The sequence below is a fragment of the Chionomys nivalis genome, chromosome 22 (assembly GCF_950005125.1).
Source record: "Chionomys nivalis chromosome 22, mChiNiv1.1, whole genome shotgun sequence".
In the NCBI taxonomy this organism is placed as follows: Eukaryota; Metazoa; Chordata; class Mammalia; order Rodentia; family Cricetidae; genus Chionomys; species Chionomys nivalis.
In genome coordinates, this window is record NC_080107.1 from 40,418,974 (window position 1) to 40,480,273 (window position 61,300).

The window sequence follows — 61,300 nt, forward strand, 5'->3', positions numbered from 1 at the left end:
TTTCTTCTATAGATTAATGTTAAAGCATTTTTTCACTGTGTGAAAAGACTTTTATTTGTAAACTAAAGTCTTCCTCCATTGAAATAAAATACGCTCCATGTCTTGATAACTTCACGTTGCCTACACCGCAGAGCTAACAGCATGATGTGTATGGACTAAAATATCACCTTTTATTCATTCAGTTTCAGTCAAATTAGCTGACTCAAAATCACAAGGAAAAAAAACAGTTGATTTGGAAAGAGTGTACATTATCAGGCTTCTGAAGTGTGAGTCTTTAAAAAGACATCCCGTGTCTTTAAGAAACTACTGGGGCTTGCTCTTTAGCCCATAGACGCTGGCGCATCACAAACTGTCTATGGGATACTGGGCAATCTTCATGGACCGTACTTGCCGAAGGGTGTGGAAGGTGGGGTCCCAGCTGTACTCTGGGGAGAGAAGCTTGGTGGGCTTGTTGAGGAAGAAATATTTGTTGAGGTATTTCTCATAGGTGCTGTTGAGTCCGTTTTCTGCATCCAAAACAACTCCTTTCATGTATTCCTGAGTCACGTCCAGAACCTTGAGGGGCACTCCGCCTACAATGGTGCCGGCATAGTAGAAGTCCCCCAGCCCGAAGGGAATGTAGGCTGCGGATGCGGGTCTCCTCTCATAAGGAAGATCCCCTGTCTTCCGGAAATACCACCAAGCATGGAGCTGGGCTACAGACACGCTCAGGGTCTCCACTCCAAACTCACTCTGGAAGACCAGGTTAGCGCTCATGCTGAAGAGGAAGTCCACCTCGTATCTGATGTGGTCTTGGATGTGCTCACCCAGCAGTTTCATGCGCATGAGGTCAAAGTTGCTCCACCATCTCTCCTCACCTATGAGGTGGATTTGAAAGGATTGCCGAGGGCCGTAGTCCATTTCAGGTAGCTGCAGGAACCTATCCACCATGACGTAGAAGATCACCTTATAGCCAGGCATGAAGAACTTACTGGCTGATCGCAAGAATGGGTCCAGGTACTGGTCAGTGAGACTGGGAACACACAGAACAAGAAATTATGTTTCTAAATGGAGTGGGTGCCCTTGAATGTGCACCCACTAACAAGAGAAGCGTCCTTGATACTGAAAACTTCAGTAGGTCAGTATCCACCAAGTCCATAGTTCTGACGACGGCCATGGAATTTTAGAACTACTGAGTCTGAGCTAAGTGGGACATTGCTTAAGAACTCTTGAGTGGCCTTATGGACCTAGCCTTGGTACAGGGACTCATCATAGCACATTCTGTTTGGTATGCTCAGCAGTAGTGATCTCAAAAGAGGACCTATAGCTCCTTGGGGGCAAGACATCTACGGATATTGAACCACAATTCCCAAGATAAAGGGGCAGTGCTCCATAGCATCTACCTGCCAACTGCAAACACAACCAAGCCCACGGTGATGTTCTGCTTTCTGTAATATTTCTCAAGGGCCTCTCTGTCGAAGGTGCCTTCCCATATGACTGGAGCCAGCCAGTCCGTGGTGGTGATGACGTCCACACGCATCCTATGGGACACACACAAAAGCAGAAATAAAATTTGACAGTGTGGTTCAACAGTCAAAAACTGACACAAGTCACCATGTCAAAGCCAAAGAAGAGGCGCACGTTGGGTGTCATGGCACGGCGACAGTGATGGACACCCATTTCCGGATGTTAGCTAACCCTGAGATGGCACCGACGAGGTGTCAATCAGATGTGGTGAACTCTGGTTCGCTCACGTGACCCTGGCAATGCCTTTCCTCCGGCGAGTGCAAGTTTTCTTCTTGTTCTTCATGTGGGCACACAGCTAGCAAGTGGCTGAGCTGGCAGAGCCACAGCGCCCCCAGACAGTCTGGCCTCAGACTTGGCATTCTCCTCTGAAGCCTGGGATTATTTATCTTGAGAGCTAGTTCCAATTTAACCAATTAAAACATAGTAGACAACCCAGAGCCCTGCCACAGTCTTGGTTTTGCCTGAAGGCAGCACTGTAGGCAGGATCCCGGCTCCAGCGCCTGCTTCCTTGCTCCTTTTCTCGTTCTGTGTACCCTGTGGTGTTCTAAACACATGGTTCAAGCCATCTGTGTCATCCAACAAGAGTGAGATAGATTAGACTTGCATTCAGTACGGAGGAAATAGAAGGATTAGGATATGCCAAGAAAGTGAGGCATTTCAAAATTAATGTAAGTCACCATATCAGAAGCGAAAAGTCACATGTCCAAATCCCTCAACACAGGAAAAACATTATGAAGTCTCACACCTATTCATGATCTTAAAAAGGAACTTCCACAAAAGGATAGGAATGGGGAGAACTGCCTAATATGGAATTTAAAAAAAAATCTACTTGTCCTATGAATGTGGTGGTGTACATTTTTAATTTTGGGAGGCAGGGAAAAGTGGATCTCTATGAGTTTGAGGGCAACTTTGTCTACAGTATGGCATGCTTCCAGGCTAGTCAAGACTACAAAGTGAGACCCTGACTAGAAAAAAATCTAAAAATGTCCTACAGCTCACATATTAAATAGTGAAAGACTGGCTTCTTCCTCCCTAAGATGAAGAACATGATAAGGATGCCCCTCACAGTGCTCTCCAACACAATGGCAGAAACCGTGGCCATCGAAGTAAGGCAAGAAAAGGAAATTAAGGCATCAATTGAAAACGAGAGAAACGATACCGATCATAATACACCAGCAATACTTAATCACCTACCTGCAAAATTCTAAGAAGAAAACTCACCTAGCATTCATAAGTAAATCAGAGAGAGTAGATTTTACCAGATTGGTTCCAAACATTAAGTCTGTGTCTACACACTAAGGATGTAGAAACACAAAACGTGCTTGCTGAGATCCAGCTTCAGTCCCCAGCATCCACATCAGGCTGCTCACAACCTCCTGCAACTCCAGCTCCCTCTTTGGCCTCTACAACATCTGCACTCAAAGGAACGTACACCTTCCCAGAGTATGTATGTATATGTGTGTGTACATATAATTTTAGATATATATTTAAAATACAGTGCTGTTAATAGTACCCCAATTAAAATGAAACATTGTGGCATGTCACTGTACAAATAGCAGCTACCTGCTTCCGTGCCACCTCTGGCAGTGACTAACATCTGTCCCTGTATGTTGCCTAATGTGAAAATATTACTGACAGCTATCCCACCCTATCACTAGGCTGCATCTTGTTTGCTCATCTGTCAGTGGAGGGACAATGACTTAATTTACCTGCTAGATACACTGAGGATGATGCTCCCATGGAAACTCATAGATGAATTCTCTGTGAGCGTGTTTTAATTCTTTTGGGGATGGGTCTCTAGACCCAGTTCCGCCTCTAGGTGGAATCACTGTCCTGTCGCAATTCTCTAACTGGCTAACAAGTGGTTTTGCAATACCACAATTAAACCTGGCAGTTCCAGTTCCTCTACATCCGAATGCCTTTCATTGTCTAGCTTTCCTTGTCTGCCCATCCTCCCCATGTTGTTGGAAGTGAAGTGGTAACTCAGTGTGGGCTTGATTTGCATTTCCCAATGACTAATATTGCTAAAGTAGATTCTGTATCTTTCTTGGGTATAAATATATCTTCCTTAGCCAGGGGGTGGTGGCGCACGCCTTTAATCCCAGCACTCGGGAGGCAGAGGCAGATGGATATTTGTGAGTTCGAGACCAGCCTGGTCTACAAGAGCTAGTTCCAGGACAGGCTCCAAAGCTACAGAGAAACCGTGTCTCAAAAAAACAAAACAAAACAAAATTATGATAAAAAAATAAGCAGTATCTAAAAGGTGTTCGCATCACAACTATGGAGACACAGATTAAATTGAAAGAGTTTAGCAAGCTATTTCACCAAGAACAAAAGAGTCAATAAGACGTTGTGCACTGTTGTAGTTATTAAAGGGAACCAGTGATTTTACACTACATTTTAAATGCCATGGCGTCCAATCCAAAGACTCTTGTTTTAGAAATTTGTTCTGTGGATAAACACGTATTGGTGTATAAATTCCATTCAGGGTCCTTCACCTTGCTTATGAATGGTCAGCCGAGAAGCAGTACCCATGGGGAGCTGGCTAACAAACTTCCGTAGCATAGAGCATATCACATACACACGTAATCTCAGAGAACTGTTGATAACATGCTTGCCAAACACCGAGCATGACCTGAGTTCAATTCCCGACGTCCACATTAAAAAAGGGGAAAAGGAATCAATAGATGTGGGACCAGCAGGATGCTTCGAAGGGCAAAGGTGCTTGCTGTAAAACCCGATGACCTGCCGGGCGGTGGTGGCACACGCCTTTAATCCCAGCACTCGGGAGGCAGAGGCAGGCGGATCTCTGTGAGTTCGAGACCAGCCTGGTCTACAAGAGCTAGTTCCAGGACAGGCTCCAAAACCACAGAGAAACCCTGTCTTGAAAAACCAAAAAATAAAAAAATAAAACCCGATGACCTGAGTTTGATCCCCAGGAGCTACATGGTGACTACTGCAAGCTGTCCCTGGATCTCTACACCACAGCATAAACACACACACAGATAAACAACAGCGATAGGTAAGGTGTCACTGGCCTATAAATCCTAGCCCCTGGGAGGCAAGCAACAGGTGGGTCCCTCAAACTTACTGGCCAGCCCATGTAGCCAATCAGTGAACTCAAGGCTTGGTGAGCACCCCATCTCACAGACCAAGGTGGAGGGCAGTCAAGGAAGACACCTGAGCTCTGGCCTCTACAAACACAAAGGAGAAAGGAACAGAGAGACACACACAGGTGGAGAAGCAGCCAGTTCACCATGGGAGGTGCCCATGTCAATCCTGGGCCCGAGTTCATGGCTAACCTTTCCGCTTCTGCCAGGGCAGAGGGCGCTAGGAAGGTCAGTAGTTGCCTTTTTCTGTTGCTTCCAGATAAACCCGAGGGAAACCTGGGCAAGCCTCAGACCTGCCTGTTTCTCACCATCAACTCCTGTTTGCTGAGGTTAAGCCACTAGGGATGGAGTTGTAGATACGTTGTCAAGGTGATACGGTAGCTCATGCGTGTTCAGACACCAGCCACCTCATGACCTTACTCCTTCCCCACCATCAGCTACAAGCACCCAGGCAGAAGAGGAATATTTCAGACTGTCTCTCCATCACCACACACCAATATCTAGTGAACACACCCTTGCTCTTCGAAACAGTCCTCTCAGGCACGGCTGTCCCTGAGGAGCAGGGGCAAGCAGCAGCCTCATACCTCCTTCCCTGAAGAAACAGGAAGGTTAACCGTGAACGTAGGCCAAGGCACCAGCTTCCTCCATGGCATTGGGACTTCCTGTCTTGGGGGAGCTCCCCTGGCCTTGTGTCAGAATGGTGGAAACAAACTCCTAATTCCAGGTGCCCTGGCAGAGCTATGTTTGTGCTGAAAATGTTGCCTCTGAGCGATGCGTGTCTTTGCTCTTACCTGGGGTTAAACCAGTCTGAGCGCCGAAGTTCATCTTCCTGGAGGTTCCTGGCACAAAGAGCAGCAGGTTACTGCGGCATCTGTTTGCCCAGCCCTCATCTGCCGAACCCACACCAGGCTGTGCTACTCACTCTTCTCCGTCCTCACTGCCTAGCCTCAGCTTTCAGGAGCTTTGGGACAGGGCAGTGTTAAAGCTCTAGGGACACAGTTTGGGGCCAAGGAAGCAGCTGGGAGAGGAGATATCTCTTGGTCTGGAAGGGGGCAAGCTGGCCTAGGGAACAGATCGCGGGAATTGGGGGAGAGGTCACGAACAGCAGCAGAATGAAGAAAAGGGTACCTTGCTGGGAGGAGGAAAACGTTACTCGAGATTGTAAGCTCAAAAAAGTTATTTCCATGACGTAAAGAGGTCAGGAGGAGTCGATGTATTCACGTTTGATTCCCGACCCCTTTTCTGTGAGACAGGGTCTTACCGGGCAGCCCTGGCTGGCCTGGAACTCCCGCTGCAGACCAGGCTGGCCTTGAGCTCACAGAGACCCACCTGCCTCTGCCTCCGGAGTGCTGGGATTAAAGGCGTGTCCACTACCCCCAGCTACCTTGATGCTTTGAAGTGCAGGTGTTTTAGCTTTCTATGAGGTGACTCCCAGACAAGCACACTGCAGTGGAGATACCGGCTAGCCATTTAAAAAGCAATTTAAAGCCTGGCGGTGGTGGCACACGCCTTTAATCCCAGCACTCGGGAGGCAGAGGCGGGCGGATCTCTGTGAGTTCGAGACCAGCCTGGTCTATAGAGCTAGTTCCAGGACAGGAACCAAAAAAGCTACGGAGAAACCCTGTCTCGAAAAATCAATCAGTCAATCAATAAAAAATAAAAAGCAGTTTAACCTTATGCCAGTGGCTTAACCCAGCCCACCTTCAATGACCTCAGGACAGCCAGATGCCTACAACTGAGCAAAGTCACGCACACTCAGCCTGCCATGTTAGAAAGTAAGAAAGGATTCAGGGGTTTCCTGCATCTGGACCAACAGTGGAAAAAAGGTGAAGAGTCAGGGGCAAAACTCTGTTTTAGTTGGGATTTTACTGGTTTGGAGAGACACCATGACCACCGCAACTCTTATGAAGGAGAATATTTCATTGGGGCTGGCTTACAGTTCAGAGGTTTAGTCCATTATTGTCAGGGCAGGAGTATGGTGGCATCCAGGCAGACATGGCGCTGGAGAGGTAGCTGAGAGTTCTATTTTGGAATCCACAGGCAGGAAGTGACTGAGCCAGTGGCATGCCTTGAACATCTGAGACCTCAAAGCTGCCCCCTAGTGGTGCACCTCCTCCAAAAAAGCCACAGCTTCAATAATGCGACTCCCTTTGGGCCTGTGGGGCTATTTGCATGCAAACCACTGCACTCTCATTAACTATCAGTTTAATCACCTGCCTGGCGGCTTCCAGTGTACCACCTGGGGTGTTCTATGTCAGAGCTGACCTCCGGAGCTCTCCTGCTCTGATGTGTTCTGACGTGGCCTTGCACAGATACCCCATCACCAAATCGACGGCCTCCCAAGACAGACTGTCAAAATTCCATGGCACAAGATGACAAGTGGGGAATTTACCAAAACCCATCAAGTTGGTGTTGCTGGAGCAATGGCTCAGTGGTGCTTGGTCTTCTAGGCCTGAGTTTAGTTCCCAGAACCCGTGTCAGGTGGCTCACAATTAATTGTCTATGACTCCCAGGGCATCCACAGGCACCTGCACACACCCACCTGCAATCACACCCACCTGCAATCACACACACATGCACTTAGCTAAAGATAATTTTTTAAAAATTAAGAAAAACCATGTTACAGTGTGTTAATCCTGTTGATTTCTAGACTTAGGGCAGAAATTGTGGCAGGCTAAAGAGTGGTCTGGCCTAAATAAAGAAGCTGATTCCCACAGAGACACTCCAGTTGTGAATGCCAGGCCCTGGTCTTGGGGAGATCCACTTGTGCTTCGCTAATGAGCCAGCGATGGCCCTGAGCTTGTGGTCTGTTAGTTTCTTCTCAGCAGGAGTGTTCTAACCCAAAACTTTACACAGCCAGTTTCTTTAGATCCAGCTGGGATCGCATTTCCAGTTTATTACACGCCAACAAAACCACACCCGATCCTATTGACCCTGGGCTCTCTGAACTGGAGAGTTCAGGGGCTGGGAACCACACGGGCTAGACTAAAACCGCCCTCAAATGGATAAACCTCTGGTGGAGGAGGGTCAACCGCCGCTCATATTACAACAAACCTCTCCTTGATCCCCAAGTTCCCTCTGGGAGGTATTGTCCCCGTTTGAAAAAGACAACCTGCTGGGAGGTTTTTCCTCACACAGTCCTATCCCAAGAGACCCCCAGTAAATACTGCCACCTCATGGGCTGTCTCTTCAGAAACCTTGTAACACACACACACACACACACACAGAGAGAGAGAGAGAGAGAGAGAGAGAGAGAGAGAGAGAGAGAGAGAGAGAGAGAGAGAGAGATTCACATACACACTACATATCTCCTACTGACACAAATTTACCACCTTTAATCTCAGCACCTGGAATTTAGAGGCAGGAGGCTCTCCATGAGTTTCAGGCCAGCCTGGCCTACAAAATGAGTTCCAGGACAATCAGAGCTGTTACACAGAGAAACACTGTCTCAAAAACAAACAAAATAAAACAAAAACAAAGCTCCCCCAAAGACACAAATTCGGAACCTTGAGGTGGTTTATAGTTGATGTAATTATAGCTCAGGTCTGGCCCAGTGGCTGAGCGCTTACCTGGTAATGCTCCAGGTCCTGGTTCTATCCCCAGTACCACAAAACCAGTACTAACTGAGCACTCTCCTCCACCCAACTCCGTTTTCATGACATTGCCACGTAACACATGAAATTCCACAGTGTATGAAATGACCCCTGTGGGCAGGTCTGCTGCTTGCCAGCATCCGGAATGGAGCCTGGGACAAGAAACTCAACAAATGTCCATCTGGCGTCTGAAAATGAAAGAATTAAAATGTGCACGGTGTCCCCCAGAGAGGAAGTAGCTTCTGGTTCACTCGTGTGTTGATGGCATCTTTAAGGGTGGAGAGTAACTCCCTTGGCCTTCCTGCAGGCTGTGGTTCATCGGTGTTTACCTGAAGAAGACCTTAGCCGTCAGCAGCAGGAAGAGGCAGAAAAGCAACATCAGCAGCCTCTTCTTAGCTTTCATTCCTTCCTGGTGGAGGGGAGGAAAAGAAGGTTCTAAGTGTGTGTTAAACAGACCCACTGCATCCCAGCACCCCCAACAGTGGGTTAGTGTCTGCACACATTTGGACACTAACTCAACAGCTCCTTCTAGAATATCCAGTGAAGGGGATTGAGGTCATCTCTATTCTGCTTGATGGGCCTTTGGAGTGATCCTCAAAGATCTGGAACGTTCTGATTTGCCTTGTGTTCCCTGGAGAAGCCAGTTGATCTGTGCATGTGTTTGTGTGTGCGTGTGCATGTGTGTGTACATGTATGTGTGTGTACATGTATGTGTTGTGCACGTGTATGCGTGTGTGTGCGTGTGTGCATGCATGCTTGTGTGTGCATGTATGTGTGTGTGCATGTATGTGTTGTGCACACGTATGTGTGTGTGTGCGTGCGTGTGTGCACATGTGTGTGCATGCACATGTATGTATGGATTGCATGTGTGTGTGCATGTGTGCATGCGTGTGTGTGCACGTGTATGTGTGTGCACGTGTTGTGCATGTGTGTGTGTTGTTGCTGTGCACAGAGACTATGTTGAGTGTCTTTAATAGCTCTCTACCTTACTTTTTGAGGCAGGATTTCTCTGAACCTGAGCTTCTCATTTCGCCTACGCCAGCTAGCCAGAAAGCTCTGGAATCCACCTGTTTCAGGCCCCTGAGTGCTGGGACTTTGGCCGTGTGCCACATCCTGCTTTTACACGAGTACCAGGAATCAAGCTCAGGATCTCCCGCTTGTGCAGCAACCACTTGTCTCTCCGGCCTACAGATCCATCTTGTTCCCGTGAAATGACTACCATGAATCCCTATCGTGTGTTTGTGGCAACAGGGTGGAATCGTGACAGTGAGTTCATCTGAAACCAATAAATTTGGCCCTCAAAGTTGGCTTTGTCATTTCTTCCCTAGCAGGCATGGTGAGACAGATGACCTGGGGCCATTTACACAGAGACCGTAAAGAGGGTCAGTGGCCACATTATGGGCAGGAGGCTCCAAAGCTGAATCTGAGCTCCAGTTGGCATGGCACCTAGGTTGGAGGTTTCCCCTGGGTCTGTTTGAACACCGTGTCCAGCATGCTGATGGCAGCGTGCCAGCATGCGGTAGACTCAGTCAGTAAGCTCCTGAGGCAGGGGTTGGGGGAGGGTGGGTCTGGCCCTGAGTTAAACTGGGCTCTGAGTGCACAGAACACAGCAGCTTTGCAAGGCAAGCCCAGCTTGAGGACACAGAAGGCTAAGGATCTCCTTTGTCATCTTCCATTGTTTGTTCACTGATATGATGACAGTCTGGGTTTGTAGTCCAGATGTAGAAACTCATGAAACAAACGTATAAAATAAGTTCACCCATCTCTCTTGCCCTTTGTCTCATGGCTGCTGGGAAACAGGACATCACAGGTGGCTCACATCCTGACTCTCCTGGGCGATTCTTCGTGAAACATTACCCTGCTCAGAAATACCCTCGCGGTTTGAAAATTGACTTCTTTAAGTTCACTACTATTGGGACTACGTGGACAAGAGAGCTGTGGTCCATCCAGCTAGCCGCTCTGTCCCCAGCTGCTTCCTAGCGATCTCTTGAGGCATCGGCAACAAGCTCAGAGGCCAGGGTCAGAGGAGACTGCCTACACACAATATTTTGTTTTGTTTTGTTTACTGGAACAGGATCTCATTCTGCTGCCCAGACTGGCCTTGAACTCGCAACAATCTTCCTGTCTCAGCCTCCCAAATGCTGGGATGTGCACCATCAAGTCCGGCTCCCAGGCACGACTGCCCAAAGTCCCAACACCAGTCCTTCAAAGGCCCCTTACCTTGGATCAGTGGTGTTAGAAGACAGCCGAAACGTCCTTTGAGGACCAGTGTTTCCCAGAGTATATCTCTAGGACTTGGCCGCGTGAAGTACCTGGTTGCATCCACTGCTTTTGTGGTGTGTGGATCTTCTGTTAATGGTGATGTCATCAGCATCACAATGGCACCTGGCTGGTTCTCTTCATGACCAGACAACATGACTTGGTCCCGGTGAAAACATGAAAGCGTTTCTTAGGATATTCTGCAGCTTTTGCTTCTTGTGTTGTGGCATTTCTTCTAAGGACAGATACCTCCTGGTAGAGAGGTTCAGGGTGGCATGTGTGCTGTGTGTCTTGAATGACAGAGGGGTGCCCTCCCTGTCCTGCTGGAGACACTATCGATGAATCTAAAGAGTGAAACCCGCCGGGCGGTGGTGGCGCACGCCTTTAATCCCAGCACTTGGGAGGCAGAGGCAGGCGGATCTCTGTGAGTTCGAGACCAGCCTGGTCTACAGAGCTAGTTCCAGGACAGGCTCCAAAACCACAGAGAAACCCTGTCTCGAAAAACCAAAAAAAAAAAAAAAAAAAAAGATTAAAAAATAAATAAAGAGTGAAACCCTTCTTATACTTTCTCAGGCGCTTGTTTGTGTATTCTTTGCCTGCTGAGAGAAGCACGGGGTTTCATTTTAGACACCCTACGAACCCACTATCACCAGAAAGCTCTGTGTGATTATAACATAACCCTGTATTTATTTGTTTGTTCGTTCTACCCTTGAAAAGTAAGGAAACCCAGTGCAGCAGTTTGAATGTAATTGGCCTCCACAAGCTCACAGGGAGTGGCACTGTTAGGAGGTGTGGCTTTGTTAGAGTAGGTGTGGCCTTGCTGGAGAAAGTGTGTCACCGAGGGGGGTGGGCTTTAAAGTTTCCTATGTTCCAGATACTGCCCACTGTCAGACTAGTTCCTGTAGCCTTCTGATCAAGATGTAGCCAGCGCCATGTCTGCTTGCATGCCGCCATGCTCCCCACCGTGATGATAATGGACTGAACCTCTGAAATTGTAAGCGAGCCATTCCAATTAAATACTTTCCTTATAAGAGTTACCATGGTCATGGTGTCTCTTCACAGCAATGGAAATCCTAACTAAGACACGAAAGTGTGATTTAAGGAGGTTAAAGACATCCTTAAGCTCCAGTCAGCATCCAAAAGAAAAAGATGAGAAGAAAAGCTGGATAGTGGTGGTGCCTGCCTTTAGTTCCAGCACTTAGGAGACAGAGGCAAGCAGATCTCTGTGAGTTCGAAGTCAGCCTGGTCTACAGAGCTAGTTCCAAGACAGCCAGGGCTACACAGAGAACCCATGTCTTGGAGAAAAAAATATTTACACCCTCCTGAGTCAGAACTCAGAATGGTAGATCGTTCCTAGCAGGAAAGAATTCTGGGAAGGAAAGGTACTATATTCTAAGGTGGCCCACATTCCTAGGGGTGGTCCCCTGAGCCAGGTCCCTGACCTGCCCACTACATCAAACCTGGATGGAGGAAGCAGGAGCGTGGTCTCCACCTAGAGGGGGATTCCTTTCTTCACAATTGAGTCTGTTGTGTCTGAAGCCAGCAAACAGGTGAACTCTGGTGCCCACCTCCATCCTCAGGAAAGTGGGCACATCCATGCCAGTCTGTCTGACCCTCCCTTCCCTCCACCTGGACACTCTTCTAGCACGGACGGCTGAGACGCACACACTCCTACACAGGCGGCTCTCCCCAGGTCCCCAGCCACGACAATGCCTAAGCTCCATTACCCCAGGTCCAGCTGCTTCCCCCAGCCAGAGCGCTGATGTCTTACTGTCAGAGTCCCTATCAATTTCAGCTTACTGTTATCTGCTGCGGAAGGATTGTGTTCGCCAAACTCAGTCTGGAATTTAGTCCCCGAGGCAGTCAGTATATTCTAAGGGTAGAAACAGCTGTGGACTCATAGGGGCCTTAGGGGGTGGGGTGATCAGATTCCCTTATTCATTAGGGTGTAGCTCCATGGCTCAATCCTGGGGACCTTTTAGCTGTTTCTCAGCTACAACTCTGTGTTGCCCAGGCTGGCGTCAAACCTGCAATGTAACAGAGAATGACTTTGAACTTCTGATTCTCCGGTGCCTCCCAAGTGCTGGGATTACAGGATTTTTCGCAACCCTACCTCCCCATACACACCGTGTAGATGGGATAGGACCCAGGCAAGTGCTCTACCAACTGAGCCATGGCCCAGACTCCCAGTGACTTTCTTTGTTTTGCTTCAAGTTTGTCATCTTAAGCTGCCTCAGCTGAACTCAAACTCCTAAATGTAAGAGATTCTCCCACTTTGTTGTTTTTTAGGTTTTTGGCTTTTTTTTTTTTTCGAGACAAGGTTTCTCTGTAGCTTTGGTGCCCTTCCTAGAACTAGCTCTTGTAGACCAAGCTGGCCTCGAACTCACAGAGATCCGCCTGCTTCTACCTCCCCAGTTCTGGGATTAAAGGTATGCGCCAACACTGCCTGGCGATTCTCCCACTTTAATCTCCCGAGTAGCTGGAATAATAATCAAAACACTGTCCCCAGTCTAGAATGAAAACACACACACACACTCTATTATTATTTTTACTATTATTATTATTCTCTCATATAATGCATCCCAATTGCTGCAGCCTCCCCTCCCTCCATTCCTCCTAGTTACTCCCCCACCTCCCCTCTCCTCAGATCCGTTGCTCCTCCATCTTCAGAAAAGAGGAGGCCTCCCAGGGATATCAACTGAGCCTGGCATAGCAAGATGTAATAATACTAGGCACAAACCCTCATATCAGGCTTAATGAGGCAACTCAGTAGGAAGAAAAGAGCCCCAAGAGCAGGCCAAAGAGTCAGAGACATCCCCACTCCCACTGGCAGGAGTCCCACAAGAAAACACAAGCTAAACAATCAGAATGTATACACAGAGGACCTAGTACAGACTCCATGGTCAACTATGAGCCCTGCTTAGTTGATTTTGTGGCTTGTGTTCTCTTGGTGTCTTCAACCTTTCTGGCTACTATAATCCTTCCTTCCCCTCTTCTCCAGGATTCCTGACCTTTTACCTAATGTTTGGTTATGGATCTCTGCATCTGCTCCCATCAGCTTCTGGAGAAAGCCTCTCCGATGACAATTGGGCTAGGCACCAATCTATGAGCATAGCAGAATATCATTAGGAATCATTTCATTGGTTTGTTTTGCCCTAGGTCTCTGAGTCATCCAGCTTCTGGTTCCTGGCTTTCCAGGTAGTGTTGGGCATGGGACTCCCTCTTGTGGCATGGGCCTCAAGTTAGACAAGTCATTGGATGGCCACTGTCTCAAGTTCTGAGCCACCATTGCACCAGCTCATCTTGCTGGCAGGATAGGTTGTAGGCCGAAAGCTTTGCTGCAAGTCCTGCCTGATTACAGAAGGTCGCTTGTCCAGGCTTCATAACCTCCATTACTATGAGTCCTCACTAGGGTGAACCTCAGGTTCCACTGCACTAGGTTCCCACATTACCCCCCAAAACCCCCAATTCTAGTCATCTCTCCCTCCTTTGCCTGATCCCTCTAGTTCCCACCTATCCCCAGTCCATCTACATAATCTCTTTCCTCTTCCTAGAGGGATCCCTGCTTTCCCCTCCCCCAGAGCCCTCCTGGTTACTTAGCCTCTCTAAGTCTGTGGATTGTAGTGTGATTATCCTTTACTTAACACACAATATCCACTTATATGGGTACATACCATGTCTATCTTTCTGGGTCTGAGTTGCCTTACTCAGGATGCTTTTTCCTAGTTCCATCCATTTATTTGTTTGCAAATTTCATACTATCAATTTTTTAAACAGCGAGTAATGTTCCATTGTGTAAATGTACCACATTTTCTTTATCCATTCTTCAGTTGTGGGACATCTAGGTTGTTTCCCATTTCTAGCTATTATGAATAAAGCTGCTATGAACATAGTTGAGCAAGGGTCCTTGTGGTCATATGGCATGTCTTTTGGATATATGCCCAAGAGTAGTATAGCTGGGTCTTCAATTTTCTGAGGAACTGCCGTATTGATTTCCATAGTGACTGTACTCCCACCAGCAATGGAGGGTGTTCCCTTGCTCCACACCCTTGCCACCATTAGCTGTCATTAGTGTGGTTGATCTTAGTCATTCTGGCAGATGTAAGATGGACTTTCAAAGTAGTTTTGATTTGCTTTTCCCTGGTGGCTAGGGATGTTAAACATTTCAAGTGTTTCTCAACCATTTGAGAGTCCTCTATTGAGAATTCTCTGTTTAGATCTGCACCCCATTTTTAAATTGGACTATTTGGTTTGTGATGTCTAGTTTCTTGAGTTCTTTATATATTTTTTATATTAGTTCTCTATCAGGTGTGGAGTTAGGGAAAATGTCTTCCCATTCTCTAGGCTGATGTTTTGTCCTATTAACTGTGTCCCTTACCTTACAGAAGCTTTTCCGTTTGCCGTTTACTAATGCTGATCTTAGTGCCTGCGCTGTTCGTGTTCTGCCTTAGGGAGTTCTCTTCCGTGTCAATGCATCCAAGGCTACTGATAAATATGAACCTCTTTGCATCCTTCTACATGGAGACATCCAGTCAGATCGGCTCCATAAGTTGAAGATGTTTTCTTCTTTCCATTATGTATTTCTGGCTTCTTTATCAAAAAATCAGGTGTCGATAGGTGTGTGGATTTATGTCTGGGTTTTCGACTCAGTTCTGTTGATCATCTTGTCTGTTTTTATGCCAATACCGTGCGGTTTTTATTGCTACAGCTCTGGAGCACAGCTTGAAATCAGGGACGGTGACACCCCTGGGAGTCTTTGATTGTTCAGGATTGCTTTCGCTATCCTGGGTTTTTTGTTTTTCCATATGAATTTAAGTGCTGTCTTTTCAAGGCCTGTAAAGAATTGTGTTGGAGTTTTGATGGGGATTGCATCAAATCTGTAGACTGATTTTGGTAAGATGCCCAGTTTTCCTATGTTAATCCTGCCAATCCATGAGCATGGGAGACTTTTCCATCTTCTGATAGCTTCTTCAATTTCTTTCTTCAAACACTTGAAGTTTTTGTCATACAAGTCTTTTACTTTCTTGGTTAGAGTTACCCAAAGATATCTTGTATTATTTGTGCTGTTATGAAGGTGTTGTTTCCTTGATTTCTCTCTTGGTCCCTTTGTCATTTGCATATAGGAGGGATACTTTTTTTTTTAGTTAATCTTGTATCCAACCACTTGACTCAAGGTGTTTATCAGCTGTAGGGATTCCCTGGAAGAATTTGGGGGGTTGATTATGTATACTATCATTCATCTGCAAATAATGATACTTTGGAAAGAAAGAATTTTTCCAATTTATAATTCCTTGATCTCCTTTCGTTGTCCTATTGCTCTGGCTAGAACTTCAAGTACTATAGTGAATAGATATGGAGAGAGTGGACAGTCTTGTCTTGTTCCTGGTTTTAGTGGGATTGCGAGTTTCTCTCCATTTAATTTGACATGGGCTAAATACTTGCTGTATATTGCTTTTATTATGCTCAGCTATGCCCCTTATATCCCTAATCCCTCCAAGACTTTTCCCATAAAGGGGTGCTGGATTTTATCAAAGCTTTTTCAGCATCTAATGAGTTGATCGTGGTTTTTTTTTCAGTTAGTTTTTATGATGGGTTACATTGACGGATTTTCATAGTTTGAACCATCCCTGCATCTCCGGGATGAAGTCTACTTGATCATGGTGGATGATAGTTTTGATGTATTCTTAGATTCGGTTTGCAGTATTTTGTTGAGTAATTTTGTATTTATGTTCATAAGGGACATTGGTCTATAATTCTTTCTTTTTTAATCTTTGTGTGATTTGAGTATCAGGATGACTGTGGCCCATTAAAATAAATTTGGCAGTGTTCCTTCTATTTCTGTTTTGGGGATTAATTTGAGGAGTATTAGTAATAATTCTTTAAAAGTCCAGTAGAATTTTGCAATAAAACTGTCTAGCCCTGGCCTTCTTTTGGTTGGGAGGCTTTTAATGACTTCTACTATTTTTCTTAGGTATTATAGGTCTGTTTAAGTTGTTTATGTGATCTTGATTTAACTTAGGTAAGTGGTACCTATCGATAAAACTATCCATTTCTTTTAGATTTTCCAGTTCTGTGGTGTACAGGTTTTTAAAATATGACCTGATGATTCCTTGGATTTCCTCAGTGTTCCCCTTTTTGTTTCTGATTTTGTTAATTTGGATATTTTCTCTCCGTCTTCTAGTTAGTTTGGACAAGGGTTTGTCTTATTGATTTTTCTCAAAGAATCAACTCTTCATTTTATTGATTCTTTATATTGTTCTCTTTGTTTCTATTTTTATTTCAGCCCTCAGGTTACTTCCTGCCATCTGGATCGCTCTCTCTCTCCCGGATGTGCTTGCTTCTTTTTGATCTAGAGCTTTCAGGTGTGTGTTAGGTTGCTAGAATGAGACCTCTTCATTTTTTTTATGTAGGCACTCATTGCTATCAACTTTCTTTCCTCTTAGCATGCTTTCCTTGTATCTTATAAGTCTGAGTATGTTGTACATTCATTTTCATTGAATTCTAGGAAAGTCTTTAATTTCTTCATTTCTGTCTTGACCTGGTAGTCATTCGGCACACACACACACTCTTCCCTCCTGTCTCCCGGGACTCTGCCAGCAGAAGCTCCATCCCCAGGTAGGACCCTTTGATCTTGCTCCTTCAGAACCATGTTGGAAACTATTGTTTTAAGGTGTGTTGCTTTTGTTTATACTGCATTTGCTTAACTCTGTGAAGCTGAGATTCTTTGCCTGTCTAAAACACCTGATGGTCTAATAAAGTTCTGAATGGTCAATAGGGAGGCAGGAGCAAGGATAGGTGGGGCTGTCAGGCAGAGAGAATAAATAGAAGGAGAAACGAGTAAGAAGAGGAGCAACAAGAGAACAAGGGGAGGAGGATGTCAGGGGTCAGCCACCCAATCACCCAATCACCCAGCCAGCCACCCAACTAGCCTCCCAGTCAGCCAGCCACCCAGCTACCCAACCACCCAGCCTCACAGCCTCACAGCCTCCCAGCCACCCAGTCACCCAGACACCCAGACACCCAACCACCCAGTCTCCCAGCCAGCCAGTCACTCAGTCACCCAGACACCGAGACAGCCAGACACCTAGACACCCAGTCACCCAGACAACCAGACACCCAGACACCCAGCCACCCAGTCACCCAGCCAGCCATTGTTGTAGAAGAAGCGGCCCGGGCTGCTTCCCGCCACCCAGCTCCCAGCAGCCTGGCTAGTTTATGCCCGAAATAATCACACGGAAATCTGTATTACTTAAATTGCTACCTGGCCCATTATTTCTAACCTCATATTGGCTAACTCTCATATCTTAATTAACCCATTTCTATTAATGTGTATTGCCACTTGACTGTGGCTTACCGGCATGAGTCTAACCAGCGTCTGTCTCGGAGAGGAGAGCCATGGCATCTGCCACACTGCCTTCTTCCTCCCAGAATTCTGTTCTGTCTACTCTGCCCACCTAAGGACTGTCCTATAAACTAGGCCAAGGCAGTCTCTTTATTTAACCAATGAAAGTAACACATAGACAGAAGACCCTCCTACACCAAGCCATGGAGTAAGAGTGAAAGCAAGATACACAGAAGTAAGAAAGAAAAAAACCCAGAGGCAAAAGGTAGTTGGGATAATTTAAGTTCAGAAAAGCTAGTGAGAAACAAGCCAAGGCAAGGCTGGGACATTGTAAGTAAGGATAAGCCTCCATGTGATTTATTTGGGAGCTGGGTGATGCCCCCCAAAAGAGCAAAAATCAACCAACAACACAAAACAAACTTTTCTTTCCTTATAAGATTAGCCTGCCTTAGTAGGTATCTCATTAGAGTAATAAAACTGAGAAGTTTACCCCATTTCTCAGAGAATATCAGGGAGCCATGGTCTCGTAGGATGCTAACTAGAAGGCGTTTGACCCATGTCTGAAGCACAGACTTGTTTCCACTGAGCCACTCCTGCCCTCCACACAGTTCTCGGGGCTCGTGGGGTTCAATGCTGACAACTTAACAGGGTCTAGAGTCATTTGGAGAAAAATTTCTAGACATTTCTGTCCCCACCTCTCCCAGTCTGTCTTTCTTCCTGACTCTTACAGCAGCATTATGTCCTCCTTGTGTTGTTGATTTGGGGGCACTACCTGTGACCCCTGGGAGGTGGGTCCTTCACTCCAAGCCTTCCTAACATGAATGGCAATGTCAAGTATTTCTTAGGGTGCTGGGTGAGTTTTATTCATGTCATTTTGTTTTCTTAGGAAGGTTCTAGCTCTCCTTCAACCGCTAGAGGAAGAATTACATGAATGCATCATACGGGGATTGAGAGCATCTCAGTGGCTAAGAGCACTGGCTGCCTATCCAGAGCTTGTGTGTGATTCCCAGCACGCATGCCAGGCAGTTCCCAACCACCTGTAACTTCCAGCTGCCGGCGACGACACACACACACACACACACACACACACACACACGACAATCTCCCCTTGGCTCTGCCATGCATTATTTTATTATCTTTTAACAGCACTTTACCTGTGCTGACATGGAGCCCTGGCAACTCGTAAGTCTTGGGAGTTTCTTCAAAGGGTTTGGAGATAAGGACCATAGCTGTGCCTGAAAGGAACAGAGCAAGAGAACTTTCTAGAATGTCTTACATGGGTCATCCATTGCCTGGCATGTGTCAACACCACCCTGGCACTTTCAGGGCCTATACTTGTCACTGCATGCAAAGTTTTGCCTGTGCCCTGTCTGCTTCAGCCTAAAGCAGACACAGGACGCCTGTGCTCCGTGGGGGTGCACTAGAGCATCTGGCAAAGGCCATGGAGGAACCTCCATGGCCACACAAAGGGAGTGGCTCACCTAGATGCTCGCCCTACCATGAAAAGCCTTCCCTATGCCCACCAACAGCTGGAGCTCCATGACCCAGCTGCAGAGACCTAGAAGGGAAACTTGAACATTTCTTCTAGGAAACTAGAGATGTTTTCCATATTGCTCACCTGAAGCACAGGTTCTTGCCCTTTGCTGAAAGTCCCCCTGGAACTTGTGTGACTAGGAAATGTTCCCGGCTTCACCTCCTGCCAGAAAACCAGGCCTTGCTTGGCAGGGAGCCTTGCAGAGTGGGATGTGGGCTTTGTGTGTTCATTGAGCATCTATGGCTATGCAAATAAGGAAGAGTGGTGCCCACAAACCATGGCCCAGTCTCACTCGCCTTCTTTCCCTCAAGATGGGCCATAGGAGGCACCTTTTCTAGAACTTCTGGCCCTGTTTGTCAATCATCTGGCCGGGGTCCTTTTACTCTGCCCCTGTACTTCAATGGCCAATCGTGGCAGCTTTTTGTTTTTCTTCATGTTTGACCTCAGTAAGAGACAGCAAAAGTCAGATAAGAGCAGTAGCAGGTGGCGCCCCCTAGTGTCACAGCTCTTGAGTGGCTTTAGGTAGCCAGACCCTTCTACCCTAGCGTTATAGCTTTGTTCAGCCTGTAAAGTAAGGATACCTCAGTTCTCAGCAATGGGCTGTCTGAGGCCCTTGGCTCTGGATTCTTGACAGCTCTTGGAAGCTCTTCAAGTGCCCACGGCCTGTGGTAATTCCTCTCTGACTTTTTACAGCGTTCCGTCTCCAGCTTCTGCTCTTCAGCCTCTTTTTGCCTCCGCTTCTTATTTCTGACCAGCCCAATCCCTCATATAGTTGGGGACCTCCTGTTACTACGGCCACTGTCAGCTGTTGAGTAAGGGGGCAGCAGCGGCTGCTGGCTCTCCCTCATGCACGCGGCTGCTGTGCAGGTGTCTATGCGGCCAGAGGCTCTGATGTTCTGCAGCTGGGCCTGCCCACTGCTCAGCCGCCCTCGCCGTCAGAGGTCAAGCAGCTGGCGGCTCTGCCATTTCTGCAGCTCAGCATGCCAACTCCGCTGCCTCTGCTGCCACTGACGCTTCATTGTCTCTCCTGCTGTGTGTGTGTGTGTGTGTGTGTGTGCGTGTGTGCGTGACCAGCTCAGCCCACACCAAATATAGGCAAGGCCAGTCAAACCAAACATGCCTGGAATGTCATCACTTGGGAAATGGAGGCAAGATGGTCAAGAATTTGTGGTCATCTTTGGCTACACAAAACTTTAGCTCAAACAAGCTTATAAACCACAACAAAAATCACAGCAAGGAAAGGTTTTTGTTGGGCCCAATGCTGCAATACCAGGGTAGCCAGCAAAGGAGGTTGTGTGTCTAGCGAGGTTGTGTGCTGTCTAGTTCATCAAACCGGATATAAACCAGGCATTTCCTTCCAGTCTAAGCAAACTTGTTATGCAAATAAAGTTCGTGTTTGCACCAATCACAGCGTTGCTTCTTCTCTACCTCTCACGAGCAGTCCTGCGAGGCCACCAGGGCATGTGGGCCATCCCTGACCTGAGTAGAAATGCTGGGGGGACCAAGGAAAAGTCAACAGCACTGGTGTCATGTTGCCCCATCCCTATTTACGGGAAAATGATCAACAGAAAGAGAGATTAGAGGTCAAAGAACTTAGCATTGGTGTTAACTGTGTGTGGTTTCAATGATGGTTTCTAATGCTTGACACCTGCCAAGTACCCAGGGACAGGTGGGCTCCCTTCCTCTATCTCAGAACCACATCAGCCAAAGGCACATAGATGGCAGAAACGCATAAGTAGGGAAGTGGCCGTCGGTGGGTGTCAGCCCTTTGGATGGCCTGGAGGGGGGCTGAGCTCTTCCGGCCCTGGCTGTCAAGCTTAGCCTTATCTCTTCAAAGGAATAAAGCCTCCCCTCCGCTGCCACCAACGCACCTGTGTCCGGAGGCAGTGGGCTCCAGAGTCCTGCCACACAGCTGTAGGAGCTGTGCAGACATTTCCAGGATGCGTCTCACCACCACCTCCCACGGCCAGTCTCCAGCCAGGACGGGAACGAGTCTGACCCTTTGATCTGTGTGCTCCAACCACTGTACCCTCAAAGTCCAGAACATCGTTCTCTCTCAGGACCCCTCCACAATCACTCCGGGGCTGACTTCACCAGCACTCCCTCACTCAGGTTCTTTCTTGCAGTTTTGGAACCACAGGCTGCATTCAATGGCATCCTATGGGGGGGCCAGGTGGCCGGCTCTGCTGTAGACTGTACTGCAAGACGTGCAGATGGCTTGGGAGGAGCCAAACTCACTCAAACGTAAACAATGAGGTCAGACAGGCTGTGGAGACAGGACTCAAACACCTAGGTTCTGAGCTCCTGCCCCCAGTTTAGAGAGACAGAGCAAGGGCTCAGAGTCTCCCATGGTCTCAGCAGGCTGGCCTGGGTCCAGGGACCTGATGGCCAAACCCTGCCCGTCCTAACTTCCCCTGTAGCTTTCTGAACCAACCGCACATCACCTCAAGTGGGATCTGCAGCCAGCTCTTGGATGTGAACAGTTAACTGGGGGGGAGGGGGATGTCTTTGGCGGCCTTCCAACAGGACACAGGATGTGTGTGGACAGGCTGTCCAAAGAGGCTTCAACCACAGAACAGAAAGGGACATAAGGGAGTGAGATGCAGGCCAAGGTGTCCACCAGAGAGCATGGTCCTACTGCCGGTGCTGGGCCTGGTGCTCAGCCTTGCCAAAGCGCATTTCAGCCAGGATTTCACGGTGCAGAGGAACCACAACATGGCCAGGGTAGGCCAAGCCCTATGGGGCTAGGTTAGGCTTCATGAAGAGTACCTGCCTTCCCTTGACTGGGTGGGATGCTCGACCTTGAAACAGGGTGTCTGTGCAGTGGGAGCCCTTCCCAGCCCAGCCATTATGGCAGCCAGAGGGTACAGAAGGAACCCTGAGAGGAATGAGGGCAGAGGTGGGGCTGGGAAGGCAAAAAGAGGCCTCAGCTTGGAGCTAGTGTTCGGGGACTCACCCAGGAGCATGGTGGCCATGGGGGTCAAGCAGCCCCAGGGCTGTGATAGGCCTCCCGTCACTCAATCTTTCCTTCCAGATTTCCGGGACCTGGAACTCTCTTTTCATGGCCTCAGATAACATGACGCGGATTAGAGAAAATGGAGATCTGAGGCTCTTCATCCGGAAGATCAGTATCTTAAAGAACGGCAGCCTGCAGTTTGACTTCCATTTTATGTGCGTGTTGTCCACTGCCCCTCCCACAAGCTAAAACTTAGGGAGATTGTGTTCCCGCACCGCACGGGAACTTCATACACTTACACACCACACCTGCATGCCTGGGCCAGTGTGTGAACGGTCACCAGCCCTTCCCTGGGGATCATCATGATGGGGTCGGGGTGCCCTGGCCTATTTCTATGTTCTGTGCCCCTCCCAGTGCTGAAAGGTCTGAAAGGCCCCTTCTGAGCTGTGGTGGTTATGGAAGCCAAAGGTACTAGGCTTGGGGGCTCAATGACCTCCTGCCGTGATACAGGCAGGGGGAAAAGACCCGTGCTTGCTCTGAGCCTCTCCCCTCTCTGTCCCCCAGGGTACAAGGAGAATGTGTAGCTGTGACCATGGTCTGTGAAAAGACAGAGACCAACGGGGAATTCACCGTTGCTTGTGAGTGGGATCCCTGCTCCTTCTTCTCTGACAGCCAGGAAGCTTTTCTGCTGAGGCCTTGCCCACTCTGCTAAACACTCACCCCAACCCTAAAGCAAGAGCACTCCAGCCTAGGGGCAACTGAAGGACCCCCAGCCTGGCCCTCTCTCTGGATATCACCAACCTGGAACTCCCAGAGAGGCAGAGACTATGCTGAGGCCTGTGGAGACAGCACACTAAAGCCCATCCTCAGACAGATAGATGGGGGCCATGATACCCAGCTACCCATACTCCCATACCACAGCCTCCTCCTGTGCCAGTACTGGGCATCCAAACTCCTGCTCCTTCCAATGCCTGCTTAGCAGAAGACATATACACATGACACTCATTCCAGAAGTGGGGGTGGGGTGCCCCAGTGCCAGGGGAAAAGGGGGTGAGGACCTCTATCTCTGTGCAGACGAGGGGGAAAACAGGGTGCTGCTCTCGGAGACTGACTACAGAATGTACGTCATCTTCTACATGGAGAACATCAAGAATGGGACCAAGACCCATGTGCTGGCGCTCTATGGTAACCCAACCCCAGTCTGTTCGGGAATCCCAGCCACTGGTAGGGGGTCTCCCATGGGCCCTAGACACATGATGGAATGGTGCCTTGGGACCCCTCCCCAACAAAGTCCCAAATTTGTCCCCAGGACGCATCCCAAAGTTTGAGAAGTCTTACCTGAAAAGATTTGAAAACGTCTGCAAAAAATATGGGCTGGATTCACAAAATATCATCGACTTGACAGACCAAGGTAGGCTCCCTGCTTTGGCCCAGAAAGGGTCCAGAGAAGGCAGAATTGCAGCGTGGTGTGCCTGGCACAGATGACCTGAGGATTGCGATGGGGAGTCAGGGGGAGGCTTAGCAAGCCATCTGACATCCCTTTGTCTCCCCCAGATAACTGCTACGACGTTCCAAAGAGGAGCTAGTCAGCTTCCGGTATGTGAATTTTGATCTGTGTAAGACACGGCAGCCCAAGGTGTTGGTAGCCGGACAGGGTAGCATAGAGCCACTGTCAGAGGCTGGGGGAGGTTCAGCCCAGAGTGGCCCTGAGCAGCGCATCTCCGAGCTCACACTCTGCCTGCTGCTGGGTTGTCCTACAGAAGCAAGCAGCACACAGCTCTTTGTAGAAGATTGTGTGTGATGGATTCCCCGAATCAGGGTTGTAGTGGGGCCTTACGTAATGTGTCTGAGTAGAACAGGAAACCCGGCCCTGTGAAACTACTCCAGATGCTGTGTTTAGGAAAGTGAAGCACTTGGTATTTACTGTCCTGCAGCTTTACAGCCCAGAGACCTGAGGTCCAGGTGTTGCATCATCTTCCTGATGCTCCCCTGTGGTCATCTCCCTACTCTCTGCCTCTGTCTTCACGTAGCCTTCTGTGTCTGCATCTCCTCCTCCATTGGTGTAAGACACCCAGGCATCCCAACTGACCTCACCTGATTTCTGAAGACTCTTGGCAAATAAAGTCTCTCCTTTGGTCTCAACATGAAGACAGACATGTGTTTGGGGATGTCGCATTTGACACTTTGAGGTCCTTCCTTGGTAATGGGCCTCCGTGACAGTAAAGACCACCCTCAGAACACCCCCAGAGAATGGCACCAGAGTCACCTCTTAAAGGACCCTGCACACAGGCCCAAGAGGTTCAGATGGGCCGAACCCCTGTCTGCCCTGCTCTGGTCTAGACTCCCTGGGAGATTAGTGATAGCAGCCCCACTGGGAGAAGGGTGTGTTCCGTGTGTTGGTGAACACACAACAGATAAAAGTCACATTACGATGGTCTGCACTGGGCATGTGGCAGGGAGCTGTGAAAACTGCACCCACACAGGTGGCTCTGCAGAGAATGCTCACAGCAGCTCCATCCGTGACCACAGCCTGCAACAGCTGACAGACTGCAGCAAGCCAGCGTCCTGGGTCATATATAAAAAAGAACAATGGCCAAACTGTAGGAAAGGGGACAGATAAGAAGACACAGAGTCAGGAAAGAGAAACAAATATAGCTCTAAATGGGCAGCAAGATGATCCCAGCTGTGCTGAGCAGTACTGTCACTGAAGAACAGAGGTGGTGGGTACACAGCCCCATGTAACTGATAAAATGCCCAGCACCACACTCACACATGCACACACACTCTCGCATGCATACACACTCACAAACATGGGCATACACAAACATGCACATGTTTGTGTGCTCATACATATGCTTCTTCACTCATATGCACATGTACACAATGCATGCATATATCCAGGATCATGCACATACACACATATACATGCTCATGTGCTCACATAATACACTCAGATACACACCCTTCCACATGCACAGATGCATACATACTCATGCAGACACATGCCCACTCACACATGCACACATAGCCACACATATACACATAGACAGAATGCTCATAAATACTTACACACATGTTCACTCACATGTGCACATGAACACACACGCTCACACCAGCAAACATACTCACATATGTACGCATGTATGTACGTGCACACATATTCACACATTCTTACTCATTGCACACACTCCCCCTCAGTCACAGGAAACAGGAAAAACCTTTCAGGGCAGGACTGACCAACCTGTGTCTTATGGGACTTGATCTTATTATCTTATTGTTGACAATGGTTACCATGGGGGTATCTGGGCAATACTGGGGACCACCCTGAATTTCTTCTTATGACGTCATGAGAATCCCAACCCTCTCCAAATAAAACGTTAAGATGAAGATATATTTACCCTGGGACTCAACTGACATCCCCTCATCTGTGGTGTCCCTTGGCTTGGCTTCCCCCTGGCTGTCCCAGGCCCTATCATCAACCTCATTTTTGTCTCTTTGCTGGCAACCCAGGTTCCTCCCAGGTACCCAAGTACCCTGGGTCAAGGACCACACTCCCTGGCACATTCTGGGAAATGTTACCCTACTGTTGAACAGCAGAGGTGAAGGACCCTAGAGAAGCAGCTCCCGGCCTCTCACCAACCCTGTCTGAGTGAGGAGTGGCTGCCCTGGAAGATATGGGCAGACCTGGCCGGTGTTCGCTCTGCCAGTGTGCTGTGGTGGGCGTAGGATGGCCCGGTAGCCACACTGCTGAGTCCTCAACCTTAGCGATTTCTGGGATAGGAGCCCAGCAGGCTACTTCAGGTTATAGCTTGGGGGGCAGTCCGTCCTGGAGCAGTCCAGCTGTGGGGTGGGAGTGCGGGACAGGCAGAGCTCAGCAGCCTTCTGAAGGGCTTGCCAGCAGGCAGGATGACTCTGTTGGGAGGATGGAAGTTTCTGACACTCCCAGGCCACCCAGCTTCTGGATCCCTTGGTACAGCATGCTGAACCACAGCAGAGACAGATGTGCAGGGACCACCCACATGATCAGAGCCTGCTGAGGAAGAGAGATGGCATTGACGCATTGGTGGTTTTTTTGTACCTGCTGCAAAATCAGCCGAAGGAAGAGTTTGTTTGGGCTCACAAGGGCATGATTCCTTGTGGTGGGGACGGAGAGACAGTGGGGACACAAGGCCACTGTCACACTGCACCCACACTCAGGAAGCAGAGAGAGGTAAACAATGGTGTTCATCATCCTTGCCCTTAAAACTCGGTCACGGACCCAGCCCACGGAACGGTGCCATGGATACATAGGGTGAGTCTTCCATCTCAAGGAACTTGGTCCAGAAACTCCCCCACAAGCATGCTCAGGGGTTCTTTCTCAGAAGGATTTAGATCCTGTCAAATTGACAATATTGACCATTACAATTGGGGATCAGAATAGTGGCTGTCCTGAAGAACAGCAGGAAGTAGCTGAGTAGCACATACTTTGTGGAAGAGACCAGATGATCAAAATCCTTCCTAAGTTATGACACAGGACTGGGGAGTTAATACATCCTTGATATTTTCCTTGGCAGAAGCAACTCTAAAGGCTTCCATTTAAACTTTCTAGCCACAATAGCTCTCACTCCACAGTTCAGGGAACCATTGTGAGAATTCGGCCAACTCTAAGTAGATCTATCTCTATTACACATTCTGGGACTGGGAAAATAACCACAGGATGAGTTTGGGGACCCAATGGACCTACTGTGGGTCAGACTTCAGCCAAAATCCTATTAATCACCTGGCCTCTATAAGGCCCTACTTTAGCTGGAGGGCTACAGTGTTTCTTGGAGGCTCCTGGAATCAGCGTGAATTCAGAAGCAGCATCCAGTAGATCCAGAAAATTCTGCTTGTTTCCTTTCCTTCATTGTACAGTCACCCTTGTAAAGGGCCAAAGGCCCCTCTGGGGAAGGACTGGAGAAAAGCTAACAGTAAAACTTGTAGGTGTTTTATCAAGGGCCTTGCTCAGGAGAACTCAAGGGATTCTGGGCGTGCAAACTGGCTCAAGGCTTGAAACTGGTTTCACAGGCCAAGTTCTACCTTCTGCCATGATCCGATGTGGTCTTCCTTTCATTTGTTTGAGAATTTTCCTGTTTAGACACATCAAATAAAAACCCTGCAGGCCTCTTATCTTTTTCATGCCTGGAAATACCCTGATTGATTCGCCAGTACCAACAGTCCATATCAACCAGGCCACCATAAAAATCGCTTTGCCCGTGTTGGCCATTATGGGTCAGGCTATTATGGACATCTTTGCTTTGTTTATTCTGTGCATTATGATAACCACCTGCCTCCGGTGATGCAGCGGTGCCACTCAGGATCCAGTTAAACCCACTGCAGTTAACTCATCCAACTGAGCAGCAGCTTCTCCGACTCTTAGGTTGAGGGACGGCAAAGGAAGATGGCAAAGGTCTTCAATGTTCACTGTTCTGTGTCTTACAGGGTTTGTGAAGGGCGTGTCTTTTGCGCCTTCCCATTGTGGAGGATGAGGCTTTATACAGAGTACCCATGTTTCTCAGATCCTAAAACCCCTTCATCGCTACTAAACCAAAGGGATATCAGGCATCTCCAAATCCTTTCAAGGAGACCATCTTTTGATAACTGCTTCAGTATTTATCAAAACAAAACTTTGGCACCTGTTTTTGTTTTTTTTTTTTTAAACTGTGCGACCCTCCATATTAAACTTAGAATCTTTACTCAGAGGGCCTATATCAACAAACTCAGCCTGATCCAGTTTATGTTCCTTCCTCTATGACACGGGCTGCAAGCTGTCTATGGTGACTCCATTTTGGCATCTCGGATGAACTTTGTCTTGCTGAGTAAAGTGCCGGTAACTGTAAGGGAGACTAAGAAAAACAATTCCGGGAAAAAAAAAAAAAAAAAAAAAAAAAAAAAACATCTCAAGGACGTGGGCTCTTTGCAACTGTCATCCTGACCTAATTATTTTTGCTAATCTCATATTTTTTTTTTTTACTTTTGTACTCTTTGCTTAGCTTGCAGCTGTGGGAAGGGAACCTTGGGGACTTTCCAGGCAGTATATGACTTTTCTTGCTTAAATATGGATCCCGAGGAAGACTCACTACTGTTTTCGGGTCCTAAGTACCCAGATGCAGTCACCAGCTAGCTGGAATAAAGACTTTCTATTGGCTCATTTTCGCATGGTCTTCCCGTGGAGCCTCACAACATCACCAGTGTCCCACACTCTTAAAATCCATCTCACACACATTCCTCAGACTTCTACTTGACAGAATTAGCAAACACTTTGAGCTCTTCAGTGGTACAGCGCACCTCCTCATGGACTGTATTTCCTCCAGGAGCCTGCTTTGCCTTAAACCTGGTTATAAGTCTCTGGGCAGATGAGGAAGGATTAATTCCCTCAGTCAAAGGCAGAAAAGGTGAGGGTGGGGGTGTGAGTACATCTACGGAAGGTGGAGAGACTATTTCCTCAGGTGAGATAAACCCTCGAGAATCCGAGGGTTCAAAGTTCTCAGCTTTAGGAGGGCCCTCCCACACATCTCCAGGCCAAGTGACAGGATCTCATTCTTTACCAACTGATGCCCTTACTTTAACCACTGACACCCTCTGGGCCTGGGACTTAAATTTTCGCTGTAATTCAGTCAGCCTTATAATGAGGACATCAATTTGATTTCCCACAACTTGAGCTCTGTGGCTGCTGGAGAGAAGATTCTCTTCCAGGGCACACTCAGAAACCTCTAGACTGTATATGTGCATCTAGAGCTGCTCAGTTTTATCAATGAGTTCACCGTTGTCCTCCACCATCTTCTGAGAGGCTAAAGTTGGTTGATTTGATCATGAAGCTCATTCTTTTTGTTGTCAACTTATCCAGAGATGCTCGGAGCAACCAACCAGCAGCATCATTTTCCTTATTTCCCACAAACTGTCAGAAGTTTTGTACACAGAGTCCTCAGATCCATTGCCCCTTCGAGCTCCAGGAATCCTGTTGAGGACAGAAGGAGGATTGTACGAGTGAGCCAGGGGGGTCAAGGTCATCACAAGGGAACCCACAGAAACAACTAACAACTCACCTGGGCTCATAGGAGCTCACAGACTCTGGACCAAGAGGTAGGGAGCCTGCATGGGACCGACCTAGGCCCTCTGCATACATACCTGTGACAGTTATGTAGCTTGGACTATTTGTAGCACTAGCAGAGGATCAGGGGCTGTCACTAATGCTTAGGCTGTCTTTGGGGAACCTAATTCCTCATACTGGGCTGCCTTGCTCAGCCTCAATACAAAGGGAGGAGCTTACTCATACCTCAACTTGATACCCATGGGAGGCCTGTTCCTTTCTGAACAGAAACAGAGGAGGTGAGGGAACAGAAGGAGAGGAGGAAGGGGAAACTGTAAAGAAAATGAAAACATTTAATTAATAAAAAGAAAACTATCCATTGCCCTCGCAGTTGGTAAGTCAGGAAAAGTAAATGCATTTATCTCCTTAGGTTTGTGAAATAGTCCACACCATGGGCTCTCAATACTCTCCCAGCTTCTAGGAGAGGCTTCCGTAACTGCAGGTGTCAAATTGGAAGCCTATTCCAGACACTTTAAAAGTACATTCTTATACTTCTGTTGCTATAGAACCATTCATAATATCAAAATCTGTGTTAGTCAGGGTTCTCTAGAGGAACGCATATATATGGAATTTACTAGAATGGCTTGCAGGCTATGGTCCAGCTAGTTCAGTAATGGCTGCCTAGCAATGGAGGGTCCAGGAATCCAGTAGTCACTCAGTTCACGAGGCTGGATATCTCAGCTGGTCTTCAGCATGTGCTGAAATCCCAAAGAAGTAGGCTCCAGTTTTTGAAAGAATGGACTTGCTAGTGAGAGCAAGAGCAAGCAAAGAGAGCAGAAACTTCCTTCTTCCGTGTCCTTTATATAGGCTGCCTGCAGAAGGTGGGGCCCAGATTAAAAGTGGATCTTCTCACTTCAAAAGATATAAGAGTGGGTCTTCCCACCAGGTGACGGTGGTTCATGCCTTTAATCCCAGCATGCAGGAGGCCAAGACAGGCAAGTCTCTGTGAATTTGAGGCCAGCCTGATCTACATAGCAAGTTCTGGGACAGCCAGGGCTACACAGAGAAGCAGAAAGAGTGAAAAAAGTGGGTCTTCTCCTTCTAATGATTTAATTAGGAAAAAAAATTCCTCATAGGTTTTTAGTTAATTCCAGATGGAGTCAGGTGGACAATCAAGAAAAACCATCACAGGCAGCCCTGGGCCAGTAAACCCCAACTGTCCACAGAACCAGAAACACCGATAATGCTGCCCCTTCTGCTGCTGGTGGGCCTGGCAGTGTTCTGTGGCCTCTGGGCAGAGGAAAGCCCTCTGAGGAACTGGAGATACAGCTGTTAGAGGTGAGAAGGCAGAGGCTTTTAGCAGGGCTCCCAGAGTCAGAAGGATGCAGAGCCAGGACCAGGACTGGAAGGGCAGGCCCACCATCCCAGCAACATGATCATGAAAGTAAGGATGCAGGACATCTCAGTATCTCGGCCGGCAGGACCCCTGGGGTGGAGCTTTCTTGGCCAGGGGCTGTGACAGCCTCTGGACACATCTATTTTCTGTCCAGCAAGAGAGGATGAGTCTCTTAGGTAGTAGCATGATCTCTGGTTGGACATGTTACGTCGTCATAAACACCCCAGCTCTGGCAGACTAGAGGCAGACTTCAGGCACCCCAGACCAAGCCATGGGGCGTAAGCCTAGAATACATTCTTCGCAAAGGGTGTAGGAGGAACTCCAAATGCAGCCAGCAGACACAGAGTGCAGCATTTGATGCGTTCTTAGAAAAAGCTGCACCTCGGGAGCTGGAGAGATGGCGCAGGGGTTAAGAGCACTGACTACTCTTCCAGAGGTCCTGAGTTCAATTCCCAGCAACCACATGGTGGCTCAGAGCCATCTATAATGAGATCTGGTGCCCTCTTCTGGCATGCAAGCATACATGGAAGGAATGTTGTATACATAATAAATAAATAAATCTTTAAAAAAAAAAGAAAGAAAGAAAAGAAAAAGCTGCACCTCCTTAAGGATCAGTCACAACGTTTGGTGGCCTGCACCATGGCATCAGAAGAGCCTGGAACCCAGACCTTCCTTCCTCTCCCGCGTACTTACACTGCCACCCAAGGGGCCAAGGGTGGCTAACCAGAGTTTTAGCCAGTGAAGAGCCCAGCCTGAAATCCAGGAACCACCAGTCTGCCAGCACCTTGGATGCCCCTGGTTGCAGTCTGGGCAGCATCAAGAGCCAAACGGGTATAGGTGGAGATGTGGAGCAGGGCCTGCCAAAAGGCTAGGGTCCCTTTAGACACCTGCAGCTCTGGGAGTTGCCACAAGGTGGCATTGGCCTCCAGCAGCTCACTTAGCCTCCCCAGGCCTGGTAGATACTTGAGTTTTACCGAGACCGTGAGTGCAAAGACTGGTAACCGGCTTCCCTGTAGCATGAGTCCAGTGTAAGGAGCAATGTGCTCGAGGTTAGTAAGAAGCTGGGAAGCCCAACCCATGCCCCACCATCTCTCAGCCACACCCATTCCCTGTGCAGTTACTATAGCCAGACCCACGGGGCTGAGGAGCTACAACCAGGAGGTAAGGCCATAACAAGCTATGAATTCAGCACTGGTGGGATCTATCTTGACTTTGAGTTCTAGGAACTTTTTCCCCAATGGGTCAAGATCAAAGTCAGGCCAAGACCAAAGCCAGGCCAGAAGAGATCTGAATAACCAGTAATCAGCTAAACTCAAATTCCAAATTCCAAGAACATTTTAAAATAGCAGGGACATGGGGACAGATCCAGCTGGGAGCATCTCTATGTGACTCTCCTCTTTGCAATGGATGAAAGACAGAAGTCAGGAGGGGCTATCCAGATGCACAGGAACTCAGAAGTGGTAAAGTGGGAAAGTGTCAGTACAATAGGCAGACCACTCCAGCAGGCGTGGGATCACATACAAAGACAGGCTCAGAGAAGTTCCCCCAGTTAGAGCTAGCCTCAAAGTAGTTAACTGGGTGGAAAGGGTTCCCGTGCCTCCATTAAGAGGACCTGGCGGATGGCATTAACAAGACAGTTGACTCAAGGTTCAGGATGGATAGATGTCTGACCCAGCCCCAAGCACACGCAGGTCTCACTGAGCCTTCTGTCTACTGCCTGTCTGCAATAACCCCGGCCCCTCTCCCTTTTCTGATGCTGACACCATGGTCTTCTGAGGACCTTTTCTAGCCCATGCAGCCCACCACCCACCCAAGACCCCAATAATGCTCCACAGGGAAAGTGGGAGGTTCAGAGGAGCCCCCGCCTCTGTTCCCAGCACCGCTAGCAGGTACGGGCCAAGGCTGCCAGTTTGAGTATCTCAGTGACTGCAATGGTGTTCTTGGCCTTCAGAGAGCAGAGATGGCTGATCTGGTAGCTTTGAGAAGCCCAGCCTAGCGAACCAGTACAGGGACTGGAGCACCAGCCGTGAGTTCCTGAAGAGAATCAGTTGGAAACCACTTGCTGGTAGTACTGGGGAGCCTGCAGCATGCTGGACCTGACCTGAAATTGTGGCGACCCTGGAAAGTCTCAGGGTCGAGGGGTGCTGCTGGACAGGCCATGGAGAAGGCTAGCCATTTTCTCCACCTAAGGGGCCTGCTAGAGACGTCCAGGAACAGAGGTGCACAGCTTCACCGCCCTCCTCACCTCAAGATCCTACAGCGTCATGTCCTCCCACGCCTCTACCATGAACGATTTCACGGGCACCAGGGTCTAAGATGTGGGTATCTTTGGGGTCGCTGCCAGTTGGCCACAACACAGAGTGGTAAAAAGTGAGGCAGCCATGGAGACAAGCTCTCAGACAGGGGTCATCACGGTGGGCAGGCCTGAGAGAAGTCAGGGATGTTTCCATCATGTGTGGCTTTAAATGAGTGTGGGGCGGAAGAAGAAATCAAAGGTCCCTAGAGAGGACCAGAGCAATTCATGGTCACTCCAAGCCTAATGTTTCTCTCTTTGTAAACACCTTGGCATTATGACCACAAACTGGCTTCTGAAAACAATGGGAATGTGGTTTTGCACAGCTCTGGGAGGCAGGGGGAGGCATCCTGGTCAGTCACCTGGGGAAACTCAGATGCAGGCAGGGCCGCCCTCCTCTGCCAGGTCCCCTGGCCTAGGCGTCCATCGCGTGGTAGGTGCATCACTCCTCCAGCCTTTAAGACAAGATGTCAAACTCTCTCAGTTCATGTCTTGAGCAACTGCTTCTCTGGCTGCCAAATCTCCCATGCCCCTAACTGTGGTGACAAGGAAAAGATGTGGCTCCTGTGGGTTGGGGAGAGGGAAGGACAAAGGACACAGGTGACCTTGGCAGCAGTAACACTGCCCCCCTGAAACAAGAATGGCAGGCATGTCATTGTTACATATCTGTGGAAACCTACAGGGAGTGCAAGACAGGCAGCAGCTGTGGGTGACAATGACATGCCAATGTAGGCTCAGAGACTAAGAAATGGGCCATCCCAGTGGGGTGTTGATAACAGGGGAGCTGCCAATGTGGCTCTCTGTACAGGCTGCTCATCTCAATATTCCCATGAAATCCCAAGGGACCCTGATCATAAAAATCCTTAAAAAATAAAAATTTTAAAAAAGAAAACACCCTCACTTCAAAGTATACTGCAAGCTGGGTGTGGTGGTGTATGTCTTTAATTCCAGCACTCAGGGAGCAGAGTCAGGCATATCTCTGGGTTCTAAGCCATCCTGGTTTAGAGCCCCCTGTCTTAAAACCAAAATCAAAGCCATGTAAACAAAAAGAACATATTACAAAGCTACAGTGATCAAAGCAATGTGGTGCTGGACCACATTGATGAACAGATGCCTGGATCTTAGGGGCAGAGCAGGGAGCCCAGAATAAACCAACAAAGGTGCTAAATCAGTGGGTAAATCTACAAACACGGGGTGGGGGGAACCCAAAAAACACTACATAGGAATGAAGGAGACCATTTTTCCCACCACACCCTCCAAACTCAAAATGAGTCAGGCCTAAACACAAAAGCTAAAGCTATCAAAGCTTAGACAACAAGGGAGGGAGAGTTTGAAGTGCTGAGTCTGTAAGAGGTTTCAAAGAGACAGCAGAAGCACAGGCAATAGGAAAGATATCGGATGTCACACAACTGAAAGCTTGGGGCCTCAAAGATACTGAAGGCAGAGCAAAGAAGCCACAGCCTGGGACCACATGATGACTCACTGGGTAAGGGAGCTTGCTGCCAAGCCTAACAACTTGAATTCCATCCCTGGGACCCATGGATGAAAGGAGAGAACCAAATTCTGTGAGTTCTTCTGACCTCCACACATATGGTATCACACACACACACACACACACACACACAAAACACACATTAATTAATTAAAAAGACAACCCACAGAAGAGGAAAGACTATTTTCTTTTTTTAATTGTTTTTAATTGAGCTGTATATTTTTCTCTGCTCCCCTCCCTTCCTCTCCTCTCCTACTCTCTCCCATGGTCCCCACGCTCCCAATCTACTCAGATCTTGGAAAAGATTATTTTCGAATCGTGTCTGATAAGGGTTACTATCCAGACTCACCCACATGGCCACTCACAAACCAAACATCCCTAACTCCAGTCCTAGGTGCGCCCCCTTCTGGCCTCTGTGGTCACTGCATGCATGTTGTGCACAGACATGCATGCAAAACACTCATACACATAAAATAAAATAAATAAATCTAAAAAACAACAAAATTCTGACACATGCTTTAACACGAATGAAGCCTGAAGACATTACTACACCAATCACAGAACACAAATTCAGAAAAAGTAAAAGTTAAAAGTGTGGGTTGGACCAGGCCATGGTGAAACACACCTTTAATCTCAGCACTCCAGAGGCAGAGGCAGGCGGATCTCTGTGAATTTGAAGCTAGCCTGGTCTACAGAGCAAGTTCCAGGACAACCAGAACACAGAGAAACCCTGTCTCAAAAACCAAAACAAAACAAAACAAAAAGTGTGGGTTAGTCGGGGAGATGGCTCAGTTGACAAACTGCTTGATTAGCGTTCTCAAGACCCTGGGTTTGAACCCCAATATTGCATGGACTGAATGTGGTGCAGAGTGCCTGTAACTCAGCACTGGAGAAGGGGATACAAAAGGCCAGCAAAAGTCATCCTCGGCTACAGAATGAGCCTGAGGCCACCCTATAATAAAAAAAAAGAAAAAGCAGGCATTCAGGCAAAAGAAAAGAGAAAGGGAGGGGGAGTCTGAAAAACAAGAAAATGCCCTAGAAACCAAGTATCAGGAGAATGTGCCCTACATGATGTTTATATAAATTCCAAAAACAGAACAAAAGTGTTTAGGAATGCAAATTATGTAAAATTGTAAGGAGCAGCGAGGTGGCATCTACTGGGGTCCCACTGGGGAGGAGGGGTGAGACCTGGAGGGGGGCAGAAACCGCTGGGCTGCACTTAGCAGCAGACGACTTCAGCAAGCACCGAGTGATGCTGAGAACCTAGGCAGGTCTGGGGTCTGTCTGGTGTGTAGCTACTGCAGTGTCGGTGAGCGTGGCTGCCACCACCAGGCGCTCAGCTGCAGCTCACACACTGCTCTCCCAGTTGAGCAGCTGTCTAGGAAATGTGTCTACAGTCAGTCACTAGTGCGCACACACACACACACACACAAGGGTGGGGAGAGGGAGAATACTTCTGGAGTTATTCACAAGAGCCATCTGCAGGCCCCAGTCAGTCTGAGACACAGCCTCGCAGGTAGCATGGGACTGACACTCCTTCTGAGCACAGTGCTGCAGGCTGGCGCTAGCTGAGGTCATGTTCTGAAGAGCCCAGGTTGGAGCTTGCTTGGAGACCAGAGCTTTGAGGGGGGACTGTAGGCTACTGGAACAATCACCTGTTTTGAGTAGGAAGGAGCTTGTGAGGATCAGGACTGGACCACCGTTGACCACCTGCCTCAGGGGCAGGTACCGCTGGCTGACCACGGCCTCAGGGGCAGGTACCCCTAACAGTCACCTGCCTCAGCAGTGGGAACCCCTGGCTGACCACGGCCTCAGGGGCAGGTACCCCTAGCAGTCACTTGCCTCAGCAGTGGGAACCCCTGGCTGACCACCTACCTCAGGGGTGGGTACCTCTGGCTGATCACCTTCCCCAAGAACAGGTACCCCTGGATGGCCACCTGACTCAGGAGCAGGTACCCCTGGATGACCACTGCCTCAGGAACGGGTACCCCTGGCTGACCACTGCCTCAGGAGCAGGTATCCCTGGCTGACCACTGTCTCAGAAGCAGGTACCCCTAGCAGCCACCTGCTATGGTCAGGCACTCCCTAACAGTGGCAGAGCCAAATTTGCCATCTTGAAAGTCCCTGAATCCCAATACCCTGTCTCCTGCTCTGTGATCCCCACAATGCATGGGGACAGGTGACATGAGGCAAACCCTGCGTAGGTGGCCGAGCACAAAGGTCCACGCACTCTGGGGCTCTCAGGACAGGGCTAGCAATGACATTTTCTGTTCCCGCTACAAGGTGCTGACTAGTTAGTTCTGGGCTAGACAGACTGCCCACCCCAGCAGCTGTTATATTTTGTTCTTGGGAGTTGGAGGTGCATAAACCTCTTTTGGTAGGTGCCAGGGTACTAGCTGCTGTCATCCATGTGGGTGGTGGCAGTCATGCTGAGGGAGGGGCCTGCTGAGGTGCAGCACTTGCCAGAGAGTGGCTGATGAGATGAATTATGAGAGTTGCATCCTTCAGGATAAAGCACCACCCCCTGCCTCACCCCAGACGGTGCCATTATCCTCCAGAGCCTGAACGAAGAAGACAGGCCAGTTGGGCTCCAGGGCATCACTGTCACTGTCTGGACTTAAAGCTGCCTCCCTTGGCTGAGAGAGCTAAGCCAGGGTCACATAACAGGAAAAGGGCCAGGAGAATACAGGGCAACAGGCAGGGATGTGGAGACCCCATCCCATCAAAGGCAAAAGTTTCAAAAGAGGCACAACCACTGACTTCCTGGTGGCCGGCCATATCACCTGACTACCACATCTGTAAAAACCAGAAAGAATACAGGGAGCTACCATCTTGGAAGCCACACTGCAGCCAGGAATGTCATTCTCTGTGCCTCTGTGACCACTGTCTACTGGAGGTCATCCTTCAGCCAGGAGTGCTATCCCCTGAGCCTCCGTGACCACTGTCTACTGGAGGTCAAACTTCAGCCAGGAGTGACATTCCCTGAGCCTCTGTGACCACTGTCTACTGGAGGTCAAACTTCAGCCAGGGTGTCACTTGAGCCCCCTGAAATTGCTGTGAATGCCACAAGCCCAGAGACTATTTTTCAAGCAGCCCCAGGGGCCCAGCTGGCTGGCTGAAGGCTGTGAGAGAATCTGCAAACAGAGTGGGTGGGAGCACTGGGGCATGGACACAGGAGGATGACCAGGAGGGGATGGGGAGGAGTGGCCTGAAGGCAGAGACAACTGGGGCCCAGGAACCAGGATGTGGCATTTACTCCATCTGTGGTTATCAGATGCCTGCATCCCAATGCAGCAGCCAAGAGAAGAGAACCTACACGAAGGGAAAACAAGGCCCAGAATGCACACACACACATACAGACACGTACACACATGCATGCATCCATGGTGTGCCCCACAACAGGCACGTACACACATGCATGCATCCATGGTGTGCCCCACAACAGGCACGTACACACATGCATGCATCCATGGTGTGCCCCACAACAGGCACGTACACACATGCATGCATCCATGGTGTGCCCCACAACAGGCACGTACACACATGCATGCATCCATGGTGTGCCCCACAACAGGCACGTACACACATGCATGCATCCATGGTGTGCCCCACAACAGACACGTACACATGCCTCCACACACCCCACACATTTCTACACATTCACTCCTCTGTCAAGGGACCCACCCTGAGCTTCCAAAGGTTCAGTTGTCTGTTCCTGTGGGGATCTCCCTATCGTGTAAGGAACATAGGCAAACCTGGGTCCTACCTCACCCTTTCTGAGCTCCAGATAAGAACTCAGCTCTTATGCACAAGGAGAATATGGGCCTCGTGAAAGCAGGGGTGTATAGTTTCACAGAACTGTGTGCTTACTGGAGAGGTAAGAAGTGGGGTGAGACACACTTCTAACTGCCCCAAATCTTCTTCCCACAGCCATCCTTGAAGCCCATGACTTGCCAAGACCCTGCAGAAGGGCCTCTGATACTCCGAATGCTGTCACATGACCCAGCTCCCCTCAGCTGACACAAAGCACACAGGCTCTCTTCAAAGGTTCTGAGGCCCCATGGACAGAGAAATGCCAACACCTCCTCTCCCCGTAGGTCTCTGTCACAGAGTCTCTAGGCAATAAGTCCCCCAAATAGGCTGAGGACACACATAGGCCCTGTTGTTCAAACCACAGCCCGAGCACTGGGGGTTCCAGAGGAACCCAGCAGTCTGAAGGGTTCCAGAAATAGTCTCAAGCAGGGCCTGAAGGGCGATCATAGCAGCCCCTGCTGATGATACGGGGCTCCCCTATGAAGTAGGATTCTAGCGCAAGCCCCCTGCCTACCCCGCTGGGATGCCTGCTCTGAGGAAAGCCCACAGAGCAGGCAGCACTGCTGTGTGCCTTTCATGCCACCAGACTGCATGCCCCAAGTTTTAGGCGACCTGCAGTTGCAGGGCATTGGGAGAGGATCTTGGTAGGAATGAAAACAGGGCTGTGACACCCTGGAATCCAGCTTTCAGGCAGTGGGCGCTTTTCCCAAGCTGGGTGATCATTGCACAGGGTCTGGGATTGGGGATGGGCGGAGCTGATTCTCAGGGAGCATGGCCAGGTCCATGCACTGGGGCCTGGGATGAGCTGCATAGGAGCGGCAGGGTTCTGCAGAGGGAAATGGAGCCGTGTTGGAGCAGCCCACGTGGATGGGGTCCAGAACCGCCAGCAGAACTATCCGGGGTGGCTGCTCACGGCCTCCTAAATCCAGCTGGATGAGAACCTCCTGCAATCTCAGCTAGCCATACCAATAACATGATTAAAAATAAAAAAGTGAGCCAGACGGTGGTGGCGCACGCCTTTAATTCCAGCACTTGGGAGGCAGAGGAAGGCGGATCTCTGTGAATTGGAGACCAGCCTGGTCTACAAGAGCTAGTTCCAGGCCAGGCTCCAAAGATACAGAGAAACCCTGTCTCGAAAAACCAAATAAAATAAAAAATAAAAAAGTGAGGTATGGCTGCACAAGGAACCACACCTGCGTCCACAGAGCCTTACAGGAGTAGACACCATGGCCAGGCCCGAGCCAGGAAGCCCCTTTCCTATGCTCCTCTGTGGGGTAGAGTCTGAAGTCCCCAACTCTCCTGGAATCAAGTACTACTGAAAGTCTGCCCTTAGTCCCAGGACCTTGGGGGCTGTGGTCCCCAACTACCTGGACAGGGTCTGTGACCCATTACTGCTCTTGCCCATAAGAACCTGGCTGGGCCTCAGGTTCATTCTTGTCTCTGGTTCAGGAAGGAGGTCTACTCCTCACGTCCTGTGGAAATTTCTTCCCTCCCCTCAGACCTAAGCCATGACTCTGAACAAGTCAACCCAGGCTCCCCACCTCTCTCAGGTAAGGCCACACACTGACCACAGTGGCACCCAAGGTTTAAAAGGTCCGAAAGAGGGTTGGCTGCAGAGATGGTTGAACACATCCAGTCTATCTGCTGGGAGAGCAGCAGGCCAGGACCCTGGCTCAGCCTAAGGCCACGTGCTTGTGAATGGTGGGCCATGTCCAAGGACAGGGGAGCAGTCACACAGCAGGACAGGTATGGATGCTCACCCTCCCATGGCTGTGACATGCACACATTATGCCCAATACATGGGCATAAGCATACATGCATACTCTAACAAATACAAACACACACACACACACAAACACCAACATCCAGGTGCACACAGATACACAAATGCCACACACAGACAAAAATGCATACAGATAAGGGTGCACAAACACACTTGCTATCGGCCTTAGCGTACATAATATGCACACAAGCACCGCCATGGCGTCTTCTAGAAGACAAGCAAACTCAGACAACCGGAATTGACCAATAGGTTCAAACAGCCGACAAGCAAAATGAGGCCCCAATCCCTGTGCTCAAGAGATCTGATGTGGTTCTGACACACTAGCAGCCAGGAACATGGAAACCACTCCCTCTTCTGACCAAAGTCTTCAGCCCTGTAAACCATGGGAGCTGGTGACGGTGAGGTCCTGGGGATGGACAGCTCTGCTCAGCGCCCACCTGGACCACAGTGGTACAAGTGCTCAGACCCTCCTGGACCATCACGTGGCCCTCTCAGCTCCTGGGATGTGTGATGATCTCAGCGCTCACAGCCCCCAAGTGCTTCATCCCACGCCACCTGCTCCAGAGCTTTTGTCTACAGTGACTCATGGGAATGAATGGAACATTCCACTGACTGTGGGGGCAGCCTTGTGGGAGCTCTGATCTCACATTCAAGGTTCTTGGAAGAATTGGGCTGGGCTGCTCTGGCCCCAGAACAGGGACTGATATGGGGGAGGAAGTCCCAGGGACCTGGAGCTGTCGCCAAATGCAGGGAACAGGACAAGCCTGCAGCCTGCCCAAAACAGACGACCAGTGCCAATCTTCAGTCTGCCCACAGCAGCCCAGCGTGGAATGTGTGGGCAGACACGGAGGGTCGCCAGGAGCCCATGTACAGCAAGTACAGAGGTGACTGGCAGTAAAAGGGGAACCAGCCCTTCCCCCAGGACACAGTGCACTGGGAGAAAAGACACAGGATCCCCTTGAAAGGCCCCACCCAACTCAAATCCATGACCCCAAGGAAGAGAACAGCACCTGGTCTCTAGCACCTCTTTGGGAGAAAGGCACAGAACTGGGTTATTTAGGGATCCCACCAAGCTGAGAACCTCTCAGAACGCATCCAGACAGCTGCCTGTGCTCTGAATGGAGTTGGGGCAATATGCCCAGTGAATTGGATTAATTACTCAAAAGTCAGAGAAAGTGTGCTTCTGCCAGGAAAACCACTTTCCTCTTTAATACAAACTCCACTAGCAGCTCTGCCAGTCCCCCTCAAACCAGACCCCAAATACAACGCCCAGGCAAGGGTCAGGGGCACAGGCTAAACACGTGCTCTGAGAGGCCCTGCCCCCAAGCTGACATAACCCAACTAGCAGGGGAAAAAGTCAGGGAAGATGCTGTCTGCTTCATCCTTCAGGGCCAGGCCAGGGCTGCCAAAATCCAAGCCCCACAGCTCTAGCGGGCCAGCTTGGAGCTCCTGGGAGCTGGGCTCAGGATCCCCCACGAAGCTTGCCTCTGCTCTGTCCGTAGGGCTGCTCATGCTCAGGGTTGGGCCTCCTCTGCCCTCCACCGACCCTGGAAGAACAGGTTACATCAGTATGGCAGGCACATGCCCCGACACCAGCTGCAGGCTGGTCACAGCGTAAGGGGCTTCCCATGCTGCTACCATCCTGGCCATTCTGCAAGCCCTTTGTCCCTCTGTCTAAGAAGGGAATGTGAACCTAACTCTCCCCTTCCTGTAGGCAGAATGAGCCCAGCCCTGCTGACCCTACTCTCACGGCTTAGGAGATCTACTCGTGGGAGAACCACAGCAGTGTTCCCTCGACACTGGACCCGAGAGGCAGTGAAGACATACAACATATGCTTCATCTACCACACGTCCTGGTGGCCCCGTGGAGCTGCCCTGGGAGCATTACTGAGAACATCCAGGACTCCGCACACGCTCACACTTTACCATCACCAGACAAGGAGAGGGAGACAGCCTAGAGACTCTGGGTCAGAGAGCACGCTGGGCCTGGGCAGTCTCCCTGGTCCTGTCAGGTTGGACACATGCCCTCGAGCCAGGGTCAGTGTGGGGAAAGGTAGCCTAGGCTCACGGCCCCACTCACCCAACCACCAATCAGGGTTGGTGGCCAGCAGAAAGGGTGTTCCATCCATCACGTCAGACCCTGCTCCTGTGGCGTATCTGGAGATGAGAAGATCCCTTAGTGGACAAGTGCATCTCGGCAACAGAAACTCAGCAGAAACCAATCCCAATCATACAAAGGCTCCACAGAGGCTCAGACCGCCAGCACCAAGTATAAAAGTCACAGTCCCAGGGTGCAGGCCCTAGCCATAGGGCTCTGCTGAACAGCGATCTATGCTGGCTTCTCCAGCCACAGCTTCATCCCCATCCCTCCCCTCTGCCTCCCACACTCCAGCTGGTGTGTGCTCCCCAAACACAAATTTATTTCATCATCAGCCCAAACAAAAGACAATTAGGAGACAAAAATGTTTTAGAAACACATATCAGAAAGCCACATGGTGAATCTGGCTTGGGCCTGTTGCCTGGGCCTCCTCTCAATGTGGGGTAGAAGTCGGGACTGGGAGCGTCCAGAAGTGGAGAAAGGCACAGGCTAGCACTGAACTGAAGGCAGGCAAGTGATACTGCCACTGACAGATAGACAGACAGACACACACACACAAGTACACACCTGGCATCAGGCACAGATGTCAGGACCACGTTGGCCTCCTCAGCCAGTATGCCTGGAGATTCAGTGTCCCTGGCCAGGGATCCCACGGGGTGCAGCCCACCAGAAATGATGTCACTTGTCTGGGGGCTGGCTAATTGCCATGAGTGAGGAAGCCAGGGTGAGAGCCCAGGACTCAAGCTGGAAGGCTCTGGGCTCAAGCTGGAAGGCTCTGAGTGGAAAGAAGAAAGGTTAGCTTTCGTGGTCCAGGCCACTGTCCTACGCTGTGCACATGTGAAAGCCAGAAGTATTTAACAGGGACCCAAGCAGAGGAGTGTCCAAAACCAGGTGTCCAACCCCATGGGCTCAAATCAGGACTGCTCCTGTGACCCTGAGCTCCTCCCTCAGACCAGCTGCCTATCCCCACTAATCCCATACATGTGGCTGCTTAGAAGTCCTACCCAGCCAGCTGAGACACCTAGACAAGGAAAATACACTTGATGGGAGACGAAACAGCCAGAAAGGGCAAGTGTAAACTGCCATCAGGCACCCCACCTGGTGACTCACTGGTACCCATTGACCAGGGCTTGGCATCAGGAACAATGCCCCATGGCCTGGAGCTATAGCTAGGAAGGCTTCAGGCCTCAGAGTCACCCCAATTTCAGCACAGGCAGAGGCGAGACAGCTGGCTGTTGCTAGATTCTGGGCACAGGAAAGGTAGCCCCAAAGCAATAGTGCCAACCATTTCAGGGTCAGAGGTCACCCGGCCCATGCACTGAATGACAATGTGCTCTGGGGTTTACCATCAGGGGAGGAGGACCTCTCCAGCAGTCCTGACATTCTCTCCGTGTCAGGTTTCTGGTCCATACCCAGCATCCCACAGCACGGGGGGTCCTGAGCCCTGAAAGAGTATAAGACATTAAAAAGGAACTCAGAGACCCACAGAGCAGAAGAGTCAAGTGAGCCCGTTCTCCCCAGCACCCCGGGTCTGCTGACAACATCTAGGCAAGACTGTCACAGCAGGCTCTCAAGGAACCATGGCAAAGCCCCTGAGAGCATGAGAAGTGATGTTTAAGGTGTGTGAGGGGTCAAGGACGACTATGCATCTGACACAGGGGGACACTGACCCAGCCACACCAGATGCTTTCGCAATCCCGGGCTCCGGCTTGCTGTCTTCCATCTGATCCGCCAGGGTTACCTGCAGAACATCCCCCTGCCACATGTGCCACACCTCCTGGGAAGGCTGAGCAACCTGCAGTTTAAAGGCACACACACCAGACAGCAGCAGCTCAGGGTGGGGAAAGCAGTGATCAGGCTGATGCCCTCCGCCCAGCCTCCCCATCAGATACTCAAGGACGCCCAGGGAGTCCCTTGAGTTTGGCGTGGGTCCAGATCAGGGAAAGGATGTGCAGGTACTGACATTTCACCCCTCAAACACCTCCCTGTTCTTGAGTCAGCCTGTATCCACCCAGGGACTTGACCACAGGGCCTCAAGTCATCGAACAGAGTTCTCCTCGAGCACAGGCATGACAAACACACATGGGACTGAGAATCAGGCAGGTGTCTTGGGATCAGAGGGTAGGGGAAGTCTAAGCGTAAATGTTCTTGGCCATAATTGGGCACATGGAGACCCTGACACCCCCAACACTGGCATCACAAATGGGCAACTAATCTACAGTATTGGGGAGAGACAGTGGATGCGTGCCCCCTCCAGAGAACACCAACTGGTAGGCTTGAATGTATCAACTAATCAATCTACAGTATTCAGGAGAGACAGTGGACGCATGACCGCTCCAGAGAACACCAACTGATAGGTTTGAATGCATCATGATGGTGTAGTAGATGTGGCCAATTTGGGCTGAAGGATGGGGCCAAGGAAGCAGGGAGGATGCTGCCCCTAAACAAGGCTATTACACAGCAGACCCACTACAGAGGCTTGACAGGGCCCACCTGCTTACAACTCACAGAGAGCTGCTCCCAGCCAGGAGCCATACTGTGGGCAAGCTGGAGGAAGTGCACAGCCATCTCCAGGACGGATGCCATGTCCTCCCGCCGGCCATCAAAGTGAGGCAGCAGACCCCGCAGGCGTTCACAGCTCAAGGAGATCCGCCTCCTGCTTCCAGACAAGCAAAAAGGCTTAGCCTTCACGAGGAGGGAAAAGAGCCTCCGGAACCCATCACCGAGCAGCCCCCAAGGCCTCCTGAGCAGCAAAGTTAGCCCACCAGCAGCCTGAGCCTCTGGGGCTGTGACACACAGTAACTCTAGACTGAGCCCACGGCCCTGAGGCCGCTCTGTTCTGGTATGTGTAAGAATGAATCCAAGTCAGGAGTCTAGCCTCTAGAGGAACCTAACACATTAGTCTGTGGACCACCAGGGCCCCTGCCCTCCTTCTACAAGGCTGAGTATACTTGGGGATCTGGTGTTAATTCTGATTGGTCCAAATTGGTAGAACCTGGCTAAGCCATAGACTCCTCCACCCCTTTCTCTGACGCACTGTCCATCCTGAGGCTGCTCTCACCTGCGTTCTCTCTCGCTGACCACATTTCTCCGAAGGCAGGAGCCACAATTTGCAGCAGTCCCAGGAACTGCGCGGGGGCCTGAGCCCTGTGAGGGAGTCTGTAAGTTGTCCCGAGTCTCAGGCTGAGGAGTCTTACTACAGAGAACAGAGCCAAGACCACCTGTGAACCCTACAAAAGCCATCAGCGCTTCACCTGGAGAACCAAGGCATTTGGAGTGGACGTCTGGAAGGAAATGGCGGACAGGCCTGGGTCATCCAGGCATACCACCTGTCCAGCTCGGAACCCCTCCCCCACCTCTCCACGCCAAGATGGGGCGCTCTGCCCGGCTGTGCCAGGCAGGGCAAAGACAAAAAGTAGACCCTGGGCAAAGAAAGGCCCTGGGACCCGACGCTCTCAAAGCCCGTCAATCCACAGTTTACCTGCATCCGGTTAAGCCTGAGACTCCATAAGCCTCAGCGGTCCACTCATGGCCTCTGGACGCCATGGGCACGAAGCTGGAGGGAAGAAGCAACAAACCGGAAGCCACAGATAGCCCCCAGCTCTGCCCGCCAGCCTGTCCTCACCCACACTCTGCCTACCCCCGGGAGCGCTGCATCCAACCAGCACCCGGAGGCCCACTCTCACGCAAGCACCTCGCTACGCCCACCCCTCACGCCTGCCCACCTCGTGCTGGGCTTGCCCCGCCCCTCCTCGTGTTTGGCTGGATGCCTCACGTGCAGGCCTTCAGGCCACGTGACCTGACTGCAGTCCACGTGATGGCTTGCAGCCCGGGTTCTGGCCACTTTGCTAGAAAGTAGCAAAATGGTTCCACCCATCAGGTCTCTAGCGGATTTCTAGGGGCGTGGCCTGCCAGGTGCCCAGGCCTTCTCTTGCGCATTTGCCAAGCATTGGTTCCTTCCCACTCGAGGTGACTCTGTGTCTACAGCTCTTTGGCATTGCGTCCAGGACTGTTTGGAGTCCAGCCCCACCCTCAAGAAGCTCACAATCTAGTTGGGAGAGGGAGGCTGATCCACTGTGTAGGTGACACCTATGGGATCCTGCCCAGTCTTAGGAAGTCTATAGGGTGTCTAGGCTTGCCCTTCCAGACTGTTCTTCTAGAAGGTGTTCTTCTCAAGTGCTCAATTATCCCCAACACTACAGGATCTCCAGAGCCAAGCAGTACCTGCCCTCTCCTGACTCACCTGGTCTACCACCCCCTACCTAAAGTGACTGGCTCTACTTACCAGCAAATGTCAGAGATGCTGTCATTTAAGTCACATGAGCCCCAGGTCTTGATCCCTCAGCCAGACATGTGAGCCACCATTCTTCTTGGTCTCAGCCAGTACCAAGGTTTGGAGACCCCCCCATGTGGAGTCGTCCTCAAAAGCGCCATCCTAGCCAGCAAGAGTCCCTCAGCAAATATTGGGTAACTGGAGGATGGGCGTGGTGGGGTGGAGTGGGAAAGTGGGGAGAGACCTGAAGGGATATGTGGTACTGACAGGTGGGTGTTAGGGATGCGGGCATTCTAGCCGGAGTTCTCCTGGGGATGGTTGATGCAGTTCGCTGAACCTTTCCCTGTGGCCTGCAAAAAATGGGTAGGTAACACCACAGAGGAAAGGACCGTGCCACATAGTGGAACCTCTTACCTCTGCTTCCCATTGGAGTCCTGGATGGAGTCCTGGGTGATGGGACTGGGGGTCATCTGGAGAAAGGAGATACTTGGAGCAATAGGGAGGAACAACAGTCTTGTCCCTCTCTTCATGCTTGGTTGGCCCAGCCAGGGTTGCAGGATGGTGAAGGAGCCAGCGGTGCTGTTGACATGGGCTCATGAGCTCGGGTCACCTTGGTGGAGAGGCAAAGCACTGGGCTAAAAAGAAAGTTCCCAATTCTGGGGGGAGGTGTGGATCAGGAGCCAGGGGCCTCATCTTTGCACTGGAGGCCCAGGGCCATGGACTAGATCTCTGAAATGGTAGGCATGCTCCAGCTAAATGCTTTCTCTTTCTCCTTGGCCATGGTGTCTCTTCACAGCAATAGAACCCTGACTAAGACAGACCTTTTAGAGAGACTTGAAGGGTGTAAGGTCAGCGGCCAGCATCCTGGGAACCCTCAAGTATACTGACCTGGGCCCCCAGGTCTGGACAAAAGCATGAATGGAAGTCAGCATAACCCCTACCCATCTTCTAGGTATTGTGTTTTGTCTCCCCTGCTCCCCTCCTCATGGTGGGTTTGATGAGGGCTATTTAAAACACTGGCAGCAAAGGCTCCTGGGACCCAGAAGGCCCATATTCAAGGTTTCAGGGTGTCTCCTGAATACCCTGCCTATCAGAGTGTTGTCCTGCATCACTAAACTATAGCATCTGAGCATGGTACCACACCCGCCCCACCACTTGCTGAAAGGTGCCCATGTGACTGAGGGCTGGGCAGAAGACACTATGCTTCCTGGTGTCTAGACAGCACCTCGGCCTAGCAGGTTCCTGGGCACTAGGGCTCTCAGTGCAGGGCTCCACCCACCTGAGCACTGTTGGAAGAGGAGGAAGAAGGGGAAAGCTGGCAGGACACAGGAGCAGCGCGGCGCAATGGGTGCTTGCCTACTTTAAATGCAGAGGGCCTTTTCCCTCCCTGTGTCCCACGTAAACCGGAGTCACCTGAGTTAGGGCACATAGCCCTGGGGCACGATTAGGGTTTCTATCTGTAAAGGGTCTCCTTTCTGACTTTCAAGGTGAGGAGGCTTTTCAGATCCAGCGATGAAATGAATGGTCCCCACCAAAGTTGTACATGAGACCTCGAATTAGACCCTTGACAGCCAGCCTTTCAAGTCTCAGCTTGACCCGACACTGACGCTGGTAAAGGCGTGATCGGCAGGGGGCGCGCGCGGACAGGCGTCTGAACCACAACTCTCGGATTTGTTGTTGTCCCTCAACATACACAATCATGGAAGGGAAAAAAAGCTAAGAGTTTCGGGGCAAAGAGAAGAAAGGCGATTGCGGTTTCTGACTCATTCTGCCTCACCGCCGGTCCGCATGCCTCTTACTGACATGAGCGCACCTGGGGAAGCATCTGCCTAGATGCTCAGTGAGGGATTCGCCCACCCGACCTTCTCGAGTTTGACGACTGCTGATGCACCCCCAGGTACGGGTTGCTGCACTCCGCCCACACGGGAGTCAGCACCTTCCTGTGGGAATTCCCTGGTCCCCTGTTGGTTCGTCCTCCTTGTCCAGGCCTCTCATCCTCAGGAGCCTCTGCAGCGGCCCTTGGGGAGGAGCGTTTGTTTGGACCCGCCTGCTGTCGCCAGCCACAGGGGTGCCTGAACACAACCATTTCTAGGTCCAGAATTCAGACTGTACAGGCACGGGGGAGGGGGAGGGGAGGAATGAGGATAAGGCGAGGTACAGAGAGCGCCCCTCCCCCGTATCCCCTTGCAAAGAGCGCTCAGTTACAGGCATGGGGAAGGATGCAGTGCATTCTACAAGAGGCTTCACATGAGAGTAGCGGCGCTGGGACCAGAAGCACACCACACAGAAAGGAATTCTCCAGGGCAGCCCCTTCCAAGTAGAGCCCCTGGGAAGAGGGCGAGGGTGAGCTGTCAGAAGACATCGGTCAGTGGTAGTTATCTGTTGATTTCATATTTGCAGCTACCGACTGTCGATCCCTGTAAGGAAGGGTTTACAGCAACCTGGGAGTCAGCCCTTCTAGACAGCAGGAGCACACAGCTTTTCCTACCCAAGTGATCACGTGCATGTCCCACTGGTGGAGAGACTCAGGGTCAACTGCAGCACACTGATGGCATTGGCCCTGGTCCTGGTCCTCCCTGCTCCCTTCCCCACCCCTTGTCCTCTGGGTGCAGCTAATCTCCAAGCACACAGAAAGGCAGACAGGTGATGCCACTGCTGATGGGGGACTCAGTTTCCCCAGTGTAAAATGAGAGGCGGTACAGCTGGTCTTTGAGGACCGTCTTGGGTTAGGGTACAGGTCTTTGGCTGGGGCTTCGAGGGCCAGGAAGACTCCGAGAAGTACTAGGGGAGGTGATGTGTGGCTGGAGCAAATTCTCTGAAAGCAAACAGTGTCCTTGGGAAGGAGACAACACCTGTCCCTCCCCCTGGCTTCTCTGGAGTCAATCAAGGAGTGTCTGTCAGACAGAGTAATCCCAAGAGGTCTCTCTGGTTTCTGTGCCCTTGCTGTTCTGGGACCTTCTGCCACTTAGCTCCGTGATTTTCTGTCAGCCTCCCTGGGCAGTCAGCCTGACATGAACACTGTGGCCTTGAGGTCTGGGCTTCAGCTCTATTACTAGTGGCATCCTCCACCTGGCACTGCCCACAAATCCTCGATCCTGCCCCCATCTCAGCCTGGCCTCCCTCCCTGCTGAGGTTTGCTCTCAAAGCTGCAGGTGGAGCTGCTGCCAGGGGCTGGAGGGCTGGTGTTGGGCAGGCAACGTGAGGAGGGCGTGGGAACAAGGAGAGGTGAGCCTGGGTGGAACCGAGGCTAGCAGTGAACCGTGGCCTCAGCGGAGGCCTAGGGGTGGGAAATCTGTGGGCAGACTCCTGTACCAGGACTCAGACAGGTAGAGTGGAGCAGCCCTGCCTTGGATGGATCTCTGTTTTACAGGTGCTGGGAAGTGTGAGCCATAGTGCTTTTGTCAAAGGAGTTGGAGTCTCGAGACATTCCACCCCTAGAATCTGCCAGCTCATATCTACCAGCCCTGTGTCGCTGCGGCTCAGACACCCAGACTTCATTGCTGAAAAATAGGGGTCCAAAGAGGAGCTCGTGGCCCTTCAATGGCAGCTCTATACCTGAGCCCCATCCTCCCTGACATCACATCAAGGCCCCTGTTGTGTGGCCCCAGGTCCCAGTGAACTCAGGGTCACTAGACACTGTCCTCTTCTGCCATACCCCTTTTGTGATTCAGGATTCTTCTGCCCCAGGTGACAGACACTATGGCAGAGGGAGGGGCCATGACATTGCTGTCCCCACTCCCCATTTGGTTTTTCGAGTCCTGTTTTTTTTTTTTTTTCTCTGTGTAGCCCTGGAACTCACTCTGTAGACCAGGCTGGCCTTGAATTCACAGAGGTCCGCCTGCCTCTGCCTCGTGAGGGCTGGGGTTAAAGGTGTGTGCCACCACCACCTGGGCTGTCTTAAAGCCAGACAATTCTCTGACATTCCAGTGCGCTTCCCACCAGAGCTGGAACTGTATGTTCTGAACAACCTGGATCCCAGCCATCTCGGGACCCTCTGGGCCCTGAAGACTAAAGGCACTGAACTTGATCCTGGCCTCCAGCCAGTGTGCGTGCCTAGCTAGCCCTCTGGGTCTGTTGCCTATTAGGAAGTAGTGCCTCCAGGTAAGCAGGAAGTGACCCAGGCCCCGTGAGAAAGAGATGTGAGGGCCCACGTGCAGCTCTGGCGGGCAAGAGGTCCAGCTAGACAGCCCTGTACCTGAAGCTGCAGGGAGCTCGGAATGTTAATGCATTGGGCTTCGGCAGCAACTCAGGAGAGCAGAGTGGGAGCAGGGAACAGAATGGTCCCCAGGATTCCACTGCCAACTGCCTAGGTCCTTACTTAGCATACGTGAGAGCACTAGCGTGAGAGCACTAGCTTCTGCCACCAGTGGTGCTGCTTGGACAGAACTCTGTTCCTGTGTCATGACTCATCTTCTCAGAGAGTATCTTGGTGTGTTTACCCCTGAGGTTTCTTTCTTTTTTTTTTTTTAATTTTGACAAACTCCAAGAGATTACACAGCTAACAGATGAAAATCCAGCCGTTTTTCTTTTTTTTTTAATATTTATTTATTATTTATTATGTATACAATGATTTATCTGTGTGTATGCTGAAGACCAGAAGAGGGCACCAGACCTTATTACAGATGGCTGTGAGCCACCATGTGGTTGCTGGGAATTGAACTCAGGACCTTTGGAATAGCAGGCAATGCTCTTAACCACTGAGCCATCTCTCCAGCCCCCCTCCCCCCCCCCTGAGGTTTCTTGACCTGGTTTCCAGAGATGTGGAGAGATTTCCAGATCTTGTTGCAGGGGCTACCAACCACCAAAGGTGGCACCTCTGTCCCGGTAAACTATTCTGGAGTTTTCTGAAATGGGAAAGTCCACACAGATTAGGGGTGCTGACCAAAGAAGAGTTGCCTCCCTGGCCCCAAACACATATGCTGAGAGTCTACATGACCTCACACAACTATGTGTGTCAAGTACCTGGTATACATCTCTGTGGCTGTGTGTAAGAGCCAGAAGTGGCCAGGAGCAGCCCACCAACCAGCTCTAACCATGAGTGTGGGAAACAGTGGGGAGGGGAGCAAAGGCATCCCCAGTGCTGACTTTAAGAGCTGGACTGGCTCAGAGAATGAAAACAGTGTTCGGTTTGAGAAGACAGAGGGGCTAGAAAGATGGCTCAGGGGTTAAGAGTACTTGCTGCTCTTCCAGAAAAAAAATAAAATAAAATAGACCCTGCGTTTGATTCCCAGCACTCACATGGTGGCTCACAACCACCTACAACTCCAGTCGCAATGGGCCTGATATCCTCTTCTGGCCTTCGCAAGTACCAGGCACACACATGGTACACAGACATGCAGGTAAAAGACACACATCACAAGAAAGTGGAAGAAGGATGAGGAAGGAGAGGAAGCTGAGGCAAGAAGCTTGCTGGAGCCCGTGAGTTGGAGACTAGCTTAGCAGCATAGTGAGACCCTGTCTCGAAAGGAAGAGGACACGATATGGCTGAATGTCATTCAGGACCTGAATCAATGACAGCGCCTGTAGACACACTTTCATGCACGGGGGAACTCTCTCATGCTCTCCGCCCCAAGACAGAACTACAAACAGCTAAGGAGAGGGAAAATTAGTCAGCCCCAGGAATGAGCACTCATCGGTCATCCACTATCAGGTGGTCAGCCCCGAATTCACATACATACAAGCAATATTATAGTCTCAGCATGCCATATTTATACGTATATGTATATGTGTGTGTGTATATATATATATATCAAACAACTTAAAGAGGTCATGAATCGGAAAGGGAGTGAGAGTAAGGAGAAAGGGATGGCTGGGCGATGGTGGCGCACACCTTTAATCCCAGCACTCGGGAGGCAGAGGCAGGCGGATCTCTGTGTGTTCGAGGCCAGCCTGGTCTACAAGAGCTAGTTCCAGGAGAGGCACCAAAGCTACAGAGAAACCCTGTCTTGAAGAAAAAAAAAACAAAAAAACAAAAAATGGGGGGAACAGAAGTGGCCAAGGGAGGAGTTTCCCGGGTGGGGCCCCTGGGCTGGACAGGTCCTCCTCAAGAGGGACCTATAGCTGTCCCTAGAACAGGAAAGCAGGGGGAGTGGATCAGGAGGATAGCCTCATGGAAACAAGTAGCATTAGAGGGTTCTGGTTTTAGGTTGGGACCCCATGGAACAGGGGGAGCAGAGGGGCCTGGAGGACTCTGGGAGCTGCAGCCAGCCAACCCTTCACCAGTCTCAGTAGCTGTGTGAGCCTTGACAATCACATCAGCATGTAGGATTGGAGAGACAGTGTCTGCCTTGAGACTTGGTAGCGACAGTGCGGGTCAGCAGTGGTCACAGGGCTATGCCAGCATCTCCTCATTCCTTCTGGCATCTGGGCAGTGTTATTTTAAGCAGCTCTGTGGTAAAACATAGAGGACACAACATCTGTCTACTTACTTCCGTGACATGAATTCTTCAGAGTGGAATTGTCAGGCAGAAGGATTCAAACATCATTAAGGCTTTTACCATGTGGACCCCTGGAGGTAGGACCAGCTTCATCCTACCAGAACCCAGAGCACAGTGGCCGAGATAACAAACTCAGATGTAGAAGCAACTGACTCCTGGGCAGGAAGGCTTGTCCACACAGTCCTTCCCACATAGTCTGACATTATAAGTTTTACCAATTGTAGAGGAGACAGAATCTTCAAAAACTAGTTTAGAAGCCAGGCATTTAGAAGCCCATGCCTTTAATCCCAGCACCAGAGAGGTAGAAGCAGGTGGATTTCTGTGAGCTCAAGGCCAACCTGGTCTACATAGCAAACTCTAGGACAGCCAGGGCTACATAGACCCTGTCAAAAAAAATGCCCACCTAATTTAGACTTTTATTTGGTAGAGTTAGATCATATGAGTTTGCTGCCTTTTGCGACTGCTCCTTTGGGTCTTCTTGATCTCTCTAGACACACAAGGCCACATTCCCAAGGGCAGCCAGCTTCCCAGGCACAGCGAGAACAAGGAAGAGCCTGTGCATGGTTAAATAGACCGTACTGTTGGACGTTGCTCTCTGGGGTTCCCTTCCCTTTGAATCTCCCTTTGGTGATATGGCATTTGCCGCCAAGTTCAATGTCTTAGCTCGGCTAGGGTTTTTGTTGCTGTGATGAAACACAAAGACCAAAAGAAACTTTTAATTCATTTTACACTTCCAGGTTACAGTGTGTCACTGAGGGAAGTCGGGCGAGAACTCAAGAAGACCGAGAACCTAGAGGCAAGAACTGAAGCAGAAGCTATCGGGGAATGCTGCCTGCTCCTGTGGCTTGCTCAGCTTGCTTTTTTATAGCATCCGTTGCTGGCGCCTCCCATAGCGACCTGAGCCTTTTCACATCAACCACCAATCATGAAAATGCCCTGCAGACCTATCTAGTGAAGGCATTCTCTTAATTGAGAGTTCCTCATCCCAAATAACTAGCGTGTCAAGTTGACATAAAACTTACCAGGACACCCAACATCCTGAATTCAATCCCTGAATGAACCCCCATGGCAGAAAGAGAAAGGCTCCACAGAGATGTCCTCTGACCTTCATACGAGTGCCATGGCATGTGCACACCCCTCCAAGTAAATAATCAACACGTATCCTTAGCCTCTTCATGACCTCCGCCTTTCCCATAGCCTCGATGCAGGAGTGGGGTACTGACGGTTCCTAGGCCCACACAAGGCCTGTGTGTCTTCCTTCAGGTTGATGCAGAAAGCGGCCTCCATGTGCCACTTCAAATGAATCTCCAGACCCTGTGCAGCTCATCTGAGAACCCTGAGCTTCCACTCTAGGGTGAGGTGTGTGCCTCAGGAGCTGTCAGAGAGCAGCCATGGCTGATGTGGACACCAAGCCTCTCCCCTAGGGACAGCTGCCTACCCCGCAGCCTAGCGGCTCCAGCAGCTCTGGCATTTTAACCGTGCACAGGAAGCAGCTAGACTTTCTGCCATGGTCAGCAGAGAGCTTCTGCCGCTTCCCACTCATTGGGCACCAAGCCCAGCGCTCCGCTGTCCCCGCCACAGTGACACTGCAGAGTTGCTTGCACGACTCTCTCAGCTGCTCGCTGGGAATGCTGAGGTGTGTGCAGACATACATGCATAAATACACAAGCACGCCTATGCCCATGTGCACACACATGCAGATGCATAGCCAGACACACACAAGCACGTATGTCTGTCTGTCCTTGCATATTCGTATGCCCACACAAATATAAATCTGTCCATGTGCAACACACATGTGGGAGTGCACACAAAAAAATGTACATATTCACATGCACACATACCCACATAGGTGCATGTACCCATGTGCAGACGCCTGTGTACATTGTACAAGCAAGAACATGCATGTACATTTCATGCACACCTCTGCACATGCATGCATGTGTCTCTGTATGTATACAGATGTGCCCATCTCAGTCTCACTGTTGTTTGCCAGTCTGCAAGCTCCTTGACAATGATGCCAGTGTGAACAGAGAAAGAAGGAATACCAGCCGAGGAAACACTCCACCCACATATGACAGTCCCATTCAAGCTCTTGGGATAGTTTGAGCACTGAGCACTTTAGATTCTTTTTTTTAAAAATATTTATTTATTTATTATGTATACAATGTTCTGTCTGTGTATATGCCTGCAGGCCAGAAGAGGGCACCAGATCCCCTTACAGATGGTTGTGAGCCACCATGTGGTTGGTTGCTGGGAATTAAACTCAGGACCTTTGTTTTGTTTTGTTTTGTTTTGTTTTGTTTTGTTTTTTTTTTTTGGTTTTTCGAGACAGGGTTTCTCTGTAGCTTTGGAGCCTGTCCTGGAACTCCCTTTGTAGACCAGGCTGGCCTCGAACTCACAGAGATCCGCCTGCCTCTGCCTCCCGAGTGCTGGGATTAAAGGCGTGCGCCACCACCGCCCGGCAACTCAGGACCTTTGGAAGAGCAGGCAATGCTCTTAACTGCTGAGCCATCTCTCCAGCCCAGCACTTTAGATTCTTAAAAGGAATCTTGCAGGGAGAACATTTCCCCCTGGCTTCATGTGCTAGTCCTGTGGAGCAGTCCTTGCCTCCCACTGGGGCCCACCTGAGGTCAGAGAGGCAGCAGGAACTACCGCTCTGGCTGGCAGAGTAGGGAGAAGTGTTTATCAATGAGATCAGGCACTACCAATGACCCCACCATGGTTCGTGGAACTGCGGTAGTGATTGTCGGCAAGGGGATGGTCTCTGCATTACATTCAAACTGGGAATCCAAGAAGTTCCTTTCTCTCTTGAGATTCTTCAAAAAGCAGTTATGTCTAGCTTTTGTTTTTGCTGTTGACACAGGGTCTGTGTAATTCTGGTTGGTCTGGAACTCACTCTGTAGACCAGGATAGCCTCAAACTCATAAATATCTGCATGCCTCTGCCTCCTGAATGCTGGGATTAAAGGTGTGCACTGCCACACGCAGCAAGAACTATATATATGTATCTGTGTGTTGAGGAGGAGGCTGTCGGGCTTGGTGGCAAGTGTCCTTACCTTCTGAGTCATCTCTCCTGTGCCTAGGTTTTTTTTTTTTCTTTTTTTTGCTGTTGTTGTTTGGTTGGTTGGTTTTTAATGGACTCCCATTAAGAGACCTGTGTGCTTGCAGCAATGTATCCTTGGCAGACTCGTGGGGGCTTCTGGGGAGCTATGAGTTCAGAGTGGCCTGGGACAGAGCTGCTAGCTACTCCTGGGTTATTCTATCCAAGTCTCTGCAGCCTTAGATCTTGTAAATAAAGGCATGATTTAAAAAATAATCAATGTCCAGGCCTCCCCTGGAATAGGGTGAGGATATCTCCATGATAGTCCAGGGTAAAGGGGACCCCCTGCCACATCAGGATTCATGGCTCTTGGTGATGATGCCAACATGCCTACAAACCCAGGCTTCCCACCATGCTATCTGCCAACTATGTCTTGCTGTTCTGTAATTTTCCCATCGCTTAGGAGGCAGACTATCTCTTCCTTTCATTTCTTTATTGAATCCTTTGCTCATCTTTGGACAGCCACCCCACCCTGCCTGTCACTTTCTGCTAGGTTGCTTCTCATTTTCTGTGGCTGTGTGGTCAGCCAAGTGTCTTTGTGTCAGTCATTTGTCCCTTCTCTTGTGGAGAGTGTCATCCCTGTGCAGAAGAGGTTAGGAGTCAGTTTCTCTATGCCTTTGGGCCAGGGTTGGCGGGGTGTATATTAAATAAAAGGTGTTTCCTATGCTAGCATTTCTCTGCATTGTCTTCCAATCTATTTCTTGGCTCGAGGCTATAAAGGAGGTCTAATCTGATTCTGTCCTATTCAAGGGCAGCTTTAGGAGCCCAGGCTCTGGAGCCAAGAATCTGAACTCAACCACTGACCCAGCCAAGGGCAGGGAGCAGCAGCCAGACATAACAAGTCCTGGGACTGAATAAGCAACAAGGTTCAGTGAATTAGCCGTGCCCTGTGTCAGCACCTATGTCCCCGTCTGCCAGAAGATCCTTGTCCACCTGGCCACCTGACCTGCTGTGGTCATCACTCACTGTGGCCCTCAGGATGGACCCCGTGGTGCCACCCTGGATCCAGTGGGCAGGCTGAATGCTTCCTGCCCCTTGCTCACTTCTCAATACTAGAAGTCGTTACACCAATGGTGCTCTGCTGTGTTTGTGTTTTGGGGTGCCAGCCTCTGCGTGCTATCACCACAGCTCTAAATCTGTGTCGATTGTGGACAAGATGAATCCTTGCCCCGTCTTTTCTCCCCACTCCCGTGGCCATTCCTGAGCATACTTTCATCAATATGAATCTTTGAAAGAGTCTATCGGATTCTGGGAAAATCATGTGCTCTTGGAGTTGACGGGCATATCCATTTGTTGGAGAATGGGCTTGGGACCTGGAGAGTCTACGGCTGCCTCCCATTAGGAACAGCTCCCCAGGCACCTGCAGGAAAGTGGGTGGGTGGGGGAGGGGCAGCTGGAGCCCTGGTTCAGTTGTCTGTGGCTGCTGTTGGAAGGCTCTATTCCCAGCACCAGTCTCTGGCTCCTTGCTGATCTTGCTTCTGGTTTGTGGGTACCCTGAGGCTTGGCTCCTTTCAGATGGTGGTCCTGATTCATTCTAATTAATTTCCCTTTGATTCCTCTTGGGTTTCTGTGTAAGTGGTTATAGCTATTGTGGACACAGCTTCCAAATGTCTTCCTTTCCAGCCCATACTCTTTCGTCTCAGTGCCTGGGCAAGGTTTTCAACAGTGAGCAACCTCCTGGTGTGCCTCGTTCAGAGGTTTCTGAGTGCCTGGTGCCTATGAGACGTGTCTCTCTCTCTCCCCCCCCCCCCCCCCTCTGTTCATCTCATTTGATCCTCTGCCTGACCCTTTGGTGGGGGAAGGGAAAGGCAGAGACAAGTCCATCCTGGCCATAATAAACATTGCACTTGGATGTCCACGGGGCAATGCAGCATAAGCGAGGGTTATGTGTTGGTTAATATTGTCAGTGTGGCAGAATCTAGAATCACCTAGGGAACAAACCTCTGATGTGGGAGTGTCATATATCAATCTGTTGATTTCATTGGTTAAGTAATAAAGAAACTGCTTGGCCCTCATAGGTTAAAACGTAGGTGGGTGGAGTAAACAGAATAGAATGCTGGGAGGAAGAGGAAGTGAGCTCAGATGCAGGGCAGCTCCTCTGAGAGACAAACTCGACAGCTCTGCTCTCTGGAGCAGACGCCATGCTCTCCTCTCCAGAGCAGACATGATGAAGCTCTGACCCAGGATGGACGTAGGCTAGAATCTTCCTGGTAAGCACACCTTGGGGTGCTACACAAATGAATAGAAATGGGCCAAGCAGTGTTTAAAAGAATACAGTTTGTGTGTCATTATTTCGGGTATAAAGCTAGCCGGGCAGGAGCCGGGCAGGACGAAAAGCAGGCCCGCAGCTCCTACTACAAACCTCTGGGTGTGTCTATGAAAGATTATCTAGATTGTGTCAACTGAAGAGAAAGGGTCACCCTAAATATGAGCAGAACCATTCCTTTGACTGGTGTTGTGGATATAAGAGGGGGAAAGTGTTAAATCGGGACTGGCTTGCAGTTCAGAGGTTTAGTCCATTGTCGTCATGGCAGGAAGAGTGGTATAACATAGGCAGCCATGGTGCTGGAGAGGAACTGAGAGTTCCACATCTGGACCCAAAGACAGCAGGAAGAGAGAGTGACGCTGGGCCTGGCTTGAGCTTCTGAAACCTCAAAGCCCACCCACTGTGACACACTTCCTTCAAGAAGGCCACACCTCCTATAATGCCCCTCCCTATGAGTCTATGGGGGCCATTTTCATTCAAACAGCCATAGTCAGCAATCAGTACTTAGTTCTCTTGGTTTCCTGATTACAATCAGTACTTAATTCTCTCGGTTTCCTGACTACAGATATATTGGGGCCCCTGCTTCTGAAGCTGTGCCTTCAGTACCCTTCAAATCATCCCCCCCCGCAAAACTTCCTTAAGTTGCATTGGTCAGGTATTTTGACACAGCAACAAAAAAAGTAATAAGAACTTTGGGATCTAGGAGTGGACCTGCAGCTGTGCTAAGCCTGGTCACATGCTCTGCAGGAGGAATGTGGAACAGTCTGGACTTGAGGCTTGAGACGCTTTAGAATACTGTAAGCAGAGGCCACCATTCTGGCAGAAGATAAGATAAATGCAGAAAGTGGAGGTTATGAAGTTTTGTAGGGAAACGGGCTCTGTCAAGAACTGGACTAGGAGTCATTCATGTTATATTCTGACAAAGAATGTGATTTCATCCTGCCGTGTCCTGAGAACTTGAACAGGGTGGAATTCAAAGTAATAGACTAATTTGGCAGAGGAAATCTCAATCCAGGAGAGCCTTCAGGCCACATCCTGGTTACTGCTTACTGCTCGCATCCAAGCCTGCAGTTAGAGAAAGCAAGTGGCACAGAAGGCTGGAAAATGTCCTCCTTAAAGGGGAAAGGGGAAGTTCAAAGTTAAAGACTAGTCAAGTGCTCTCAGAAGTTAGCATCCTAAAAGAGAACCCTTCTGCTCCACTCTGGGACAATAGGGAAGGTGTTACGGGCAAGGCCTTCCCACTGAGGCGCCATCTTGTGAAGATACAATGAGAGCCTAAACTGTGAATGTCACTGAGCAGTTCCCTGCTCAAAACCAACCACCTAAACATACAAAGGAACCACCACTGTGGTTCAAGGGGGCCAGGCTACTTCTTATGCTGGCTATAGAACTTGGCACTATGGTCTATGACCATACTCTGAATGTTTCTGATCTCATCTCATTTTGGGAGTTAAGCAGGGTCTGACCTGGTTCGTACTTGGGTAGGAAAACTGGGTATTATCACCCATGTGGTACTGGTTTATGAGTAAGAAAAGATGTGAGATTAAAGGGCACCAAGATCCCAGAAGGCTGGTGAGGTCAGACAGTGTGTGGTAAGGTAGAATTCACTTGCAAGGAAGTCCTGAGAGTCTTGGTTATGGTTTCCATTGCTGTGAAGAGACTCCATGACTACAGCAACTCTTACAAAGGAAAATATTTAATTGGGGCTGGCTTAAAGAGGTTTAGTCCATTGTCATCATGGTGGAAATCAAAGCAGCATGGTGCTGGAGAGGTAGCTGAGAGTTCTACACGTTGATCTGCAGGCAACAGGAAGTGAACCGTCCCCTACATTGGGTGTAGCTTGAGCATATGAGACCTCAAAGCCCATCCCCTCAGTGACACACTTCTTTGAACAAGGCCATACCTACTCCAACAAGGCTACATTTCCTAATAGTGTTACTCCCTAGAGGCCAAGCATTCAAACACATGAGTCTATGGGAGCCAGACCTATTCAAACCATCACATGGAGAGACCATTGTGTGAAAATGTGCAGGTGAAACCTGGGCTGCAGTGGAGACCCCAGGATGCTGAAGATGCCAGGACCATAGGATATTAGCTGAGGGAAGCTGGAAGCTTGGTGTGGAGATGGCCCACAGAACTGGGAGTGGGTGGATACCTATGGACTGTGACTGATGCCATCTTGAGTCCCAGATGTCCAACATGGAGCTACAGGGTTTCTTTGGTGTTTCCCTACCAGCTTTCAGACTTGTTTTGGTCTGATTGTCCTTTGGTATGCTTCCATTCCTCCTTTTAGGAGTGGGAGTGTTTATTGTCTGCCACTGTATATTGCACATAATTCTCTTTTTTATTTTATGGGAACTCACAGTCAAAAGTTTGCCTTGAGTATCAGATAAGACTTGAGCTTTCAAACCATCTTGGAACTATTAAATACTATGGGGACTTTTAGAGAGGGAATAAATGCATTTTACATTATTAAACAGTTGTAAGCCTATAGGGACAAGAAGAGAAAAGTTTATAGCTTTCAAGTGATATGTCTAGGTGTCAAGTGGACAAGGAGTAGGCGTGTGATTGTCAACTCAATAGGATCCAGAGTCATCTAGGAGACAACGGAGACAACTATCCTCATGTGTCTTTGAGAGAGTTCCTAGGTTACATTAACTGAGATGTGAAGACCCACCCTAAGGGAGGGCAGCATGATTCCATGGGCTGGGGGCCCAGACTGAATAAAAAAGGAGAAAGGGAACTCAGCACCAACATTTAGAGAGACCACTTCCTGCCTGGATGCTGTGTGACCAGCTGCCTCACCCTCCTGTAGCCATGTCTTCCTTACCGTGGTAGATTGTACTCTGTGAGCCATAATGAACCTTTCGTCTCTTAAGCTGCTCTTGCCAGGCACTTGGTTACTGACATCACAATGGTGGTGGCACCCGTGCTCCCTGGTCTCTGTCCTGGAGCATCCTTGAGCTCCTTACACTCCTGAATCCAAATGCCCTCCCCTTGTA

General features: G+C 49.9%; 3 protein-coding genes across 5 annotated transcripts; 1 reads left to right on the forward strand and 2 right to left on the reverse strand.

Moving 5' to 3' along the window:
* Positions 1–342: 342 nt before the first annotated feature.
* On the reverse strand, positions 343–8,612 carry Glt6d1 (glycosyltransferase 6 domain containing 1). Of its 2 annotated transcripts, XM_057755843.1 has the most exons (4): positions 8,539–8,612; positions 5,408–5,455; positions 1,383–1,520; positions 343–1,012 (listed from the first exon to the last, which is right to left on the reverse strand). In XM_057755843.1, the coding sequence occupies exons 1-4, from the start codon at positions 8,610–8,612 to the stop codon at positions 343–345; spliced, it is 930 nt and encodes a 309-aa protein (XP_057611826.1). The 2 variants fall into 2 exon arrangements, with proteins under 2 accessions (XP_057611826.1, XP_057611827.1); XM_057755844.1 differs by lacking the exon at positions 5,408–5,455.
* Positions 8,613–21,972: 13,360 nt separating this feature from the next.
* Positions 21,973–23,886, forward strand: Lcn9 (lipocalin 9). The gene is made up of 6 exons (XM_057754617.1): positions 21,973–22,068; positions 22,379–22,515; positions 22,865–22,938; positions 23,375–23,485; positions 23,610–23,711; positions 23,855–23,886. The coding sequence occupies exons 1-6, from the start codon at positions 21,973–21,975 to the stop codon at positions 23,884–23,886; spliced, it is 552 nt and encodes a 183-aa protein (XP_057610600.1).
* A 17,450-nt stretch (positions 23,887–41,336) lies between these two features.
* Positions 41,337–46,623, reverse strand: Sohlh1 (spermatogenesis and oogenesis specific basic helix-loop-helix 1). 2 transcript variants are annotated; one of them, XM_057755592.1, is made up of 9 exons: positions 46,509–46,623; positions 45,705–45,779; positions 45,285–45,419; positions 44,732–44,879; positions 43,894–44,018; positions 43,570–43,667; positions 42,791–42,998; positions 42,206–42,282; positions 41,337–41,672 (listed from the first exon to the last, which is right to left on the reverse strand). In XM_057755592.1, exons 2-9 carry the CDS (start codon positions 45,767–45,769, stop codon positions 41,467–41,469), a joined length of 1,062 nt encoding a protein of 353 aa, XP_057611575.1. In that variant the 5' UTR covers positions 45,770–45,779; positions 46,509–46,623; the 3' UTR covers positions 41,337–41,466. The 2 variants fall into 2 exon arrangements, with proteins under 2 accessions (XP_057611575.1, XP_057611574.1); XM_057755591.1 differs by lacking the exon at positions 46,509–46,623 and having other exon boundaries at positions 45,705–45,864.
* Between the last annotated feature and the right edge of the window lie 14,677 nt (positions 46,624–61,300).

Coding starts and splice junctions, on each gene's coding strand:
- Glt6d1 (XM_057755843.1), bottom strand. CDS start 8,612: ATGAAAGCTAAGAAGAGGCTGCTGATGTTGCTTTTCTGCCTCTTCCTG. Junction 5,456..8,538: donor ACGGCTAAGGTCTTCTTCAG/GTAAACACCGAT, acceptor TCTTTGTGCCAG/GAACCTCCAGGAAGATGAAC. Junction 1,013..1,382: donor GTTGTGTTTGCAGTTGGCAG/GTAGATGCTATG, acceptor GTGTGTTCCCAG/TCTCACTGACCAGTACCTGG.
- Lcn9 (XM_057754617.1), top strand. CDS start 21,973: ATGGTCCTACTGCCGGTGCTGGGCCTGGTGCTCAGCCTTGCCAAAGCG. Junction 22,069..22,378: donor GGAACCACAACATGGCCAGG/GTAGGCCAAGCC, acceptor CTTTCCTTCCAG/ATTTCCGGGACCTGGAACTC. Junction 22,939..23,374: donor CGGGGAATTCACCGTTGCTT/GTGAGTGGGATC, acceptor ATCTCTGTGCAG/ACGAGGGGGAAAACAGGGTG.
- Sohlh1 (XM_057755592.1), bottom strand. CDS start 45,769: ATGGCGTCCAGAGGCCATGAGTGGACCGCTGAGGCTTATGGAGTCTCA. Junction 44,019..44,731: donor CTGGCTGGGAGCAGCTCTCT/GTGAGTTGTAAG, acceptor TTTAAACTGCAG/GTTGCTCAGCCTTCCCAGGA. Junction 42,999..43,569: donor GAGGTCCTCCTCCCCTGATG/GTAAACCCCAGA, acceptor CTTTCCACTCAG/AGCCTTCCAGCTTGAGCCCA.